The sequence below is a fragment of the Sinohyriopsis cumingii genome, chromosome 7, assembly GCF_028554795.1.
Source record: "Sinohyriopsis cumingii isolate HCF-2022 chromosome 7, ASM2855479v2, whole genome shotgun sequence".
Taxonomy (NCBI): domain Eukaryota; kingdom Metazoa; phylum Mollusca; class Bivalvia; order Unionida; family Unionidae; genus Sinohyriopsis; species Sinohyriopsis cumingii.
Genome location: NC_142967.1, coordinates 37,093,030 through 37,159,965, shown reverse-complemented (window position 1 = coordinate 37,159,965; position 66,936 = coordinate 37,093,030). Strand labels below are relative to the sequence as shown.

Below are 66,936 nucleotides of genomic sequence, written 5' to 3'. Positions count from 1 at the left end.
TTTATAATAGTTTTTTTTTCTGCACTGATCCATTTTCGTCATTTTATCGTGCAAATACCCTATCAAAACCAGCATAAGTTATCGTTGAAAGTGCTAGCACGCATTTAAAAAAAAACGGTTGTGTATAATGTATCAACCCGAGTACATTCATGCACGAGTTCATATTCATGATAAGCAAATTCTTTACGAGGCAATAAAAACCGCATTTCAAATACAGACATTCCCAGAACAGTATTTCCCCGTTAAAATAGTTATTGACGTGTATGGTGACGAAGACTTCTTGTTAACTCCGTCACAATTAACAGAGCTACAGCAAAATCATATGATCATAGTTTGGTGTCAACGAGAACAGATTATGAACTATTCTCATTCCTGTATTGATGTTGAAACGCTTAAGCAAATCCTGAAAATCTGAAAGCGCCCTTCACTTGAGAAACTCTTTGAGTTTCCAAGGGCAAAAAAAATAATACACTTTTTTTTTTACCCGTGGAAATGTGCTTTACACTCCAAGCGGGGGGGGGGCGCTAGCGTTCTCAGGTTCTACTTTCACTTTGTGCTGTGAGTCACACGCTATGCGGTTTATACTTCCTTGTCGGCCTCGTAGTCAGAAACACTAGTATTTTTGTCAGAAATGCAAGGCATTTCCGTGTCTAGATTCTTTATATAACCTTTTAACCGTCTCATCCTGGTGCTAATTAATTTTCGAGTCTCATACTCTTGTGACAATCCAAGACGAATCTTCTCAACTGCACGGCACAGTGGAATAAATTCAGATACCTGATTTTCAGTTATCCCGGCAAGTGATCTGTAAACACGATCTTGCAAACCCTTAATGAACCTATAACGAGCAGGGAGATTGTTCTTCCCCAAGCGTGATAGCTCATTCAAGGATTCAAAATCTGACATAATTGTTTCAGTGTCTAGTAAAATATTAAAACCTCGCTGTTGTAATTCTTTAATTTCAACAAGTATGGTATTTATATTTTCGTGATTCATATTATTATATATTTTTATATTTTTAATAGAAACACTTTGCATGAGAAACGCTAGCTTTCCAAAACAAAACGAGACAGTCGGAAACATTTATCCCCTGCAAGGGCCTAGATCGTCAAATAACGTTCTAGAACCCCACGAGGACTGCTTCCGACATGACAATACAACATGTAACACGAAACACTTTATCCCCTGCAAGAGCCTCTAGATCGTCAAATAACGTTCTATAGGCTCAAGAGGACGTGTTTAGTGAATTGACAAGGACAAACATATAACACGTAACTTATCCTAAGGACGGACCCCTCTGACTGCCAAGTGACTCAGAGGCACATTTATTTACAAGACGAGACAGCCCTGGCTTCTAGGATCGAGTTCTCTAGCAGGCCCGGCAAACATTTATTTGACAACACAAACAACCTTTACCTCTGATTCGAGTATCACAGCAAGCAAAGGTACAATGAACATGTAATCTTATCCTAAGAGACGGTACAGAACAGACAACCTTTACCTCTGATTCGAGTATCACAGCAAGCAAAGGTACAATGAACATGTAATCTTATCCTAAGAGACGGTACAGAACAGACAACCTTTAACCTCTGATTCGAGTATGACAGCAAGTAAAGGCACAATGAACATGTAATCTTATCCTAACTTATCCTAAGACCTTATCCTATGACGACACAAACATACACAGGTGGGTCATTTTCTACGGTCAGCAGCAGAGCAAAACCATCCATTGAATCGACCATTGGATGGTGCACAAAAGACACCCGCCATTGGCGGATTAAATTTATGGTTTTGCTTGCGCGTGCTGACTTTCGATCGACCCAAAGGTCTTAGGGAGCGATTTCGTATATAACCCAACTGTTACTTGCGAGTTGGAAATTCGCTCTAGCAGTGGGCGGGACTTGTTTAAAATATTTTAATTGTATGTTTTCTTAAGCGCGGTCATATAACAAGCACAGAAGAGCAAAACAGTCGGATATATTCAGTAAAACGAGGATATTGTTTGTAAAAAAATATATATTCTACGGTAAATAAATGATTACATGTTATGAACTCGATAAAATATTTTATCAAGGTGGCTTTCTTAGGGGGAGCAAATCCTCTGACCAGCAACGACAACTCTGCAAAGCGTTACACACTCTCGGAGGAGTTATCGTCGTTTGTGTCAACGATAAGAGTTATATAACAGAATGAAATCTTCTGTTTGAGCTTCTTTGAAAATGCTGTTTTGTAGATCCCATCTGCGACATGCTGTACAGAAGGTGGACAAATACCGAAATACCTACCGGCTGCGCTCATTGATTGAAATATTATTTCTTCACGAGTCTCAACATTCACAGATTTCACTGCTCTTCTTATAGCTGTTTTACATTTAACTCTTCCTCGTATGGTATTCTTGCTCTGAGTGATCGCTTGAAGGTTTTCAATACTGTTATCAAGTCTGTTCCCGTTAATATGATCAATGACAAGGTCTTAGGGATCTCTCCGTTAAAAACCTCATAGACGAAACGATGACATAAATACCTCCCTTTCCTAACAGTAAATCTTAAATAACCAGCATTATCAACTGTACCAACTTGTTTCCTCAGCCTGTAGTTTCTCACTATGCCATCTCGGTTTGCCTCATAATTTGGAATAGTTGGATGTCGGACGAATTCTTGATTCATTATACTATAAGCAAATCATTGTCTAATTCATAATTTGTCTGAAAACTTATTTATGTAATCACGCTCGCATTTGAGAGCGTTATCACAGTCTGGATTTTTTTTATCATAATACCGTTTTAGTTCTCGATAGCGTTTTCCACCACACGCTGAACATAATTGCGTTTTTCCTCGTACTCCAATGCCGCATCTGATACACGGTATCGGTCCTAGACTCCCACCGCGGACCTGTTGAGCATGTTGTCCACAGTATTCGCCTCTGCAGGGTTTGCTACACGGCGCTGATGAATTTAGTTTGATCCACTTGCATTGGTTCATCATATAATATATTTGTCTATTTAAATATTTGTCTTAATTATAATAATGGGTTTTGAAAGACTATCCAGAATAAAACCCATATCAGGTTCTAGATTCGATCTTGACCGGTTAACCGCTGATCCACGACGAAGAGAGTTAGCAGAGGTAATTGGTGTTATCAAGAATGCCAAAGAAGAGTTTCGTCGTGATGGTGCCGCACACACGTGGTCTTCGTATAAAATTATCCTCGGAAACGCGAGCGTTTCTCGGGAAATGCAAAGCATTTCTCGTGACCGTATCATTGATGCTACCATGAACGATACAATCGCGCGTAACATAATTGGGTATCTCGACGATAGAAGATATTTCGTACAGATAAAATTTATTGTTGGAGTCGGCGAGGGAACGTGGATTATCAGAGACAAACTAGACCCTGTTCTTGATGCCAGAGGCGTTCGTGGAAAAACCGTTCTGTTAAGTAAAGACTCAAAACCGGGAGTACTTGTTGGGATTGATATACCATATTATGCCAGAGCGTATCCTGTGACCGCAGTTGTTTATGGAATTTATCCGATGAAGAAACCACGCGTTGATAAACTCAAACCGATGAAGGTGTCGGTGTTGAATTGTGTAGCTGAGCGAGTAATGGAACATTTTAAAAATGCAATGCGAGGAAACGGCCTAACACCGCTAAGACAAACTAAAATAACAGCGTGGGCGACACGAGTAGCGGATAAAGGAGCGTCAATAAATGATGTTGCTGAGCTAGAGCGATTACTAAAATTTCCTATAACGGTTTCATCGTTAACCGGTGAGGTATTGTATGAGTGTAAATACAATTCCCGTGGAACACCAATAACTATTATCGATCATAACAGTCACGCCTGGACTGACTCGGTTAGGATATTTCCGCAAGACCGTGTTGTGAAGTATTATCCGGAATTGCAAAGCAATTCTGGGAGCATGTTTGATTTTATTTATCAGATAAGTAAAACCGATCCAGTGTCTGTGTGGTTATTCAGAAGTAGCGAAGATGGAGAATATGATCAGTTTGTGAGACCCAACGGGGAAATATACAGAACAATGGCGTTACAGCAGGAAATGAAAAAACTCGCAGAAAAATATCATGCTGGCAACACTGATACGTTACTGACACACTGTTTTACTGTCCCGGGTGTTGTCACGCATGTAGCCCGGGAACGAAATTCATGGAGACCAACTCCGAAAAGTTTTCTTGCTGATATCCAGCAGAGCTGTGTCGAATACGGACACGGCGGTTTGTGGAATACTCAGTATGATCACCGCGGTATGATATCCGTGGACATGACGGCGTGTTATCCAGGAAGTTTCCTTGGGCGTGGAGAATGCAGCGAATATTTTAAACGGTTTGGCCACGCTGGCAATACCATGACAAGAGTAGCTGTCAACGGTGTTTTACCCGATTTTGACTTGACCGGATTTGCTTGTGTGTCGTCGTTTAAATTCGCTAAGGATTTACATCCTGTGTGTTATGTTTGGTTTGGCAGACATTTCGTTGAGAAGCGATGGGCACCGATAGTGTTATTGCGATACATGCTTGACAGTCGAATACTGTTGTCGCTGACGGTCAGCGAAGCGATTATATGTTATTGTCGTCAAACCGAAGTTTGGTTGCCAACTCCAACGCCGGTTACGTTAGAAGAAGTCATCGAAGATTGGTCACGAGAATATCCAGAAACTTCTATCGACGCTATCATCAAGAAAGCTCCTGAAGTACTTAAAAGCAAACTCAGAAATGATGAAAGCACAGCAAAAGATCTAGGACGAAGAATAATAGGGAAATTCACTCAAGGTGGAGCGTATGATCATAAACAACATCACAGTCGATTAATCATGGACAAGACTGAATTGGATCTTATTGTCGCTGATGCAGCCACGAACAACATGTTCTGTAACCGCAAAGATGTGTTTCTGTCAAACGGGGAAAAACTAGGGACTGTTTTTAGTTATATTGACGGAGAATCATCTCAGTACATACATTTGAGATCTTCGATGCTGGCTTATGTATCCATAAATTTGTTGTCGATGATCAATAGATTCCCTGTTGCCGCAGTGAGAGTTGCAACGGATTCATTTTATATTGATAAAAAACACTCAGCGCTGTTGGATAATGTTATATCGGATGATCCATCGTGGGGCTCGTGGAGAATAAAGAATGAAATGTTACACGGATATTGTAAATCGGCTGATGTTGAAATCGAGGATGAGTATCGCAGCGCAGAAATATCTTCGATGGTTTCGTCGGGGGCAACTTCGTTGTTGCCGCCGGTGCACGATCCTGTTACAAGACACAAAACAGTTTATCTGAACGGTCCTGGTGGTTCTGGTAAAACAACTCGAGCGATTGAATTATTTAGAAACTCTGACATGATTGTGCTAACACCCACACACAGACTTGCCAGGGAGATGAGACAACGGGATGTTAACGCGTGCACGTATCACAGTTTTTTCAAATACAGCGGCGGCACGTGGACACCTGAACGAATGGGAACGAAATATATTCCCGAGAAAATCATCTGGGATGAGATAGACACTGTGCCGTTGGATACATTAAAACAGTTTCTGGATTGGCTGCTAAAGAAAAATACCGCAGTGGTGATGTGCGGCGATCATGGTCAACCACCCCCATTTACAGGTGAATCTCCACACGAGTGGCTGAAAACTTTTGTAGATTATTATGAGGAAATAACTAACGATGTTAGAGCACTCGATGAAACGCTGAAAGAGTTTAAGGCACTGATCAGGCTACAAACCAATAAAGTCCAGTGTGAGATAATGCGTGAAATAATTCCAGAGACTTCGCTGAGCGACTTTTGGGAAACGTGGAAACCAGGTGATTTAATTGTGGCAAGTAGAAAGATAGTCAGGGACACACTTCAGCAGCGGTTATTTCAGTTACATCAGAAGAAATTTCCCATGTTGCCAGTGCCGTTGTGTTATAGACCAGCTGATACGCGATTGCAGAATATTGATGTTGATATTCCAGGGCGCCTGACTGCGTCGGGTCCGGAGAAACAGAATTTAGTATTAAATGATATTGTCACAGTTGATGTTGATGCTGTTGAACAGGCACTGAAAATGAGCAAATCCCCGTGGACGCTAGGATACGCTATGACCATCCACAGTTCGCAGGGACTAACTATTTCAGATACAACAGTTTGGATTGTTGATGATCGCATCGAGTGGTCAAATTTAGTTTATTTAGCCGTGTCAAGAGTAAGAAGGATAGGTCAGTTACGAAGAATTGTATTAGATGATGTTGTCAACGACAGCTCAATCGCTGATGACACAATAAGAAAGAAATTAGCCGGTTACAAACAGAGCGACAAAAAAAATGGTAGAGAGTTTGATCCCAAACAAAGTTTGGATGTTGAATTTGTAATACAATTACAACAACAGCAGAATAATCACTGTGCGAGTTGTAATTGTTTATTGCTGTGGCAGTATTCGAAAAACGACCCAAGGCAATTCACCGTAGATAGAATAGATAGCAGTCGCGGTCATACACGTGAAAATGTGATGTTGACCTGTCTTGAGTGTAACCGACGCAGAGGTGTTGCTGCAGTTATTTAAATGATTGAATCACTTCAGTGCGGATCACTTTAGTGATCGGGGTGGTAATTGTGTATCCTCGGGAATCACCTGAAGTTGCTCGCGTTTAAATCCGCGTTGAGGAGCAGTCGAATCTAATCTGTAGATTGCGTTTCTCCCAGTTGATCTGGTTATGCTGGATATCTTATGTGTAGTAACACTCCATGTGGGATCGGTTGCTCTTTTTTTTCCTCCTTCTAGTTCGCCTGGTTCGTATAAATACCTAACGGTGACATTACCCAGCAGTGGGGACGCTAGCGTCCCTGGCTGCGTTGAAACATTTTGTTGCTGTTGTCCGCGTTCACTGACGCGGGGTATATATTTTTTTGTGATTGCATTTACAGGTCTCATGTTTGTTGTTCTGGTAATTTCATTATTCAGTGCGGCTATCACGTTTGGCAGTCTTGCAACCCATTCACGAGATCTCGTATCGTAAATGAATTCCCTCGCGTACTGGTATCCGAATAATCTCTCAGCGAGTGTTCTATTAAATCGCTCAACAATTGCCTGATCCCGATGAATTTCAGTATGTCCTCGTCGTATGGTAACGTTATGCTGCTTTGTCAGTGATGACACCGCGCCCTGAAATTCCTTGCCAGGATCAACTTGTAATAATCGTGGCCAGTTTAGAGGTCCTCGTTGATAAATTCGTTTAAACGCAGAGGCGACTTCGGACGCTGTTTTAGTCGCTAACGGTTCTGCTTCTTTGTATCTACTGGCAACATCAACTACTGTTAGCGCGTATTTGTATATTTTTCTACGGACAGTATCATGAGGCAGGAATAGTATGTCAGCCTGATGAACTTCATTGGGCACACTAACATCAAAATGTGCAAAGTTGATTTGTCGAGGTGGTGGTAAGTAGATTTGCCATATTGCTTGTTTTGATAGCCAATTTTTGGCAACCTCGCGTGTTACTGATGCCGCGTTGGCGAGTTTATTAATTGCTGAGTTACCTCTCCAGTATCCGATTGGGGAATAATAAATCGCTTGCATTTTTATTTAATTATCCAGCGCCTAATACTAATTTAGATTTCATCGCTGATCTTACTAACCAATTAGCGAGTGACTCCTTAAATGATTTATTTTTTATGGCGCTTAGTGCATGAATTAATTTCACATCCGCGATATGCCTGTCTTGTAGATCTTTACTTCGATAAGCAACATCATGTATGTGACACGCTGCGTCGATAGCGTTTATCGGATACTCTCCCGGTTTTGGTTTAGATTGTTCATCAAGTCTGATATCTAGTCGGGTCCCTGGACCGCAGTAATTGTATCCTGGGAGATGTTTTTCTCCGGGATACTTTGCCCAGGGAGTTCCGGGGAGCTTTCCAAGTTTGGCTGCAATGTCACCTCCGCTAAATTCTCGCTTTTTTTTTGAAATCTAAATTTTTTTGTGCCACATCGCGTACACTTACCAGAAAGTGCTTGTCTGTTATTTTTTGTTGTAATGGTTGTTAGATCATTCGTAGGGGTTCGTGCCTTACACTTCACACAATATAGATCCATAATTATTATTCTTTATATACAAATGGAAATTACAGATTTTTCTGCGACAAAAAAGAAAGAGCCAGTTAAGCATAATTCAGTGCTACCAAACTCTATCCGCGCGATTATAATTGGGCCATCCGGTTCAGGTAAAACACAGCTGTTGCTGAACTTGATAATGAAGTGGATGAAATGGGATAAACTGTATTTGATAGCTCCATCTGTAGATGATCAACGATGCTATAACGTTATAAAAGATTTTAATGAGAGTGCAAGCGCGCTGAGTAAAGACGGTGAGGATGTTGTTGAATTTATCACTGATATCGAAGAAGCCCCCAGCGTCGAGGATCTTGATGAATCAATTAACAACCTAGTAGTGTATGATGATGTTATGTTGGACAAGCAAAAAAATCCCGCAAGAATATTTTCCCGGGGACGTCACAAAAACACTGATGTGATTTATGTTACTCAGCGTTATACACAAATTCCTAAAGTAATCAGGGATAATTGTAATCTTCTTGCGATATTCAATGGAGTTGATACACATACACTGAGAAATATTCATCAAACCTGGTGTGGTGGCGATATGGATTTAAATAAATTTAAAAATTTCTTCAGTCATGCTCAAAGAAAACCTCACGGATTTGTGACAATAAATTTACACGATCCCAGAACAAGATACCGTATTGGACTTGATACACTATTTGCAACATAAAAATGTTTTTCCTTGGAAACTCATTTCCCAGAGCAGCAGAGGGGATGGACCCGACCCATGGATTTTTCAATAACGACCCCGCCACGGAAACTGTTTCAGATTTATTGAAGTAACCCAAGTTGTCAGTGCAAACTCAACGAGTTTGTCCCTGGAAACTCTTCGAGTTTTCTGGGGACATTTTTTTTTGTCCTGTATTCTGAATAGAAGGGTTTATTTCGTCGAAATAAGCCCTCTATCGAGGAATAGTTTCCTGGAGGGGTTTATTGTGCAAAAAGTTTCGGTCTGTACAGCCCCTCTGCTGCTTAGCGTCTTTTCACTTCATGTACATTATGACGTCATAGTCGACTATTCATCACTTGCTCAATGTACGAGATCAAAAGAAACATTAAGAAGGATGTCGCATTATAGTTCTAAAATATAATACAGAAGCACCTTTCTAATCGTGAAAAACAAGTTTAGGGTTGCCTCGATCCTCAAATGCAAGGGAAGACTTCTTTACCATCCTCAACATTTCCTCAAATATAAGCGAAGAATTATTTAAGGAAAATACAAGATATTATGACTACATTCAATCCCCGATGCACGCTGTTGTTTAATAAAAGCACTGTTACTAACCATGCAATAAGAAAAATTTGAACAAGTCTCAGTTTCAGAAGAAAGATTGAGAAATTGTGACCCTGCATCGTTTGTGTATACGTGTCCGCTTAACCAGGTTTCAACAGAACCATCATAGATATTTAACACATATTGGACAGTATCGTTAAAGTGTGTGCGTGTGTCTGCGTGTGTGATTTGGATTTTTAACGTAGCTTTAACAATTTTTAGTCATGTCGCTAAGATGTCTGCAGTGTGACAGTTTATAGTGATGGCTAGCACTGGGTCATCATGATTGCAGACATGTAGCATGATGTCACTCAGTCACATTACCCTGACACCAGGGCGACCAATCCTTACACTAACCTCTTAATGATGAGCGCCTAACGAGCCAGCTGTTAGCACCATTTTTGTGAGTCGTTAGTATGGCTTGACCAGGGATCGAACCTACGACCTGTCGCATCCGAGGCGGACGCTTTAACCACTATGCCACCGGAGCGGTCGTATCGTTAAAGTGTTATGGTGGTTAATGTATCACTGTAAAAGATGGCATGATTTTATCTTTAATAAAGAATACCCAGTTATGGTATAATAACATTATGTTATAGCACAGATAACAAAGAATACCCAGTTATGGTATAATTACATCATTATGCTATAACACAGGTAACAAAAAATATATAGTTGTGGTATAATTCAGATGGGATACACATAACAATATTCGCACGAGATTTTCGCTTGGCATGTAGTATATTAACGTTTTTGGGGATCGCATTGAGAGCATTGTACGTCATCATCTCAGAAGGATGTTCGGTTCAAGAGCTTACTAAACATAAAATGCAGAGATTGTGGACTTGTTTTGTGCCATTTGCAAAATTTTCTATTAAAAAGGCAGGTATAAAGGTAACCTGTTATACCAAAATGGCACATGCGCAAGACGACTTTGGATACGGACAGTATTATTTGGTGGGCAAAAATGGTGAAGTTTGAAAATGACGGTTGGTATCAAATTTAAAAAAAGAAAAGAAATATCCGCGGCAACAGAAACAGTACGTAAATCATTTTCACGTATAATCACCCATTTTCGCTGGGATTAGAAGGTTCTGCGAGAGAGATCAGTTCTGAGACCAGCTGACGAGCCAGTCGACAGAGACATTTTTTGGTAGTGCCATGCATTATATAAAATGGAATTGACAGATCACCATCAATCAAAAAACAACAAAACTTGCTTCTTAAAGATTTGCATGACCTTAGATAAAATATTTTGAAGATAAAAACGCGTCCCTGCATAATGCGTCAGTTTAAGTGTATTAATATGACATAAGAACCTTCCGCGTATCAGAATCGTCAGCATCACTAGCAATAGTATCGTCGCAAGCCACCGAAAAAAATCCGCCACGCTCTTCTGCGGTTTCCCTGTCCATACCCCACTCCACGTGATAGCGACGATATACGACGACACTAGCAAGTTACGTCATACAGTATTGACACCATTAAAAAAAGAGTCGGTAGTGTAATAGCTGTCAAAAAAAGACAGGGTAATCAAAAGTTTATTAACATTCGGAGCAAAATTGTAAATCTACGAACAGTTATTCCCTAAAATGAATGACTACACCAATTATCTACCTAAAATAGCCTAGTCGTGAAGAAAAAAAAATGCTATAACCCACCTCCCGCCACCACATATAACTTATAAGGCAATAACGTATGTTTAGATATACATACATACGTACATACATATAGGCATACCTACCTACCTACCTACCTAGCTACATACCTATATACATACTGCATTACTCATAAAAGTGACCGAGGTTTTATTTCAATTAACAAAAGTTTTAAAAAATAATAATACACAATTTAACTTTTTTAAATGCGTAGAACTGACATGAAAAAAAAGCACGACCACAAGATATTTATAAATACATAATTTAGGATATTCGTTCCTACTTCCTTCCTAGGACTTGAGTTAAATTCAATTTCACCATCATGATCATCAAATATTTAAATTTGTAGGGCTTCAAAACCGTCTCAAATTTACTACGTGAACCGGTTGAGTAATGACAACAAGACGAGATAGTGATGGTGAAGATAATAATTATGTCAAACATTATTACTATTATTATTATTATTATTATTAAAACAAAATATTATAACGTCATAAGTTTTCGGGTATTAGCTTTCATCAAGACAAAAATTAATTTTTCAAACGAACTCTTTTTGTGATAAAAATAAATTATTACCTTATTTTCAAGGGTTTCATAGGTTATTTTATAGTGCATGTGTGTATGTGTCTGTGTGTGTGTTTGTGTGTGTATGTGTGTGTCTGTCTGTGTGCCTGTGTATGTGTCTGTGTATGTGTGTATGTGTGTGTCTGTGTCTGTGTGTGTCTGTTTGTGTGTGTTTGTGTCTGTGTGTGTCTGTGTGTATGTCTGTGTGTGTGTCTGTGTGTGTGTGTGTTTGTGTGTGTGTGTGTGTGTGTGTGTGTAATTTATAAAACTATGGCATATATAGCGGATGCAATGACAATAAATAATTAAAACGTTTGATTGTGTTTGAATTGAACTGTCTTCTTTTTGTATGTATCAAAATGCGCAATATAAAAATTTCCTGAGGTAAAATTAATTTATTCACAAACTGTTATTCTTCTTTTAATGGCTATCTATTGAAACAAAACTGATTTGTACATCTCAAAAATTCCATTCTACTTACACTTTTAAAAAACCATATGGTGATATTAATCCACTCTTCGCAAGGGCCTTTTTTTGTGGAAAAAAAGGGAACCGTCGAACGGCAGACACGCAATTCGATATCTACCCATATCGGATTATCATTGAGTCCTTGGGGGAAGGCACTTAGCTCCAATTTCCTCCGCACGTTATAGCCAACAGTTCGGTGAAAGTGCCGTTAACAAAATCCCCCAAACCACCAAACCATCCCTTCCATGCACCCACCCAAGAAAAAAGAAAGAAAACAATAACCAATCCCTGACACTATAGAAGGCCATCGGCATCAAAACAAACAAAAAATTAAAACAAAATATGTAAATTTTGAATAGAGCTGGAAAAGCTACAATAAAAACACATAATTGTAAACAGAAACGGTGAAAGCTCAGACATGCACATTACTCAAAATAAAACAAACATGGCACAAAGGAAACGGACAAAAGCTTTATCATGTAATGAATGGCATAAAGCGAACCCCAAAAAAACAAAAACAAGCACAACATGCTGGTGACGACTAAAACTAATGTAAAATAAAACAAAATAACATCAAAGGAAATTTAAACGAGGCAAACAAATATCAAATGAAACTGAATACAGCGGAATGAAGAAAAAAAAAACTGAAACACGACATCCGTTAGCAAATTTTAATCAACCACAAAGGTCAAATGAACGAAACAAATTACGAGTGATATGATCAAAGGTTAAACAAAAAAACAACAAAAGCAACAATATTTCGGAAGAAACAAAAATGAAGTAGGTTAATCAAACACAAATGAAAGAATTAAACAAGCTGCAAATAAATGAAAGAAAAACAGTTTGTACATCATTCATGGGCCAACACAACTATCAGATCAGACCCCGCCCTAGGGCAAGGCGAACGAGGCAACCGCCTTGGGCCCCGCACATTCTAGGGCCGTTTCTGTCCACAATACAGTAGTAAAATAATGAACGACATAAGAGGGTGTCATTACAATATAAAGGCCAGGACTGTGAATATAGATTAACGTGGCGGTTGTTGAGATATATAACATGGGGATATTCAATACAGAATACACTGAAATATCGTATGATACCGAAATAGTGCTGGTAAAATCATACTGCATACTTAGAAATGACTGATAACCAAGGGTACTCCGGTATAAATGGATGTAACTGTTCGCTGAATTCGTAAAGCAAACCAAACCGATATAAGATCTATAATTTTTCGGTTGCAGTTTCACACCTAGGTCTGGAATTGTTATTGATATAAAAGTTCTCTGAGAAACGTTTCAGTGATATAAATGATCAGACGTTTTCCTTTTACACGGGCTATCACACGTTTTTAAACGTTAGACACGTAAGTTGGCAAGAGGCAGAGAATATACGTAATTTTCTGACTGTTGGTCCGGTCGGAGAGGTGTTATATCTAAGTGCGATTATGGTCACTTGGTTAAAAATATTTCAAATTATGATGAGACAAAATTGCACGGGTACGAACTTTCTTTTAAAACTTTTATGGCTCGGCTGTATACAGTCCTGACATTTAAGGTAACCAGGCTTCATCACTCTTATTTTAACAGGCACGAGTTTTAGGACAGTTTATGAAAAATAGAAGTGACCTTGACCTTGAAGATATGACCATGACTGTGGTATATGATGTATTGCTGTAATGAGTAATATAGCATGGGTGTGGGCCATTATATTACCTGAAGCAGCTTTGAAACTATAAAGACCTTGAAAAAGGAAATAAATGACTGTGACCTTCAGATCAAGTCAAGTGATAAGCAAAAACCTCGTCGACATGAGCTCACTGCGTAATGAATTTTGCTTTTTTTTCCCTAGTTCTACAATGTAAGACTAGCACATGTTATTTTTGTTGAGTGCTATGTCATACTACCCAAATAACGGACTTGTATAGCGTATTTCGATGTCGGTTGACATCGGAACGAGTAGTCAAAGTTTCAAGAATATCTCTCACACACTTGGCAGCCCATATCAACACTCTTCCACAAATTGATATGTAATTAATATACTTACTGTGCTGTTTTTATCCTGGTGGAATCAAGATCTGACGCTAGCAAATGGACGCATTTTGATGTTCCGTTGACATAAATTTGAATTTGTTGAAATGCGACAGTAGTCGAGGTATGCCCTAAGTTAGTACTAATATTAGTACCCTTACTCGTACCTCGTGGACAGGGTACTAACATGAGCATATACGTGTTAATGGAGCAAGCCGGGTGTGATTCACACCCGGCACTCTTTTAGCCTAATAATAACACTTTAAACATATTCCTTGAATATAATCCAATAAATTGAGTAGTCCTCTTATTTAATACTGGAAGTATCGAAAATCATTGTAGAAATAGTTGTAAAATCTCGTTTACCTTTTTTAGCTGATATTTTTGCTTAGATCGTCCGCCATATTATTTCAAATAATGATTACTTCCGTTCTCAGTCTCGTTTGTTTGTGTGCCATATGAGGACATTGACGCCTTATTTGGAAATGTAAACAAATCGTAGTAAAAATTTGGCGCCATTTGGGTCAGAAATTCTGCGCATTAAAAGTAATAACGGTTTATCGGCAACTTTGAAATTCCACCAAGAAGCGATTATTTGCACTTGATTGATAATAATATAGCGTAGAATATCCAAAATATGGTCTGGCATGCCTTACATAGAATAGGGGTCACGGCGAGAGTCTTGCGTTACCTGTCATGGCGGACAGGATACGGTTAGAGTAACCATGCCAATTTATTTTATCGTGTAAGAGCTTAATAAATTCAAAATAAGCCAAACTTCTTCCACAACATGATTATACTATAGTAGTTGATTTCTACACTGTTTGTTTCTCTGACTTTAGTGATGATTTTTTTTTTTTTGCTCCATTACATGATATGGGATCAGTTCGTAGCCTCAACCACAACAAATCAAATTGAGGCTATGACATCGTAGCTAGCCCTAAGTATGTTCAAGTAGGTTCATGTGGGGCATATGTTTCTTGAACGAAACGAAACGTTGCTTACAGTTCCAATAGGAATAATACAAGTATATTTTTTTTAATTCGTTTCATTAAAGAATAATATTTCAACTTAACTCGATTTCGGCATTCCCGGCTTTCATTGCTTTCCAGCCAATTGAAATGTAGGCCAACGAAACTTGAAAACAGGTCACAAATTTTGTGAGAATTTGAATTTATTAGAGAAAAGACATCAGAGTAAGTAAAGTCTTAAACATTATGACTTTACTTCGTAGAAAAGCGTCGTTATTTTAGTCGCGAGTTGTGTGAGATATTCCTGAAAATGTGACGCGTTACGATGTTAGTTGACATCAAAACACGCTACACAGCGCCGTTAGTTAGGCGGTAAGACCCTGGCGCCCAAAACAGTTATCAGCGTCGAGGTCTTAGATGTAGGACTACATTTTTCCAGGCCGCTGCTACGGATTTTAATTGTTTGAGAATACCTATGTTGAAAATGATGTAATTTCGTTTACATATATACAAAATCGTGACTTTCATATAATATTTTCGAGGTGTCTGTTCAACAACACTGGAAAGGTGTGGGTGGGTGTTGGTATGACGTGACTATGGCACTTCTGACGTCATGGATATGAAGGCCGCGAGATTTGCATAATCGTGTGACAAGCAACGCATAATGGAGAGTACCTGGTCAAATTTAGTCAACGATGTAGCTTCGTCTCGTCTGTCAGTGAATTAAAGACAAGGACTATTTTATTTTGAATTTCTATGTATCATCTTTGTACCTATTTCATGCAAATGAGCTCGATGTAAGGCCCTTTTCAGTTTGTAAGGCCTATTAGTAAGTGGCTTTGCTATTCAGATACGCGCGGTTTTGGCGAAATTCACACTTTTCGACGTCACACCCCAACATAAATATCAAAATATTTAATGGGGTAAGAAGGGTCAGAAGAAATTCGAACTAAATTATCCTCAGACTGTGAAAGGGTGCTACTCAAGGGCGCCTATCCACCAGACGATTACATATTCTCTAAAACAACTGGAAGATTATTAAGTCATGAACCCAGCTGAATTTCGCCCGTACAGCTTGACGTCAGAGATTGTGTACTTTGTAATCGAATAAAGTGTTCTGCTTCTTGTGTAAGTTGGCGAGAATCTGCAGAGACACTTAAATTTTTTTTTTTAAAATGTTAAAGTTATCGGTACTTTTAAAGTGGACAAAAATGACATACTTGTCGAAACGTCTGCTGGTCTCAAATTCCCAAAGACCGTAACAATAATGACTTGCCAAGAGTCTGATGTATATATTAGTCCTACAATGTGAGACATAGCACCTGTTGGTTTTGTTTAAGTGCTATGTCTTACTATCCAAATAACGGCCTTGTATAGCGTGTTCCGATGTCGATGACATCGGAATGAGTAGTCAAAGTTTCAGGAATATCTCACACATTTGGCAACATATATCGACACTCTTCCACTAATTTATGTGTAATTGATATACTTACTGTGCTGTCTTTATCCTGGCGGAATGAAAATATGACACTAGCAAATGGAAGCAGTTTCATGTTCCGTTGACATACATTTGAATTTGTTGCAATGGGACGGTAGACGAGGTATGCTGAAGTAAGTTTAAGTAGGTTCATGGGGCGGATATATTTCTTGAACGAAAGGAAACGTTACTTTACAGTCACAATAGGCATAATATATTTTTATTCGTTTCGTTAAAAAATAATATTTCAACTTAACCCAATTTCGGCATTCCCGGCTTTCATCGCTTTCCAGTCAACTGAAATGTAGGCCAACGAAACTTTAAAACAGGTCCATTTCTTTTGTGAGAATTAGAATTTATTAGAGAAAAGATATCAGAGTAAGTATAGTCTGACTAAAACATTATTACTTTACTTTGCAGAAAAGCGCCGTTATTTTAGTTGCCAGTTGTGTGAAATATTCCTAAGAATTTGGCTCTCGTTACGATGTTAGTCGACATCAAAACACACTACACAGCGCTGTTAGTTAGGCTAGGCCGTAAGACCCTGACGCCCAAAACATAAATATCAGCGTCAAGGTCTTACCTGTAAGACTAATGTGTGTGTGTGTGTGTGTGTTTATATATATATATATATATATATATATATATATATATATATATATATATATATATATATATATATATATATATATATATATATATATATATATATATATATATATATATATATATATATATATATATATTAATAATAATGATGATGTGTGACCGCTCCGGTGATCTAGTGGTCAGAGCGTCCGCCTCGGATGCGGGAGGAGGTTATGGGTTCGATCCCTGGCCGAGCCATACCAAAGAAATACAAAAATGGTACTAACAGCTGCCTCGCTTGGCGCTCAGTATTAAGAGGTTAGTGTTAGGACTGGTCGGCCTGGTGTCAGGATAATGTGACTGGGTGGGACATCATGCTACATGTCTGCGGCATGATGCCCCAGTACAAGACAACACTATAAACTGCCAAGTTGCAGACATCGTAGTGATATGACTGAAATTCTTTTTTTGAAGCTGCGTTAAAAAATCCAAATCACAACATCACATCACAGTAATAATGTGTGTGTGGTAAGACCGACATTTCACTTTGACATCCTAGGAATGATCTATCCAAGATGAAACGATGAAAACGATATATTGCGTTGGTCAATTGTTTTCAGAAAAAGGTTCTTACGCCCTGTGAGATCTCCCCATCATTCAGTAGTACTTGTGTAGCGACGGCTGTAACATGAAAATGGTTCTAGGTTCAATTTAACCATTTGCTTCCTTCTTCTGAAAATTACGTTAATTTGTTCCTGTGACTATTTTTAAGTCAATGAAAGAACTTTATTCTGTAAATATGGCATTTAATACACCTCCATACCGTAATCAGCTAATAATGAACCAGTCAGTGTATACAGACTGGTTCATTATTAGCTCATTACGGTACTTTTTTTGCCTATGACTTTCATAGCCCGATAAAAAGTAATTTTGTTCACTCTAAAATGACACCTAGAGCACTGAATCGCGAGATAAAATTACCTACTTGAGGCCAAGGTACGAAATTAAAATTTCTCCATTTACAAACCTTGTCTTTTATTTGTGTATTTATTTAAGGGTAGAAGTGCGTTAGAAGGGCTTTAAAATTTCGGTCACCAATCTGAACTCACTGTTTACATTATGTGTGTTTCGGAATAGGGGCAATAATTGTCATAGTTTAAAAACTTGATACAATTTATTATTTATTAATCATCGTTTGACTTTTTTACACCTGTGATTGCGCATGTATGATGATGATAATGTGTGTGTCTGTGCGTGCGTGTGTTTTCTAAAATAGTTTTCGAAGATTTCTTTCTTGTTTCAGTTTATATTGGACTAATAGGCTTGACTTGGCTTTTTATTTAAATATGTTGTTATTTTGGACGGTAGATTTTGTCACTCGTTATGTTGTTTGTGTCATATGATATTTGTATTTGATAAAATCTGCATTTTTATGTGGGGTTTCATTCTTTTATGCAGCTTTCTTCTTTTTCATTTGACAATTGTTTGCCTCATTTCAATTGTGTCTGTTTCGTTTAATGTTATTTTGTTTAAATTGATTTTCAGTCAATTTTAGTCCTCATCTGTTTGGTTTGCTTTGTTCCACTACTGACATCATTGTGTTCTTCGTATGTGTTTCATTTGTTATGTTTAAATATTTTTCGTTTTGACTGAACTTGAATCTATTTATTGTACAGCCATGCTTGTTTATATTTTAGTATTTCTCGCTTTATTTAATTTTATTTTCTCAAAGTTATAGCGGTTTTCGTACGGCAGACAAATCAACGGTATTTGTGATATTGTATGTTCCCAATGTAACAAGATACATGTAATTATGACCTCTGCATAAAAACGTGAATTAATTAGATTACAAAACTGTAAAATTACACATTCAATGCACGGCAAATTTATATAAACTAATCAATAGTTTTAGTTCAGTTCCTCGGTCAACATCATAGAACGGCATTAAGTTTTTCGAGTGCTAAATACAGGATGTTACAACTGACAAGTTTCTACAGTTTGCATGTGCGTCGGATCGAATTGTCAGAAACAATTTAATAAAATAAACTGATTAACCGAGGACGGTGTTCGTAGAAAAGGCCAATCCTGACAGAAGCAAGCAGAGAGAAATAATCATAGCTGGACCATTATGTCATTTGATATTTATTTTTTTAATAGAAACTACGGCTACATGGATACGGTAAATTTTCAGACTTGTAATTTATTCCTGTAAGTATTAGGGGAGAAAATTCTACATAAAACACTCCAGTATTGACACAATTATCTCCCATTTATTAAACGTCACTCTCCTGACATGTTTGTTATTTCACTCAAGGTACGTGGCAAGGGCTCCTCTTCGGGATTAGGCATAAAAGGAATGTACTTCATGACACGTGATTTCAGTAACCTCTTTGGAATTATGGGATTGTATATGTCGTATCCTTCAACGTACCCCATCTCAGAGTTTTCGGCATTCTGCCATGTGGCAATACCACGTTCTTCTTTTGTTCCTGGTAATAATAATAAATAATAATAATAATAACAATGGCTTCAATGTGCTTGATATTTTCTCTTGAAATGCGCAAGGACTGAGGCTATATATATATATATATATATATATATATATATATATATATATATATATATATATATATATATATATATATATATATAGTGTGTGTGTGTGTCCTTTCCGCATGACTTCAACAGCAGTGCAGCCATACGGTTGATTTTATACATTGTATCGTAGTTGAAATAAATTCTTAAATGTCCATGAAATTAGTATCGCATACACATAAATAGAAATAACAGAAAGCAGGTGGTATGTTAGTATCCATATTTGTAATTTATGTGTGACTTTGAGAACGACAATTTTCGGTTAGCTTGATACCATGGCTCACGTGAGGTTAGGCACACGCCGATGAATGACGGATACCTGTGCAGAGGATTGTTGGGGGAAAAGAAACGTGCATTGGCAGTGAAGATGTTGCATTAAAGCAATTATTTTCAGCCGTGTCTCTGCTGCTTTTTCCTAATATATGTATGGGTTACGCTTGTGGTCGTTAAAGAAGTATGGATTGTTGATTTAAAATGTCACCATGAATAGCTCATTTAACTGTAAATGAAGAAAAGAAGAAAAAAAAAAGCCACCTTGTGCTCCCTTGAATGGAATAGAGCGGGTTTTACCTGATCACTGATAAACACTGTCGATCTTCAGAGATTTTTTTGTAATATAACTCATCTTAGAACTTTTTAATATGTTCCTTTTTAATTTTGTCAGGCATTGCTGATATCTGGACTTCATGAATGTATAAATGTAAGGTTTCTAAATTCGTGTCATCGATCTTTTGTCTTTGGGGCAAGATGTATAGGAATGAAACTTTTTTGAAAATAAACGTGTTTGATATTTGAAAGCATTATTATTCCTTTTTTAAATTGCATTGATACGTGTTAATTCATGTCATCAGAGATTCTGCCTAAAAATTCTCCAAAAACTGCATTGCAGAAATACGTATTTATTACCATCCTTATCCCATCTACCCATCCACGCTATATGTTCCATTAATGCACATGCCTTTGAAAACCTATCACTTTAGTAAAATGGGAAAGACCTGGATTTGATGTATTAAAAATACAAGTTATCTGCAGGAAGCGTTATATATATATATATATATATATATATATATATATATATATATATATATATATATATATATATATATATATATATATATATATATATATATATATATATATATATATATATATATATATATATGTATGTGTGTGTGTGTGTGTGTGTGTGTGAATGATAAACAACAAAGATATGCACCAGTCCATTGTGCCCACCTCGCGGACGCTCATGCATGAAGAATATACAGAAATGTATCAGTTTGTGGCATTATCAGAAATAGTATACAGCTGCAATATCATCGTAATTCTACTACTGTGAATGCATTATAGGTGGCTATGAGAAATGAGTATGTTACTTTATTATATGCTCATTGTTTTGTCCGTTAACGTTACATTGTCAGAATCGTTCAGTATTTTACGATACTGCACACCTTCATATTACACTCACGCGCGGGGTCTCGAGTGGCCGAGTGGTCTAAAGCGCTCTCCGGTACGGATCATTGCCATCTCACCTCTGTCTGCGTGGGTTCGAGTCTCGGATTCGGCCAATGTGGGTATGTGAGAAAGCTTGCCAGTAGCTTCTCGTGGGTTGGTGGTTCTTTCCGGGGTTTCCCTGGTTCTTCCTCCACCATTAATACTGGCCGCCATGTATAGCCTATCGTGTGCTGGAAAATGGCGTTAAACCACACAACACCAACACTCACGCGCAGGACACGTGTGCCAAATAGTGTATTAGGAACTACTTTGTAAACAAATCATGTACTCTCATGTAACATACGCTTTACGTTTTGGTTGATTAAGTTTGTTCCTGAATGAACTAAAGCAGATGTTTCGTGGACTGCCACATACCAGCTGCTTTGCTACATTCCGCGTTAAACGTTTTGATACAAAGTTTCGGATTTTGGCGATAGATGCCAGATTTCATAAAATTGCTTGGTACCTACAAATAACATGCAAGTTATATAGGCATAAACTGTCTCCTTTAGCTGGTAATAAGAATGGCAAAAGAATATACTTACAGTTTTACATTCTGAATTTCCTCAAAATGTACTTTCTTAGTTTTGCAAATCCGAATTACATGAGCCATGTCATGAGTTCTCAAGCTTGATTACACATTTCGAAATTGTACTGTAATTCTGACTATATTCCAAGTGCAACTACATCCTCCCTACTGCACTCAAAATGAAATAAACATTGAATTCAATGACAAAACAAACACACTTGCAGATGTAAACACGCTTCTCCCGCGCTGTTTCAATCCGATGTATTTCATGATGAATCCAGTCCATAATCACGAAATTTCGTAGAATCGACAAAAATACCAAAATCTATTCATTCCAGATCAAATGGAAAACTTGTTGCAATGTGCATTCATACACAATATGACTCCAAATTTCAATTTTAAGTAGACAAAAACGCCATTTTCTTTCGAAACTTATGTCTAGCGCGCGACAAGTTCAAATTTATCTGGGCGGAGTTATGTGCGCGTTAATAATGTTGTTGTTGTGTATTGATGAATTTGCGCTTGTGTATTTAGTTTGGAATACGGCATACATTCATTTACGTTGTTTCTTGTAGTGTATTTTGCATATATAATTAAGCCTTAGGTAGAATAAGAAAATGAGCATATATTAAAAAGGTTACTGCATTTGTATTGGAAAATATGAACTCGTTTTGTCGGATGGATATACTGCACACCCAAGGTCGTGCAGTATTCCATCCAAAAAACTCGTTCATATTTCCCCATACAAGTGCAGTAACCTATAAATACTTGCCGAGAATATGCAATAATAATTTTGTGTTGCATGAAACTAATACAAAAATTATTCCGCGTATTCATTAAAGCTCATGTGTGATAGATCATCTAATTTTTAAAAAAACAACAACATGTCAGTGGATATCATACAGTAAAATTTACAAAGAAAAAAAAGTTCAAGCTGTTAAAAGTATCTAGTCTCTGCCACGAGGTTCTCTTCAATGCGGAATAACTCTTACATATAGTCTCTCTTGATGCTTCTTCGCTAGCCATGGTCCAAATGTGTTAACCCTATATACACTTTGATTGGATACGGTGGCTTGCTGCCGCATCCATTAAAATTCACAGATCGGAAGCACTGAATTATCTGATCGATCCGTCAAGGTGTGGATAGGGTTAACACATCGGAACCTTGGCAAACAAAGATGCTTTTGATGGTGAACAACAGTTACATATAGACACTTTACAGTGCTGAGGACTATAAATACTAGGCTGTTCACCGTTTTTCTGTTTCACCCCCTATCGGTTGTCTCTTTTCCCTCTGAATAATGGCTTTTGTTAACTTTGAAACGCTCAGTAGATTTAGTTTCTAATATAAATAAAACTATCACTCTATCACTTCAAGTGGCAATAATTATGACTGTCTTATTAAGATTTAAAACAACAACAATGGCAGTGTTTCGGAGTAACTTTTTGTACTTAGACTAAACAGATAAAAAAACAACTTTCTTTCTATCACGTGAAAATACTTGTTTTCCTCCGCAAGAACACTGATTTTGTCGACAGGCTATTTAATAACATGTATTTCTCTGATTCCTCCGTTCATTCCTCGTGACAATAAGGGCGTGGTTTCGAATCCTGCCAAGGTGTGAAAAAAGACAGAGTCTGTTGATTTGGGTGTCTGTTAGCAAGGCACGTTCCTCTAATTTCCATTAACACATATTTCCTTTGTTGGTATTCCATAAAACAACCAATTTCTTTGTTGATATTCCGTGAAGCGCCAGCCATTCCTTTTTTGATACTTAGTAAAACACCGGCCATTCCTTTGTTGATACTCTGTGAAACACCAGCCATTCCTTTGTAAATAATCCGTAAAATAACAGCAATTCCTTTCTTGATACGCAGTAAAACACCAACCATTCTTTTGTTGAGACTCCCTAAAACATCAGCCATTCCTTTGTTGATAATCCGTAAAACACCAGCCATTCCTTTCCTGATAATCAGCGAAACACCGGCCATTCCTTTCTTGATAATCATTAAAACACCAGCCATTCCATTATTTTAACTCCGTAAATCACAAACAATTCCTTTGATGATAATTAGTAAAGCACCGGCCATTCCTTTCTTGATAATCAGCAAAACACCAGTCATTATTTTGTTGATAATCAGCAAAACACCAGTCAGTCCTTTCTTGATACTCAGTAAAACATCAACCATTCCTTTGTTGGTACCCCGTAAAACTTCAGCCATTCCTTTTGTTACTCCGTAAAATAACAATCAATCGATAATTTTTCCGTAAGTGAAATTTTATAAATTAATTTTCATTAGCATGTAGCAACATTGGTTCTTGCAGATTATAACCGTTTCCAGCAAGTTTCAGGCATACGATTTTGTGCCTATAGTTTTTTCTTCTTCAAAATCCACGTGACTGTTTGAAAAGATATGATGCTTTATACATACATTAATTTTGTTATGATAGTTTCTTGTTGGAAAGAAGCTTACCCGGAATGGTGTTGTCGAGGAAGCAGGCCAGCACGCCACCAAAAAGGATAGGATTTCCGAGAAGAATTTTCAGTATTTCGTCACCATCTTTGTTACCTGCATTTGATAAAAATGATGTGAGCTTTATGCTCATAAATATGGATAGTACAAAAGTTTTTAATAAGTAAAATGGTGATTAAATCGCACACGGAATTAGAAAGAAAGTAATTCTGAAACTAATATGACGAACAACAGACAACACAAATACACACGTCGACCATAGATTATGGATTTTATTTTTGAAGACTTTTGAGCCTGGATTTTTTTTTTAAAAAACGCTTGTCCAGAAGGATCTGAATACAATTCTTGGAAAACAGCGAAAACGTACTGCCCGAAGAATATTTCACCATGGTATTTCTTGCAAACATCTACGTAAGGTTGAGTAGTATGATAATGGGAATTTGAGATTCTCACACAAGTTTTCGACTCCCAGGACGAAACCCGTTCCGGATTACCCGTCATTTTTCCCAGTTGAGGATTTTCGCACACATATACCTCCGTGATTGTATCCCAAGTGAATTCAAATATCATTGTTCGCAAAGTCAAGCGGTCCCGTGTTTGTACGAGAGGGTAAATCCTCGTACGTACATGGAGGTGTGCAGCGATGTCAAAGTCATGGGGGATGGAGATTCTGACCATAGACGGGGACTGTGCTCTCACATTCCCATTGCCGTACTACTCATTGTTAAGACATATTATAAAAGCATCGGCTATGTTGGAATTGGACTTGAAAGTTGATAAAAGGCACCCGTGTGCAGGAACGTAGTGATTCTTAACAAGTGTATATATGTATACACTTATTATCTGTCATAATATGTCCGTCTGTGTGTCTGTGTGTGTATGTGTTCAAATAAAATGTAAGTTATTTGGTAAAATATATTTTCCTTTATAGCTGCTACTGAAGAACTAAACTTGTATGGAAATTGGATCAACAATAAAAGCATTCTTCAAATTATTGTTTCGATACTCATTCAAATTGTGTAGTGCAATGTAGGCTGTCGTGATACATCGCTGGGGCTCCCCTATCGCAAATACTGTCTTTGTTGTCATCGAGTCTTTTTTTCCGTTTTTGTCTACCGATAAACGATTAATCATGGATTATTCATTGACATAATCGATCCCCCTTTGGGTGCCATAAGCCCTCGAATGCTAACCCTATGCATTATTTGGCAAGTGAAATTTATAAAATATTATTATAAATGGTAATAAGGAATACAATACACACAACAGTTGATATATCCATTGCTATTTATGTTATTACACTGTGTCTTGTGCATCCTATTGGTGTTTAAAAAATTTTGTTCAGAACAAAGCAACTGAAAGAAGGAAGAAAAAAATACTCAAGGCACACTATAACGATGATGACGATTATAGAGAATAAAACTCGTACGATTCTAAGGTTGTTCACTTATAGGCAAATATGGGGGAGGGGGCGGCGAACATTACTTAAATGGAAATAATGATTGTTAGTCAAATGTGGAGGCTGACTTCTCGACAGAAAAATCTAGAAACCTTAATGTTACCACAGCAGAATCTTCGCTAACGAAGGTTCCGATATGATAATTCAGCCTACACCTTGGCGGATCGGGGGGCCCCGAGTGGCCGAGTGGTCACCGTTACGGATCACTGCCATATCACCTCTATCAGCGTGGGTTCGAGTCTCGGGATCAGCCAGTGTGGGTATGTGAGAAGGCTTGCCAGTAGCTTCTCGTGGGTCGGTAGTTCTTTCTGGGGCTTTCCCGGGTTCTTCCTCCACCATTAATACTGTCCGCCGTGTATATCCTATCTTGCGCTGAAACATGGCGTTAAACCCTACAATAACAACAAAAACCTTGGCGGATCGAACATATATTTAAGTGCTTTGTCGTAGCGACATCAATTTGATTTCATGAGTTGCCTCCCATAGTTAGTAATGCCAACTAGCCATTAGCGTGTAACCGCGGTGCATTGTACATCGGCCGGAAATGTTGGGGCAGTTGACTTAAAAAAGGATACTTAGTAAGTTTAACATATAGGTGTATTCGAGTGAATAGTATTTGGACAAACACTGACCGACAGTGTAAAATTGCTTATTTATCAGTCAATTCAAGTGGTGTGCATCCTTCGTCTCGATCATGCAGGAACAGTATTCAAATTTGAACAACTTAATTTTGATTGGATGCGGTGGCTCGCCGCCGCATCCAATGAAATTCACAGACCCGAAGCGCAGAAATATCTGCTCGCCAAGGTGTAGATAGTGTTATCATATCGGAACCTTGGCTAGCGAAGATGCCACAGCAGATTAGCGCATGCTTTCGCATTAATGCAAACGGTGTGATGGTGCATTCTGGTTAATTTACCTGAAGCAAGCTCATTCGGAAACGTTTCTACCCAATAGGGAACCATCATTCCCGTAAATATAGAGGTCCCGATAATGGCGAGATTTCGTGTTGAATCCAAGTCCACGGCCTTTAGGTTAGATAACACCACTCCAGTGAACATGCCATACATCGTGATGAGAGCGCCTCCTAGGACAGGGTATGGTATACAAATAAATACAGCAGAAATTTTGCCGATGACTCCGAATAAAATGTATATGACGCCACATACGAGAAACACTTGTCGGCTTGCTACCTGTATTGAAATTACGAAGATATAAACATGTTTAACCACACTAAAACAAAATTTAAACAGTCTACTATTTAAGCTCTGAGAGAAAAAGGAATCAAAATTTTAAAAAAGAGGAGGCCTATTTCAGAGAGCATCCGGTCACTTTGTAGCATTTACATATACGTCATGGTGGCGGAGAAGAATGAAGGCTATTATTTGTTTTTCTTCATTCACACAGTGGTATAATATAAAATGAGAGAGAGAGAGAGAGAGAGAGAGAGAGAAAAGAGAGAGAGAGAAGAGAGAGAGAGGTGTATGTATATTAGGATTGACATTTGTTTTAAATTGTATAGAAAGTAATTTTTCATTAAATTATATTGATAGTAATTTTTCATTAAATTATACTGAAATTAATTTTATCTATTTATGTACTACAACAGTATATTATTTAAATAAAGAATGTGTTTTTGCGAGATTTGCAAAACCCCGTCTGCGATAAAACACATTTCTTTTGTATCATAAAGTTAGAAAATTTTAGACTCGGTTGTAAATTGCGCTGAACAAGCAAACTCGTTTTTGCTGAGAACACCAGTAAGATTCCACGTGTTTTCTTAAAACATAAGCTGTTGCAGCATATTGTATGTCTGATGACGTACACAAACACACATAATATCAGCGGGATAGACAGGAGCCTCGTTCTGCTTCAAGATGAATAGACACAAAAAGTAGCTAGACGAATGTCCATATTTGGCCTTGAGGATACGTCCAAAATTGCGCATAAACTGAGAACAAGCTTTGCGCAAATTAGTTCATTCATCGAGAATCAGATGTCTTTCTTACATGTCAGTGTTGTCTGTGATCGTAGACTTCTTTAGGGTATAAGGACTTTTAATGATCAAAATTTTAACGGTAAAATTCAGTCTAGGCTCAACATTTTTTCAATATTTTTTGTGCGTTCGTTTCTATTTTATATTATAATGTATTGGAATGTTTGATTGTTTAAAGAATTTTTATTCATTTGCGTTTATAGTATTGATTATTGTAAAAAAATCGAATTCGCTAGCAACTTCATGTTTAGTAAAATTTAATTTGGAAATAAAATATTAGTTTAGAATAAGAATAATGTTTTAGTATCCTATTTCAAAGTAGTATTCTATTTTACATTTAGTAAAATACATTTTTTCAAAATGATTGTTGCATTAATTTCAAATACTGATTTTTATTCTCTTTGGCTATCGTGAGTTTAGTCGATATGTAATTATCTGTATTATATTCTAAAAGGCTAAATTTATACAAATGTATGAAGCTGGTAAGCTCGAAGGAAAGTTGAAATTTTATATGTATTTCTTGTATCTTAAATATAAAGTTTTTGTTGCTGCATGTCTAGAATGTAATTATATATATATATATATATATATATATATATATATATATATATATATATATATATATATATATATATATATATATATATATATAATTTAAATAAAGTTAGTTCATTCATTGAGAATCAGAGAGCTCTGTCTTTTTTATAGTCGTCCCCGTTCCTCCACTTCCCCTAAGAATATAGACGTATCTACACAGTTATGAGTGAAACCTCTTAAGAGGTCCTGAACTCTTCTGTCTCTCTGTCTGTCTCTCCTTTTGGCCATGGAAAATAGCATTGGTAAGAGTTTATGAGGAAGAAAATTTTGACGGTAAAAAATAATGCATTTCAAACCAATTATTTTAATGATCTGTTACTAACGTATTCAACATTGATATGAGAAAAACCACTCCGTGATTTCATGACCAGTGTTTACATTAAATACACTTAACCACTTTCTTTGTTGTTCGCTACACGGCAAGGGGAATATATAATTGTTATTATTTTCTGCCACAAAATTAACTTTATGTCTTATCTTATATATTTTCTATTATTTATCTTCTTTCCAGAACCATTACCTTTGTAATTCCTATGGCTCCAATATTGCCTCCATACGTGGTTGTAGCATGCCCACACCCCAGGGTCCCTGCAATGGCGCTGGAAAGTCCCTCAATAAGAATGCCTCTATTCACTGCATGGACCTTTGGCGGTGGCACTCTACACATTGATGCACATGCGTAGTAATCTCCGATAGAATCAAGGATAGCGGTGAACGTCGCAATCATAAAACCGACAAAAACACTTACACTGAATGATATCGAACCAAACTGCCCTGTAATGGAAAAAAAGGAATCAGAATTACTATCTCCTGTCGGTGAAGCATACAGTTTACCTGGACCTTATCCTCAGTCCCATGTCAGAACTCATAATTTTGGTTTGAAAGGAAGATTAGAAAATTGATGACTGTGGTAAATGTATTTTGATATTCTATTATGTGACACATACATCTGGACGAAACAAAAGTAGTGGAGTATAATGATTTCACATACTATCAACGGAGCTTAAGGATAAATGCCCCACCTTGAATAGATGAATAATGACTTCTGATTGGGGAATACCCGTTATGACGTCGGTGGTAAAATTATGAATTTTAAATAGACTAATCGACATTTTGTGTTTGATCCGAGGCCAATTAAAATGCTTGAAAAGCAAAGTACAAAATTCTAAAGGAAACATCTGGAAGAAAAGCCCTTGTTCATGGGCGCCAAAAGCGTATACCAATTTTCAAACGAAAAACATGTTTCAACTTCTATGAAACATTATCATCTATGACTGAAATTTCTGAGCAAATCAAAATCTTAGAGTCACGCTAATAGTTGTTGGATTACGCCACATTTTTCGGAAATCATTAGATATAAAAATTTGACAGAAGAGCAGACATAACTCTTTTCAGATCTCAAAGCAGCAATACGAACTACGTTCCTTCACATTCTCGTATCAGGGACATAGCTCGTATCCTGACTTACTGTATGCATTTCTTGTACGTTGAAAGTGTTTGTTCCATAAGCATCTAAACCTTGTTACCTGGGTATGGGAAGTAGAACCAGCTGGCTGTGGCGATGATGTCTGAGCGGGCGTCAGTTCGTGACAGGTAAGAGGTTGCGTTATTATTGTCAGGAAACACGCCCGCCTCCGTTAGTATGGCGCAGAACACCCAACCAATGAGGATGGCAATCAAAATCTAGGTAAAAAAAGATAAGATAATAATTCTTTATTTCAGACTATATAGTCCATACATCTAAATTAAAATATAGATATAAATTAAAACATTGTAAACATAAAAGAACATATACATATCATACGTACAAGTATACAGATACATGTACACAATTCACTGCGCCCTGCATTGATAAGAATGAAATTAAGTGGCACATTCAAATAATAATTTGTTCCATCTGCTAATAATATGAGAATTTTAATGAATGTCATACTTCCAAAGAGATTTCAATATACAGTTCTTACAACTAGATATTGTTGTCATCATTGAGAATACCTACTTTCTCATTACTTCATCAAAACTGAATACATTATAATTTAAAAACATGATGGAGGCACTGCTCTATCTAGGAAGACCTAATAGAAAACGAAGGTAATTATTATAGTCAACTTTTCATACATTCACTAAATTTTGTCCACAGACGAGCACAATACATAGTGCAGCAATATGATTTGAATAAACTAATTTTGATATTCATTGAACAGTTCTCAAATTTACGTAGAAGCTTGTTTGTTCGAGTACACAAAAATCGGTAATGTCCCATCATATCTTCATTATCTGACCGATTGGATTTCAAAATGTGACCCAAATACGTATAACTGTTGACATAAGTAAGAGCACTGCCGTTAAGATGTACAGGGGGAGGAGATGGTAATTTGAAAGAAGTTGGTTGAAAGACCATGCATACTGATTTTTTTGTATTACAGATGATAACATTCTCAAATGCGTATTGTTCACATATCTTTAATAATTTTTTTTAAACTGATGGAAGGGCTTATCAATGACATATCAGTAGCAAAACTAAAATTGTTAAGAAACAACACATTTGGTGGCAGACGTAACCCCACGTAACACTGACCCAGCTTACGATTTAACTCGTCCATATATATTTATTAAAAAGCAAAGGGGAAAGAATACCCCCTGCCTCAACCCAGTGGTTACATGGAAAGCGCTGAATATTACACTTCCTCATCGCACAAAATACAACTGTTTGCCATACCAGTTAACTAAAGTATGAACTATGTAGACAGGTATTTTAATGTCAATCAACTTTGCAAAGAGTGTCCAATGATTGACCCTATCAAATATCTTACTAGCGTCTAAAAAGCATACGAACACTGGACTGCCATGTTCTACATAATAGCTGACAGTTTCCTTAAAGGCATATAGGCATAAATCTGTTGAATGCAGCTTTTTAATACCAAAATGATTATCGGAGATTGTGACTTCACATATTTGTAGTATGATGCATTCAAATAGTTTTGAAATAATAGTCGTAAAAGCTATATGTCAGTAGTTATTTTAATCCGCCAGGTTACCAGTTTTGCTTTTTAGTAGCGGTATAATTATAACTTTTGTGAAATCATCCGGTACAAAGTTATGTACAAGCATACAATTAAATAAAATAATCAACAGCACACGAAGTCTAGTATTTGAAAATTTAAAATGTTCCACAAATAAAAAATCTGATCCTGGACATTTACCACCTTTTTGTCTTATTATTGCACTTTGGATCTCAGATAATTTGATTACATCAATACGAGCAGAAGGGGTATTCAACGCTGAGAGCATGTGCTTCTTATTCGATTCATTTTTAACACTATTGAGTAAGTCTTGAAAATGATTTTACCACATGTGGCATATATTATTCTGACCATGGTTCCCATCAATGCAAATTGGTAGTTTATTGGAAGTTGTAGTATTTTGTTTAACTTGCTTCCAGAATTCACGTTGTTCGACATTTTCAAATTTTTGTGCTAGCGCGTCTGCTCTGTTTTACTTCCTCCTTACATAATCTAAGAGTATACTTAAATTGTGCTCTTGTTTGGCGCATTTAGTTACTGAGATGGTCATGACGAGGTTTACCGTTGTCACGCCACATAAGCATTCGTGCAAAGCCGTGTATTCTTCGACAAAGTCATTCCAGCCTGGTATAACCCGGTGACCACGTTTGGATTTACTAGTCAAACTTTTACTATATCAGTGTATAATCCATGTATCTATTTCATATGCACCTGATTAGTGCAGCCGTGGTCATTACAGATCGCAACACAATGTGGGATCTCAATCATGTTTAATACGAATGCAGATGTCCGAGTATAATTCAGTTTTTCGTCAGAAGTAAGGTCTGACCCATTGATGTTGTATTTTTCAAGTTTAAGAGTTCATTGGGGCAAGAATCAAATCTGGGAAGTAGATCAGTCTTAACAGTCGTTAAAGTAGGACGATGCTCGGACCCTACTAGGGTGTGAAGTATTCCCATATCACTTACAGCGGAATGAGCATACTGTAGAGACACAATGATCTAACCAAGACACTGTATTGTGTGAATCACTGACGTAAGTAAAATTTGTTGTGTGGTCTACTATTAGTTTTAAGTCCGATATGATATAACCATATTCGTCACAAAATAGATGAAGTTCATCTCCAAAGGGAGTGAATTTGAGTGTATAAGCATTCCAATCTCCTACTACATAAGCATATAGAGTATGAGACTTTTCTACAATAGAATTAATTTTCCCAAATAATCTACAAATTCCCCAAAATTTTCCGCCAAATCACAAGGTAAATAGATATTGACAAAAAGCAAGGAGGAATCACCCGTATGGATAGTAATACCTATTAATTTGGGATCATCGAGCTGTTGTACTTCTATAATAGTTGCGAGAAATCTACGGTATAGCACCCCGACACCTCCGTAAGGTCTACCTGTATGAATATTGTTAGAAGATTCAATCGGCGATTTCCCTGATCCACAGAACTCGTCGTGTACGGATGAGAGTCTAACTTACTGTCGAGAAGCCACAATTCTTGTAAGAAACAAATATCGGAAATATCACATAAAGTTCTTTCATTTTGTATATTTCTTTTGTAATGAACTACAGTTATAAAAAAGAAGCGCGTAAAGTATCCATTATGTATATTTGAGTCCAATTTGTGGATATGATGGTTCAATTCCGACTTTTATAGTAGTCTCTAACTAACGCATTTCTTGGCCACATATCCACGTTCATCATCGCATTGTGCGTAGGGTTATCATGTGTGATTCTGAAGCTGGCATAGGTATTAAACTTCGTTTGTAGTTTTTCCACCTGGGTCGGCTTAACTCCAGAGTAATGCTCAATATGCGAGGAAATGTCAGATTTCTGCGTTTCGGGAGCTAGTCTTGTCACGACTATGCATCCCTGTCACACTGGACGCACTGTACGCACATTTGAGGACGCTGCCTTTCCTATGATAACACTTCCACGCTTTCTTGGAAACTGGTGTGTGGATTGGACATTGTAAACTTATTAAGCCGTCGTTGATGCAGATTCGTGCGCGATGTTTTATGTGGAAATGCTGTCATACAGAGGTCGTTGTTCCGCGGACAACTTGCGACTTAAGCAAAAGTTTTATAGTTTTCCAAATCCTCGTCTTGGGCGCTGGTATCTTCTGAATATGCAACCATTTTTAATACAGTTGTGCTGTGGTTTAATTCACCGACATCTATTTATAATTATCATGGATATCTGCTGTTGTATCCCATAAAGCAGAACAGGTCTTGTTGGCACCAGTCCGAGTCTCGTTGCTGTTTGAGTCCCTGCATTGCATATCTTCGTGTGTGCGACTAGTAACGGTTCTTTCTGCTGAACGACTGGGTTCAGGGATATTCCTCGTTGACCTATATGGTTGACTTATGAGCTCATGATTTGTTATACTGTAGCCTCGGTTTACAGATGAATTTCCAGTGAGTATAACATCAGACTGAACTGTGTTCGAATTTTTAACATGGGGAAGCAATGTACTTTTGACTGTCGAACGTGGCTGGGTTTGTTCGTAAATTATAAAACAGGAGTTGCTTTTTTTGTTCATAAAGTGCTTGTGAAACCTAGGTATGATTCAGTGCATGTAAATATAGGTTAGCAATACAGCAACTTCATCTCTGGTCGGGTTTGACAGTGGAACGACAAAGGATCTCGCGAGACCGGAAGCTTTAAGCGTGATCTGATGTCCTTCCACTATCATCCATCTATATCTTTCACGCAATCGTTGCTAAGTGACATCACCGACAGCGAGGAATCTATATCCGTATCCGTATATGCAAAGTTTCAGCCTTGGCAAATGTACCCTTTATCACGCGTTGAATAAATATGTGTATTTAATAAATCAATTTATCTCACGGGCTGACAAAGAATACATTAAATATGTATTTTTATTTAAACCTTAGCAAAAACATAATTGTCTTTTAAGGATGGATCATAACCGTTGACAAGACCTGAGGAGGGGAAAAAAAAAAGAAAGAGAGACGGGAAGTTGAAAGGTGTTTTCTTAACCTACCGCAAACACCTGATGGAATGGATAACGGGTCACATGAAACTTTTTCTTTTTGGACCATGCTGGGAAAGGTGGCTTAAACTTTCCCAAATAAAGGGAAAGAATGATAGATATGGCAAACGTCCTGAAATAAATAAATATTCCATTTCAATTTGGATTCACTTATTTGAGCATACTGAAATCTTTCATTCGATTTAATTTTTCAGCTTTATAAATCAAAGAAATATCGGAATATACGATGATTATTCAACCAGAGTGCGATAGCAAAATTCCGAATATACGGAGCACCCATGATTGTGATCCAAATATAAATTAGAGATCGTGCCATCAGGAACACTTGGTTATAGTGAAAGTTTAAACAAACATATCTCTTAGGGTGAGAACTACTGTATATAATTTCGATCATAAGACATTCGAAAACTTAGTTCATCAAATTATTATATATTTCATGAACCTAAGCGTATCACTCTCAAGACAACACCGATTTGTCTTATACATCAAAAGAAAAAGTTAATGATTGTATACCATATACAATTTGTACAATTACTGAAACCAACGTGTATTTTATTGTTTTTTAAGCTAATCTGAGTAGCTTGATTTTGACGACTCGAAAAACAAACACAAGGTTTTCGATGGTTTTCTTTAATGTTTGAAGCACAAATCTCTGTACCTAGATTAAACATTTTTAATAATAACAAAATTAGATCCATAACGTTTCCAGCATTGTCCTCTCTTTGGGTTTCAAACAGATAAGAAACCTTCAAATACTGAAAAAGGACATTGACGACTTCGAGGGTGAGATCCCAAACGTGTAATGCTAAACATTCTCTTGTGACAATATATAAATATGCCAAGTACCATCTCTTTATCTCGGGTGTGTGTGCGTGATTTGGATTTTTAACGTAGCTTTAACAATTTGTCAGTCATATCGCTACGAGTCCCTTTATCTCAAATATCTATTGCGTTAAAAAAAAATAACAGAAGGGGAGATTGTTCTAAATACTAATAATAAATTAACACGTGATTTTGATCCTGACATGCATGTATGCCAAGTGGCATCCCTTAATCTCATACTGCTCTAAAGTTAAAGCGTGGAAAGGAAACGTGTCATGGGAAAAGTAAATATTGAAGCCGTGACCTGACATAGAAGATACACCCAAAGTGGTACGCGACACCTTCCAGGAATGATGCATAAGTAAGCATTTGGTCCACCTCTAAATCTCAGGCGCTTTAGAAAGTATGGAGCGGAAATAAGTGTGATGGAAAAGGTTAAACATTGTGCTGCGATACTGACCTTGAAGACATGACTCCCATTTTGGTTCATGACACTGTTTCAAGTAATGACGTAAATGCATATCAAGTCCCATCCATTAATCTCCAACGGCGTTGGGGTTAAAGAGCAGAAGGAAAACTGTTACGTAAAATACTTAGTCTTGACCTCCATCTTTAAGATAGCACACACCCACCCCAAATGGTACGCGATACACCATCTTCCAATTATGCTTTAAGTATACTAAGTTCGATTCCATAATCTCAAAAGGCTTTGAAATTAAGAAGCGGCAGCGAAAGTGTGGTGAAAATGTAAAATATTGGACCGTGACCCTGATCGTAAAGATCTCACCCAAAGTGATACGTATATTATCCTAATGATGCTGTATTGTTTCATTTCTTAATCTCTGATGGGTTCATCAATATAGATCAGAAGGGAAAGAGTGATTAAAAACATAATATTGAATCTTGACAATGGCCTTAAAAATAAGACACTCAATGTTGTAAGCGACACAATTTCTAGCGATAATATACAAGTATATCAATCTCCACCCTCTAATATGAAATGGGTGTAAAGTTAAAGAGAAAAAGAGAAAGTGTTATGTAATACGCAACATATTGATCCGTGAGCTGGACCTTGCAGAGACGACCCCAAAGAGGTGTGCAAAAACTTTTTTTGATACGGTATAAACAAGCCAGTGTTCCATTGCTTTATTTCAAATAGCTTTAAAACATAGAGCAGAAGGGAAAATGTGATTCTAACAGTAAAATATTGAGTCGCGACATTGACCTTGATGATAGGATGCCTAATGTGGTACCGTAAACACTTTCTAGTAATTAAGCATATATATCCCAAATTTCATTCCTTAATCTAAAATGGCTTGCATGTGGTTTCGTTGACTTCATCTATTCGAATAACGTTAGTTGCAACTTAGAAGCATATAATTTGCAGCATGTATGTATATATATATATATATATATATATATATATATATATATATATATATATATATATATATATATATATATATATATATATATACATATATGTGTGTGTGTGTGTGTGTGTGTGTGTGTATATATCACTCTCACATGAATGAGATTCCCCATTGGACCTTGGCGAATTTGGCCGTTGCCTTCATTAGATAGATCCCTATTAAGAAGATGGCCGGAACTATTGTTACAGGACCCATGAAACGAAGTATGACGCCGACAAATCCCGTCATGCCTATTAGAGTTTGGATAACTCCCGCCAGAATTAAACTGCCTTGAAGCTGAAAGTGGTTTAATAGTTTCCTTCAATATGTTCCTTAAACAACTACATTTCTCCTGAATTAAATATAGTTCGATACATGGCTTTGATTACTGACGTGATGCATTAGCACTTGACTTTTCATTCTTATATATATAACCGCTTCATGTAGCTAGAGATATAAGTTTGATACAATAAGTAAAGACAGAAGTCTATAAATGTCATATATAGCTTAAACAAGGTGCTATCCACTTTTTAAGGATCTATTTATTTGTATCTGCATGTGTATTATTATTATTATTATTATTATTATTATTATTATTATTAATTTGTTTTGATGGAAAGTAATTGCAACTAGTTGGGTTTTTTCTTTTAATTATTCCACTACATATCACATTATCTTCCTTATATCGTCATATTTGATTCGTCAGGAATTTCAGCAAGTCAGTGCCTTTATCACAAATGAAGAAAACTGCCATTTTAAGCCTTCCAAAATATCTCCCAGACTTTATTAATGTGCATATACTAAAGTGATGTCCAAATTATGGCTGACTTTCTTTATTACCTGCCTTGTGGTCTCTAGAATGACACCTCTCTTCATTGTGGCGATGTCTGCAGCGGTCATGTTGGTTGCTTGAAAAGAGATTACGATTAATGTGTTTAAATTCAATTTGATTATTGCACTAAAGCAAGCAAATGGTTTTAATGTTTACGAAGTGCTCCCTTGGTCTATGTCGCTGAAAGAAAGCACCAATATATACCGTTCAGCTACCTGATCAGGTACAGCTGTAAGAAACTGGTCCGATCAGACTGCTCGTTAAATTTGCCAAAGAAAAGAAAAGAAGTTAGTTGGTTATAACCATATAAGCCGCCATCGATAATGACACAAGGCGCATGTAAATATATCCAATTTAAACCTTTCACATATGTGTTTTTTCGAGTCGAGGCATATGGACATGGTGAAGTTACCTGACTGGAAACCTAACAGGTCAAGTAACAAGTTATCTGAATGGTCAAATGGTTTTGCTTCCCATGGAAAGCATGTCGTCATCTGCTAGAGAGCACTAGTTCTAAACAACCTTTGGTCTCACTGGATAGTTTCGTATTTTGACACCCCCCTAATTTTTAAGGTAGAAGGCATGAACCTAATTATCACAAGCCTAGCATTTATAAATTCACACATAAGCTAAATCTATAATGTGGTTTAGATTTACTTTGAGTTAGGCTTGGAAACAGGTTGGCTTGTTGGTGACTGCCTGTCACAGTTAGATGAGCATTGGAGATCAAATGCGTAACCTGGGCTGCAAATGAGCTGCCGATTTGGCTTACGTATTTATGTGTGTCTGCTACAGAGGTAAATATCTAAAAATCTAGATGGTTGAGGGGTGATGAAAAGTATGCTAATTTGTTATAGTACTAGTGAACTTTATTCATGCATAAGGCACATACTGATTCTTTTAGCTGCCTTGTCACAGAAAAATATTCAAAATAGTTATTTCTTGTCAAAAATGAAGGTAATATTTAGGGGTTGGTGGCCGAGTTGGTTCAGTATAAAAACCACCAGTTGCATCAGGAATTAACCTAATTACTGCAGTCAAAATCTCACATGTATGCTTTCTACAAAAATCATTAGTTTGTTTTTATTTGTATCTTCAGTGTAAAATTATTCTCATTTTTCTGTAATTGGTCACTGTCGGATGAAAATTCACCTGATAAACTGTCCAGTGAGACCTTTGCCTAGATATAAGAGCCAATGGTCGATATGTTCTGCGCATGCGCTTCTGCAAACTGTCAGTTTGCTATATAAATTAGGATTTTATTCTTACGCCGACCAGCTTGGCGGACACGTATGTGTATTAACAGTTTAACATAATAATTTTCAATAATTGTCATCTTTACTTTGTTTTCTTGTGATGATATACAAAGAATATACAGGGGAATTCTGAGAACGCAATATGCATTCTGAAATTAGCAAATCTGTCTATTCCTCTATAGACGCTGAATCATTGTGATCATTTTTTGGATTAATACAGGATGCTGAGGATAAACCAAAAATTCCAGAATGCGGGGTTAAAAACGTTTTCCCACGATCCCAGCCAATCAGTAAAGAGGATACTGCACAATAATTTCATGGGCTTATTTGGACCAATCAGAATCACATAAAGTGTTATTTTAACGTGTGGTAATATCAAAAATATGAAACTGCACATACTATAGGAAACCTATATCTACTATGTGATATATATATATATATATATATATATATATATATATATATATATATATATATATATATATATATATATATATACACTATTCTTTGTAACCGCTACAGTCCTGCTTTTAGATTTTAATATTTTATCTTACATATGTCTTGCTTTAAATCACAGCGGTCCTTGGCAATGGCCGCCATCGCTAATAGAGGAATGACGTAATCAGGAGCCGGTCCTAGGAACAATGGCAACCTGAGGAGAACAAATTTGACATTTTCGAACTCCAAGCTTCAATAAAAAAAATCAACTTCACATAAAAATAGAAAAAAAAGTATCTTGACATGTTAGCAACATGCATATACTCCGCTCCTTCCGGTCATTAATTTCTCGGCTTTGTTCATAATTATAATGAGTTTTCTTTTGGTTTCTGAGTAGATATTTTCGGTTGCGTGTGGTTTCGTTCATTTCATCTATTCGAATATCGTTACTTTCAACTTAGACGCATATAATTTGCAGCAAGTTAATTTCTGTAACGTACCTTTTAGGAGTTCTGACGATTATACCAATTTCTGGTACTCGGCGATTGACCACTAGTTTGTATTTAGTAAATCCTGCATAAATTGAAAATTGTGAAAACGTTTGTGTACCAATACGACGGAAGCTGCATATACACTGTTAAATCCTACATGAGTATCCGTGCCTTTTTCAAAACAAATCAAGTTTTATCAGTAAGAATTCGATAAAAGGTTGACCCAGATACGAAAATCGTCTATATTCAGTGGAGGAAAATATGACTAGAACTGAAAACGGATATCCGCTATCTACCTGACTCCGAAGAAGGTCATAAGGATAGTTGTAATGCCAGTCATGAAGAGCGATGAGCTGAGCAACCATGTTTTGAACTCCTCGTCGTTTTCTGCGCATACAACATCGGCCACCAGCAGGGACACTGACAGGGAACCAGACAACGAGAGCAACGCTTGCTGAGAAAGTAAACAAAAGCAGTGTCTCTTAAGTGACAAATATAGTGCAATTGTACCATTCTTCCTTCGTGCCTGTGCGACCACAGGTTTATTCCTCGTTTTTTGGCATGCGCAAAGGCAGGTGCTCATTCATTTAATCTTAGTAGTTTTTACGGTGTTCTACAGTAAAGATTTTCGGTGCCACAGAAACTTCTTGGTATTTTAATTTGTAAAAACAAGTTGTTCAATAGACAAAACAATAATATATATTTTTAAAGAATCCTTTTTTAAACAATGTCTTGCTAATTTTTTGAAATATGTCTGTGTTTTTTTTTATATTTTGATATGTTACTCTGATGTTATATAGGATTAATCATAGAGATACTATTTTTTTTCCCCGCCTCAATAATGATTGATATCTGTTATAAGAAGTTTTCCAGATGTGAATGATAAATCGCATAATTTCACGAGCCCTTTTAGAAGAATGGCGGTATATCCTTTCCCGTCATTTGTTTAAAACTAGCGGTTACATTTTTATAGAGTAGGATTAATTTCATTTTTTTAAAAATGCTTTATTGTCTAAATTTATACGGATGCCCTAGCATTGGTGTGTGTAATATTATTGAATTTTCTGACATCAAGCCATGGCTCGTTTGTTTCCCAAGACTCACGTTACACTGTTTTGAATTGAAAACCGAATAACGAGTACTACATTTTAGCAAGAAATGTTGTGTAGTGAAAGTAATCTAAGATATCTTAGATTTTTTATGAAGATCAAATTATGCATACCAAATAAATATACAATTTTTTTTATTTTAAACATGTGTTTACCATTTTTATGGTTTCATGTAACGAGGTTGGGTATCCAGGTCTTTCAAAATGGAGAAAAAGAACATAAGAAAAACAAAAGTCAAAGAATTTCCAATACACAATTAACTGTACGTTGGACCACACCTAAACTTAAAGTTGAGGCATTACATCGTCTCTGGGTTCGATAGCAGGTTCTGAAATGTACAAGGACATTTCTTCACTACTCCAAAAATTTGGAAGGTCGTTCGTTTCCTCAGAGTCTTATAGTTTTCTGTATCAAGAAAACAAAAACAAACAACGAAACATAATGCCAACCCCAGAGCCATCTAGAGAGCGTTGAAAAAAAAAACGGCAGTAACTTAAGATAAATCACTGCCTGTAGTTTAAAAATTAGACATTAAAGTTTAAATTTTTATGCTATATCGCAGTGATTAAACGTTTTCTTTTAAACTGCAGTAAAGCTTCTGCATGCAAGCGAAATTATAATACGCCAAAAAGGTGGGTTTTTTTAATATAAAAAAAGATGTTTTATCCTTTAGCGTTTTTTTTTTCTTCTCGCAACTTCATCTTGTTTTTGTTTTGTTAATGTATCAACGTTTGTTTGACAAGTTCAAGGAGAGGTAGTTTAACCATAGGACACGGTGTAGTTCTGGAAGATAATTTTTGCGTTATGTTTGGTCGGCTTGTTCTTTGGTAACCGGACTGTTGTTCGCAAAACTGACTCGCCTTTGATATCGGGCCGCGCATCTCAGCCTCTCTGGTCCGATCACAGTTCTTGTAATGACGTTGCTTTGGTCTAGCCGGAACAAGTTCGATCTCATTTAATTAAAATCACGGACTCTCTCGATGATTATTTACCTGCAGCCCGAAGAACACGGACAAATAGATAGGAGGGCTGTCACTGACGTTGTATATAAACTTTTCCTGGCTCAATGACTCGGCACCTCTGTTCAATGTTCCGTCAGATGCAACGTTAGGTCCCAAGCCCAAGCCCACGTTCTAAAAGTAGAGTAATGCAGTTTAAACATACAATGGCAAATAAGTATGGAAATTATGTATAACATACCACACTAATTTCATCGCCTCTTCGACATTATTGCAATGTATGAGGAATATCTGCATATATTGTGAGTGGTTTTGTTTCTCTAAGAGTTAACAAATTACAATGTTTGCAAGGTAGAAGAATTTGCCAGCTAAAAACGATACAATGTTGTTTTAAATAGCTACAATTTAATCAAGAGCTATAAAAAAGTCAAAAATTTCAGAAAATCTAGCAAGAAGAAACTGCGAATTGGCTAAACGGACTGTCACACAACAGCAGCGTTGCAATTTTCCCCGTTTCACTATTTTGATATAATGCTAGGCTAGCAATGGAAGGCGTACACTGTATGATACAGGTCATAGCTGGAGCCCCTCCAACAGAGAGCGTGCGAGTGACAGAGCACGAACAAGTCTTCTTTAGATGGTAATCAGAATGGTAATAAATATACTTACATCTATGCATCTTGATTTTCCTAAAACGTTTCTTAGTTCTGCAAATCCGAATGACACGACCCACGTCATGGACAACCTGATACGCATCGAAATTGTACTGTAATTTCGACTACATTTCCAACTGAAGTCACATTATCCTTACTGCACTGAACTGACCCAATGAATCCAGTCCATCATGAGCAGAAAAGTAGAATTGAGTTGGATCAAACAGAAAAAATTCTATCCATTCCAGACAAAATGGAAACGTTTCTTCAATGCACATTCATTACAAATATGACTCTAAATTTCAATTTTAAGTAGACCAAAACAAGAATCTTATTTAATCTAATGTCGAGTGCGCGACGAGGTTCAAAGGTTGCTGGCGGTGCTATGTGCGCATTGATATTGTTACTGTGTATCAGTGAATATACAGTTGTGCATTTATTTTGAAATGCATCAGAATATTAATTACTATGTTTCTGATAGTGTATTCTTTTCTTACTAAGCCTTAGGTAGGAAAACGACATGAATATATAACAAAATGGTTACTGCATTAGTATGGAAAAATATGAACTATTTTTTTTTCCGGAGTAATATTGCATTCCCATGTTCGTGGAGTATTAGAAATAATTCGTTCATATTTTCACACACAAATGCAGTAACCTATAAATACATATTCCAAACTAAAAGAAAATCAATCAACGACATCTTAATGCTTAACGAATGTCGTGGGCTTTCAATACTATATTTCCAGGTCCGCGGAAATATCAAGGCATTGTTTCCTTAAGTTCCTTGTGACCGCCTAGCGGAAAAGCCTAGGCGCGATCTCCGCAAGTTCCTTGTAGAGGAAAGGCCTTGACGCGATCTCTGCAAGTTCCTCGTAATCCGGCCAGCAGAAAGGCCTTGACGCGATCTCTGCTAGTTGTTCGTAGTCCGGCCGGCGGAAAGGCCTTGACGCAGTCTCCTTAATTTCTTTGTGACATACTGTCAATGTTGTAGTATGTATTTGATGTACCTAAATGACCTTTGGAAGACTGCCAAAAACGGCGTATTTTCAATTTCTGGTGCTTTTTTGTGTACCACTGAATGCATAAATATGATATTGCCCCTTTACCTCCACCTGCGCTACTTGTTTGTCAGCACGCACATTTTCTTGTTATTACATAAGATAAGGAAAAATATATTCTGGCTCAAATCTTCAAAGGTTAGGTAGACATCGGTCTAGTTAAGGCATGACTCGTTTTAATTCTAACATGCTTACCAGAACCAACTGCATTTTATATCCTGAACGTTAGTTTGATACTTTGATAGGGATGAGTTTACCTGTATATGCGTCGCTTGATATTTACAACCAAGTAGCGAGTCATTACATTACACATCGGGCCTCTTGTGAATTAAATAGTATATGCTGTTCCAGTTCTGGTTAGACGAGTAACTCAATTTTTTTTGTAAAGCTCGACGTGTTGTCACAAGGAAATGACACGTGTTTATGTTATCTCTTACAATGCTCATTTACCTTGCTTGTATATATAACACATACATTAAACGCATACTCTGTGTGTGTGTGCGTTTGTTCGTGTGTGTGTGTGTTTTGGATTTCTAACTCAGCTTTATCAATTATTCAGAAATATTACTAATATGTCTGCAGTGTGGCAGTTTATAGTAATATTTTACACTGGGGCATCATGCCGCAGACAAACAGCATTATGTCCCACCCAGTCATATTCTCCTGACACCAGAACTGACACTGACAGTCATAATTATATATATATATATATATATATATATATATATATATATATATATATATATATATATATATATATATATATATATATATATATATATAACAATTTTCATAAGATTCATGCATGTAACACATTCTCTGTTGAATAATTTTCATAAGGTACATATATCGAACACATTTTCTGGGTAATAAGTTGTGTTTAATAATTTTCATGCATCTAACTCATTGTCTGTTTAAAAATTACACCTAACTCATTCTCTGTTTAATAATTTTCATAAGATGCATACATCTAACACATTTTCTGGGTAATAAGTTTCATATGGTATTTGATTTCATGCAAATATTTCCAAATGTTTCTTGCTTTTTGACTCTAATCCATGCTGTTTACTACGTGATTTACGCTGTAACTCCACTATATGAGTAAGCGATAATGCTACCTATTCTAGACATGATAGGAAAAAAAAAATGAATAAATAAATAAACGTTTATCATCAGTACCGTTTACACCTGTTGATCTAAGAATATATCCCCAGTTTAGCTAGACATCGCATTTTGTTTTCATCAGATCCCATATTGTTAAATATACACCTATCCTATTGATTGGTTGGTAACAATGATGTTTTCACAAAAGATTCATTCGGTATTAGGTATTAAAATAGTTACAAACTCTTTAATTTTCCTTACAGGAGTTTCAATTTACCTCTGAGGAAAATTTTGTGGACCTCAAATTCGATGAATACATCAGCTCTATTAGCTATGTTTCCAAGTATTAAATTTGAAAACGTAAGATTATATTCCATCCATTCTTCTCTCTCTCTCTCTCTCTCTCTCTGACAATTTTTTTTATATTGCCTTAAATATAAACAAGATAAAGAAAGAATTACTATGAGGAAGCATTTCTGAGAAAATGAGTTAAGTGGGGACGTGGTCACAAAACGGTTGACATAAGCAATTAGTTTTATGATACTGTAAATCTAACGTCATCATGTAGAAAATAGACAGGTAAAGTGTACCGAAAGCATAATTTAAAAATGTATGGAGCCTGCAATGGTCATGTTAGAATATACGTGGGAAAAAAAACTCTGAGTACAAAAGTTAAATCATTTTTGTGGCTTGTAACTGAGCGTAGCTGACGTAAGAAGAAATAAATTATATGAGAGGAGTAGGGGAGGGGACTGTGTTTAAGTTGATAATCTACACAGCGTACCACTAGTTTTCATCGCACACAAAGTAACTTCACGCATTTATACCTTTTGTCCAGAACCAGAAATGCAGGAACCTTCCGCCTATACTGTTTTGCAGGAAATCCGCAAAAACTTGATAATTTCCATTTGTTCATTGTTGATCATCCAATGAATGATCAAGTGCACATTTTAGCTTTTTAGTCAGAAAAGGATATATTTTAACTAAATTCCTTGACAAGAATGCACCTCTTTTTCCAATGGTATTTTGCTTAACTTTAGACCTTTTCATTTTCAAATTTCAAAACGAAAGAAATGAGCCATCAAATGAAACTAAAACTAAAATCCTAGTAGCTGATTTCAACTGCATAAATATCCATGTTCTACTAGCTGTTGCCAACGACCAGGTTAACATTGGGTTTCGGAACTATCGGGATATTTAAAAGTCAATCATACTTAAGAACTTTTTTAAAATATTATTATTTCAGGACACGTGCTTGTGATTCGTACTGTGACGTCACTAGGGTTGGTGTCACCCAGTGCGGTAACTCATGGACCTCCTTCCTGCACAAAAATAACCTTTTTTATACTGTCACATGCGGTAACTCATGGTGTCACCCCCATGGACCTCCTTCCTGCACAAATTTTCAAAGTTATTAAAGACAGTCATGTGCGGTAACACATGCTGTCACTCCCAATGACATCCTTCCTGCATAAAATTCAAAAACTTTCATAGACAGTCATTTTGGTGACATCCCTTCTGATTGTGTCACCCGGTGCAGTCCGCACCCTCACCCCCCGTGATTCCACTGGACTCGTATGTGGCAATTCACAATCTCCAATAATTGCTGAAGCATGTGTCTGTCTGGTGAATCTTCTCAGTGGATTCTATCAGGGGTAGTGTGGACATATACTGTTAAGAATTCAGTCAGGGGCAGTGTGTGTGTTGGTCTCGAGGTTCGATGTGCCAGCTAAATGGCATGTACTGTACCATGGTTATGTATACTGGAATTCAATCAGGAGCAGTGTGTGTGCTGGCCTCGAGGTTCGATGTACCACCTAACTGACATGTACTGTATAACACGGTTATGTACATTAGAATTCAATCAGGGATAGTGTGTGTGTGCTGATCTCGAGGTTCGATGTATTAACAAACTGACATGTATTGTGACATGGTTATGTATATTAGAATTCAATCAGGGACAGTGTATATGTGCTGGTCTCGAGGTACGATGTACCAATTAACTGACATGTACTGTAACATGGTTATGTATATTGGAATTCAATCAGGGGCAGTGTGTGTGTGCTGGTCTCGAGGTTCGATGTACCAACTAACGAACATACACTGTAAATTGATGATGCATATTAAAATTCAATCAGCGCCGTGTGTGTGCTGGTCACGAGGTTCTATGTACCAACTAACTGACATGTACTGTTAAAAAGGTTATGCTTATTCAAGTTCCTAATTTCTTAATAAGATACTTAATTATTGTTTTCGAGTTGATAAAAATAAAACGAAAAAGTGTTAAAGGTAATACAGTCCAAGAACGATGGTACCAAAAAGCAATGAAAGTAATACAACCCAAGAATGGTCGTACCAAAAAGCAATGAAACTAATACAACCCAAGAACGGTCGTACCAAAAAGCAATGAAACTAATACAACCCAAGAACGGTCGTACCAAAAGGCAATGAAACTAATACAGCCCAAAGAAAGGTCGTGCCAAAATGACCCTTGATGATGCAAGACTTGTAAAGTCGAAGTTATTTTAATCATAATGCAGATGATTAAAGAAAGAATAAACAATGTAAGCTGTTCACATCACGTGAAATTGGAGTTTAGAAACCACGTATCAACACGAGGCATATATTCCCTGTCTATTTTTTCCTTAAATTAAAATTTATATAGGTAGACCAATCTAGCTAGCTATTATATTTAGGTTCAAGTTGGGTCCTGTGCTTACAGGAGTGATTTTACGGAATGAACAGATCTATCAAATAGCCGAGTAGTGCATGTTGCGGTTATCTACTACAAAAATTCATCCTACTTGTTCATTTGTGATTGTGCCATCAACTGGTGCACGTTGAATATCATCATCCTTCTGACACACCGATTTGTCAGTGGAGATATCTTCTGAGTCCCTTTGGAAACCTGAATTAATTTGACCAAGATCATATAAATGTGTCAGTACCAACGGTCTCTCTGTGTTAGACATCTTAGGGACTCCGCGCGCAACACTGCTACATACTAACTTCGATGAAATATCTCAGTATAGAGTCTAGCCGGGCCTCTGTATGCTCCATTCATTTCTCAAGGTTGGATACAGGATTAATTATAACCAATCCTTTCTGACATTTTATGCACTGATTAGGTTGTCAACATCGCGTGAAGCCGCATAGGCTTGAGGGTACCTAGGAAGTATTTGGATTGAAACAGAGAATAAATGTAAAAACAGAATGAGTTCAGAAGACTAGTTTTGTAAACTTTTGTCATGTATCTTTTGCAGAACTGATGGAATTGATGGTTCCTCAAACTCCACCTATCTACCACCACCTTGTAAGTTAACAGTTATTTATTCGAAATTCCAATACTAGGCCGCCAGGTTGTTCTGTCCCGGGAAAGTGTGTTCCGTTAAACACCGTCTAACACTGATACTTATTGAGCGAAATCAAGTTCGTTACTTATTCCTTATTCCTGATTCAATAAGGAATAAGTAACCAGTTACTTATTCCCGATTTAAATATTTTCACTTACATTTGAATACTTAATCCTTATTCACACCAAGTTGTTTCATTTATTCATTATTCCCAATTCAGTACGTAATTGGTTACCACTTGGTTAATGCAGATGAAAGCTTTTTTAAGGCATGCATTGGTGTAATTCTAACCTGATTGGAGAAATATGAGTGCTATATAAAGCTGTATATAGACAGATCACGGACTATATGTAGGAATGGTTTAGGATATTGATAGGAATACGTGTTTAGTAATTTGATATAGGATTAAATAGTCGTGTTAGGCATTTGGGTCGTGTCTTGTGGTGCATGACGTTAAGTATTAGTATTCGGGTTCGAAAGCTTGCTAATGACTCAAGTAAAAGGGAAACCACAAAAGAATACGAGTGTGAAATTGGAGATTTCTCTTGTCTAGTCGTCATGTCCTTAAAGGAGAATTATGTGGAGTATTTACGAGTTTAAGAAGCCTTCAGTTGACTTTGACTATTATCTTAAAGTTCTTGGAAATGGGGAACTTAGCATAGTTGTAACTGATTTCCAGAAATTGGGGTTACATAAAGGGGAGTGGAGGGCGGGTAAAGCACATGCCTCAAGAAGATTATATCTTACTTATACAGTTTGGTCGTTAAGTATCATCTTTAAAGAGATTTAACAAGGACCCTTCTTGACATGTTATCTGTAGAGGATAGTGTAGTCACGAAAGAAATCCTGAGGAATTTCGTTGAGCCGATTTCGAGAAATCAGCTAGATGACGGATGTCTCGTACGACACATGCAGCAGCAGAGGAGGCGAACAGCCCACTTAATGGAAGGTTTATTTTTGAAAACTAAGGCTTCCTACGAAAATTTAAAAAAAAGGGGGGGAGATAGATATCACTGCTGGAAGGTTTATTTTTGAAACTAAGGCTTCGCGAAAACGAAAGTCAATAACGTCAAACTGTCGTTTACACGTCTGGACACTTATTTGAGGTCGCGCCTTCTCTGCTGCTATAATTAGATCATTATTATATATCAATAATATGGCACCTGGTACTAAATCTTACACAGCTAGATTATCTAGAGAAAGATTAGAAGCGATCAAAAAGTTTTTGCCTGTTCGCGATTCTCTTCGACAAAAACTTCAAGAACGTCAAGAATCTCAAGTTCAATATGCAGAAGGTACAGAAAAATTATTTAAACCTATCACAAAGGTTACTGAAAGAGTTGTAGAAGCTATTGAAGGTATTCTTCCAGCAGTAAAAGAAACTGCTGAGCAAACTGAAAAAATAGCAAAAAGAACCGAAGAAACAAGAGATATTTTGGAAACTATTCCAACTTATATATTTGCTGCTAAGCCTTCTTCTGCTGATTTAGGTGGTGCTAAAGGTGGAGAAGAAAAAGTTGTAGAAAAAAGAAGCTGAATTAATTGAAAAATTTTACGATATTGGTTTGAAACGTATAGAAAAATCATCGAATTTAAGTGAACTAGCTTCATTTGCAATCGTAGGTTTTGATAACAAAACAACGTATTTAAAACCTGAATATCTTGAAAAACCTGTAAGTCGATAGCAATGGGAAAACGACATTTCGTATAAAATTTAATAAATCAAGAGCTTCCTATAATGATGTGACTTTTTTGATGTTTAAAAATAAAGTAGAAAAGCAGCGGGAAAATATTTATATGAAAATGACTTGGACACGAGGACAACCATCAAAACTTTCCCCATTAAAACCTCCCCCTTTAATTCTCTTATCAGAACCTAAAGTTTCTCAACAAAAACATCCAATAACATTTCAACAGGAAGAAGAGAAGGAGGAGGAAGAAGACAAACCAGAACTAATTAATATCAAGAATAAATTTATTCCTGAAGGTAATAACTTTATCTATAAATTTAGTAGGGGCAGATTAGAAAATATTGCTTCTACAGGAGATAAAATGGAAGAATGTGTAAAAACCAGAATATATTGATGATTATAGAGCAAATCAAGAAAAATGGGCTAATGATTTATATTCTATATTTTCTAATAACATTCCAAGTGATGATGATATTAGTTTTGAGCTTTTTAAACAAAAATATAAAAGAAACAGAAAGAGAATTTTGGCAGTAGATGAGAGATTGAAAAAGAGACAAGAAAAATCAGCAAAACAAGCAAGTCTTCATCTTCCTCGAGAAAAATGGAAAAAAGATTCTGGCTATGACACGCCTCCTGGTACTAGAGGAAGTGGTTTTTCTGCTCAAGGAAGCGGTCTTATTGCTTGTCCTGACAGTGTTCTTTCTGACGTAGATAGATTAGAAACTTTGATTGGAGGAAAACGTGCTGGAAAAAATTCTCCGGAAATTGTTAATGAAATATCTGATATTTGTCGAAGATTATTTACTGGCGGTATTATGGATCGCAACATTTATCGTTCTCTTATCGATGAAATTGCCGATGATTATCACAGCGACTAAACAATTAATTGATCAGTATGTAATTAAAAATATGATTGTACACAATGCACAACGTGGACCTGTAATGGTCAGGGTAGTAAACTCACAATCGCCAACTTATAAAGCGACTTACGGAGATGGACTTGGTGATACTGTTATGGGTTTTCTCAAAAGGATGTCTCCAAAAGCAATACCGATTGCAAAACAATTAGGGATGATGGCTATTGATGCTGTTCGTGATAAAGACATCGACTTTGTTGGTAATCTTGCTGGTAAAGCGTTCTCGACAGTCAAGGATAGACTAGCTCGATTAGTACGAAGAAAACCACAACCACCAGTGAAACTGGCCAGCACTGAAGTTATGCCTGCAAATGTCAGTAAAATAATAAATCAAGCCGCAAATAAAAAACTATCAGAGTTGGCTGGTGAATCTGAAAAAAAATATAACAGCAAGTTTAATAGCAGGAAGTGGTCTTCGTGTTAGACGATAACAATTATAATAAAATGTTCAAACGTGTATCCGATCCGGCGTTCGATATTGACGCACTGGTTCTCAAAGATGAATCTATACGCGATAATTAATTTTATTCTTACGACGCACGACAACCAAATCAGCGTGGTCGAATCGAATTACAAGATCAAGATACAAGCAGATATTTCTTACCCGCTGAAGCATTTATTGAGGTAGAAGGTGAAATTATAAAAATAGATAATACTGAGTACACAGCTGATGTCAGAGTTGGTTTTGTCAACAACGGTATCATGGCGTTGTTTCACAGTGCCACGTATATTATCGACGGAAGAAATATTGAATCAATTTCAGAAGGACGTCGACGTTGCCACGGCAATAGTAGGTCTAGCAAGATATTCAGATGATTTTACAAGATCAGCTGGCCCGACAATGATAATCTCCAAAGATACTCCTGACCACTCTGACAATAGACAGTATGATATAAGACGACCAAAAAAGTTACAGCTGCTGCTGACGACGCAGATGTAGAATCGTTTGTTATTAGACCCAATGCAGAATTCAACTTTGGATTTAATTCACGGCGATCAATGTTGAAAGGTGATCGTAGAAGATTTTCATGCGCAATTCCACTGTCACATATTTTTTGGATTTTGCAGAAATGTTAGAAAGGTTATTTTCGAAGCCAATATACACTTGTACTTGTAAGAAAGGCTACTGATGATGATGCTATCTGGCATGCTGAAGGAGCTGATCCTGCTGGAACCGCAGAGCTGCATGGAAAAGTAATACTGACAAATCTTTCGTTGTGGATACCGGTAATGACTCCATCAATTGCTGAAGGACAAAAATTACTTTCTTTTATGGATTCAGGCGGTAAAACATTGTTAACATGGTTGACAGTAACAACAGATGGTGTTCAAGGTGCTGTTAATGGTTTATCTACATGGCACATATCATCACAGCAAGGTGTTTATGCACCACGACATATATTTGTTGCTTTCCAAGATACTGCACGAGTAAATTCGCAGATACGTAGTCATATGATATTTGACAAACTTGGCGTCTCTGAAGTTTCCTTAAGGATAAACGGACATCAAGAACCATCTGAAGATGTATTATTGAATTTTGATCAAAATTATGTAGCGCGGGCATAATGACATTTATGGGACGTGATCAAAATATAGATACTGGTTTACAAATATCACAACTAGATTTTACAACATTATATCCAATCTATTACTATTGTTGGAACATCTTGATTTATCTAGACAATCTGTTGTTGATATTCACTTTCGAGCTCGAGTAAACGTATTACCCGCTGTTAGTAATTACAGAGCAATTGAAGTTTTTATTTCAGATAAATCAATGTTACTTGAAGGTACTGGTGGAAGAATGCGAGTTATTGACGCTCCAGTAGAAAACATGTAATTAAATCGCTCATCATATTAAAAAATGTCGTACAGTCACGTTAGAGTCAATCTGACTTCCGTTCAGGTGAAAAAATTACAATCAAAACTCGCGAGTAAATGCTGAACAAAAATATCACTAAAAAAAGTTCAAATTTCCAATGGCGGTCCAAACAAATTATCATTAACCAAGACTCCACTTAAAGATTTTAACAAGGCCTTAGAATCAAAAACTATTAGAAATGAAATTACAAGAAGCGTTGCGAATCGTTTGCGGAACACTGGAGATACAATGACGGGGGAACTCAGCATGAACGGAAATAAAATAGTTCTTTTAAGAGATCCAACATCTGATGAAGATGTCGCGACAAAAAATATGTAGACAATAATTATAATACAGTAGATGCTAAATTATCCACACTGCGAGCTGAGTATGACGCTCACGTAAGCGCGTTTACAAGACTTCGTAGAAACTTTCAAAAACTTAATGAAATCGCAGATGATTTCTTTGGCACTCCGTTGACTGCTGACGTAAAACTCGTTATTGAAACAGCTATATCAGAAATTGAAACGATTAGAAAAAACTAGATGTCATAAGTAGGATTCCTGATATCATTAAAAAATTAATCTGATGATATTGTGTATATTATGCTGGTAATCTGCCAACGGGCAGATTACCAGCATAATATACACAGTATCATCATGAATCTCAACATGGTCACAGCAAAATAAAACTCTCAAACATACTGCAGAAGTCGCTCGTGTGTACTGGCTGTGTTCAGTGCTGCAAAATTTTAGATATTTACTACGTATCCCTGGCGTCATTCTTCCGATAGGTTTTCTGGAGCTGTGTCTATCATATTAAATAAAGGAAACGAAGAAATATTTATTCTGGAAGAGGCTGATAAGAAATCAACTGCAACATCTTACTGGTGGTGTCTGGAATTTGTGGCTGAAACACCTCAACTAGTTACTGTATAAAGTATAATGAGCACTTCAATCGACGTTCAAAAATTTAGGTACAATCAAGCACGTGAATGGCAAAAAAATTAAAAGATACCGTCGAACAGTATGCAATAAAAATAATGAAATATCGCAGACATTTGGTTATCGTTGATATAATTGTTTATTCAGCGTCTGCTGTTATTGCTGGAACCGGCGTGTTACTATCAACAATAACAATGATGGCACCAGTAGTTGTAGCAATTTGTGTTTCAACTACAATAACGATTGCAAAAAAAAAATATGCACGAGCACAAATGCAAACTTGCATGATTATATAATAAAATTACAAACAGCGATGTTAGCATACTCCAAATTATCTTCGTTATTATCAACGAGGCTTAGTGATGGAAAAAATATCAGATTTTGAGTTCACGGAGATGATTAAAATTTACAATGAAGCAATGACAGTGATTGATTTAGAAAATCAGGATTTAAATAACAATGACATCGCCAAGCGAGCTACCACAACAAATCGTAACGAATACGACTCCAACAAAAACAACGATGATATCAATAAATTTAATTAATCCAGAATTCAGTGTTAACTTTCCAACTGCGATTCCAGTGAAAGAAATCGCACTAGCACAATTACGATTATATTATAGATGGCCAAGTATCAGATCAAAATCATTTGGTTGATTACAGGTAAATACTTCACTTGTATTTGCAAAAAAAAATAAAGATGATGGAACTCCCAATTGGTTAGTTGTTTCTATTCTACAGGAAGTTATCAAATCGAACAAATCAATGATGAATTTAAACGCAGAACCAAATCAGTAACCGGAAGAGAAGCGAAAATAGCTATAACAGTCCAAGAACCGACATAATCATCCGCGATAGAGATAAGTTCTCCAGATTACGTTGTAGATATTTATCAATCGTCAATCAGATCTGTTTTAGGTTTGCCTGAAATCCCGCCAGAGTATCATGGACCACCAGAACCAGTGCGAGCTGATTTTAATACAGACAAGAGAATATTTCTAAAATATCCAGAATATCGAAAAGAAGAATCTCCATTAAACTCTGATCGTCAACATAACATATTATGCTAGTATGGTTAGATCAGAAGTTATAGGAGTTTATGCTGTTAATGAAGAAACATTCAAATCACTGGCTGATAAAATTAGAAATAAAACATAAAACTGCATATACATCATTAGTAAATTTAGTTAAAGATTACATTCTGGAGTATCCTAATTACAATCTAAAAAAGAAAATCATTGAAACAATGCAACATTTAAATAAAGTTATATCAGACCTTGCCTATATTAATCAAAAAGTACTGAGCTTATATCATCTGAGGCATTAATTTCTTCTGAAGGAAGAATGGAAAAAATTAAAGAAATATTTCTTAATCATTATAGATTAACTGAAGCTGAATTACTAACACTTGTAATACCAGAATTTAAAACCGACGAACTAAAAAAAAAAACACTCAACGATCTTATCAATGAAAACTTTCCTAAAATACTCCAGTCATGGAAAAAAATAGCTCCTTCTCCAGCTATTCTAAGACACAATAATAATCCGTACGGTGTAGGTCGTCATATTTCACCAGGAATCGTTAATATAACCTCAACGATTGCAGTCAATCTTGTTTGTGACGTAATTGATGGCAGCTATCAAATAGATCTTGGGAAATCAAATCAAGCTCAACAAGGATATATTCTGTATACTTTTACACCGCAAGTACCTCCTGGGTACTTGACTGTACAAGAACAATTAATCCTGTTTATTTACGTTGTCATAATCCCTTATTATCAAGAATAAATTTCAAACTTACTGACCAATCCGGACACTTAATTGACCTACGTGAAGAATTTCTGAATTTAAATCTGCACGTCAAATATTAACGATTTGACAATTAATCAAGAGGTACTTATATAATGTACCGACATGTGAGGGTTTTCATACACGACAAGGGGTAGGTACTTGAAAATGCCATCAGAACAATAATGACACAGTCTCTAATAAACACAGAACAATTTAGTATTGACATGGTTATTGATGAGTACGGTAACGAAGACTTTTTATTGACGCAGGAACAATTAAATCAGTTCCGGTGAAAACATATTTCTATGGTCACGTGCGATAGAGATCTGATTCTGAATTATGTGCACTCCTGCATTAAACTCGATAAACTTAAAAAATATTGTCTAGTTCTGAGTAATTTGGTATATTTTAAAAAATAAAAAAATAAAATATAAAAAACAGAAATATTTTAAAACTGAATTTTGCTAATCACTCTCACTAGTGACGTTGTTACTACAATCACTGTCATTTTCATAAGCAAGACTGTTTTGGCTTTCAATATCTGGTATAATTTGTTTCAGTTGTCTCACGTGTGTGTTTATAATCTTATTTGTTTCATATTCGTCAGGTAATTTTGATCTAATGTTATCATTTGCGATAGAAAGAGGTACACATTTTTCTACATCTATATCTTTTACTGTTGATATAGAATGTAACATAATTTCGTGTATATTTTTCATCAATCGAAATTCAGATGAACGTGTATATCCACCCTGAAATTTACGATTTTTCAGGATTAAGTTGAATATTTATACCATCTTTTTTTAATTATATATATATATATATATATATATATATATATATATATATATATATATATATATATATATATATATATATATATATATATATATATATATATATATATATATATATATATATATATTGTATTTTAACAAAACATAAATTGTAGCATGGTGAGCGGTTTACTGTACCTGTAACCGCGTGCTCTACCTTGTTTCGTTTGTAAGTTAGAAACCATAATATCCCTTTACTAATTTGAACTATTAAACAATTGTACGTTACTTCACTGATATTAATTATGATACAGATGGTTAATTAAATTAATTACGACCTATGCAGGAAACATATACTACAAAATTATCTCCCTTTCCTCATGTCACTGACCTTAAGAAAGAGAGGTAACCGATAAAATTCTCTCTGTCCAGGAGAGGAGAGTTATCTACCTTGTGAGTAGTAGAGTAATAAAGGGGGTTATGAGCAAATTTCCATACGTTTCCATCTACAAAACCTCATAACGAAAAAATTGCCTTACTGAGTAAAAATTCCAAACCAGGAATGTTGACGTATTGACAAACCGTATTTTGGAAGAGCGTATCCTGTAACCGCGGTTATTTATGAAATTTATCCGATAAATGAGAAACCCAGCGTTGATAATCTAAAACTAGTGACATTTTTAAGACGGAATTGTGTAGCCGAACGAGTAACAGAACATTTTACCGTCTCGACTTGTGGAAACGATCTAACAGACGTAAAATAATAAACGAGTGTTGCGAAATAGTTAAAGACACCGGAGCGCCTATCAAAGATGTCGCTGAGCTAGGAAAACCCCCCAAAATTTCCAATAATTATAAAAACGATAATCGGAAAGATTTTGTACGAATCAAAATATAAATAAAAGGGAGCTTCGATCGAAATTATTGATCATAATGCGCATGCGTGGACTAATGCAGTATCATTATTTCCACGAAATCGAACTGTCAAATTGTATCAAGGAGATATTTTTGATTTTATTAACGAAATAAGTAAAAACGATCCTGTATCAGTATGGTTATTTCAGAGTTCTGAAAACGACGATGAATTGATTAGACCAGATGGAAATTTCTACATCGAAGAAAAATGTAAATTTATCAATTTGTACGATATAATGGTGAGATTTATCGAACTGATTCTCTTCATACAAAAATGTTGTTGTTGTTGTTCTATGGTTTAAGGCCATTTTTCAGCACAAGATAGGCTATACATGGCGGCAAGTATAACTGGTGGAGGAAAACCCTGGAAAACCCAGGGAAAAACCACCAACCCACGAGAAGCTACTGGCAGGCTTTCCCACGTACCCACGCTAGCCGAGCCTTGGACTCGAACACACGCAGACAAAGGTGAGATGGCAATGATCCAGAACGGTGAGCGCCTTAGACCACTCGGTCACATAGTTTCTCAATTTTTGTCAGAGTCGCTACAGATTCATTTTATATCAATAAAAATATTCAGGATTACTGGAAAAATTAAATATCGACACTTATGCATCATGGGGTGAATGTAGAATAAAATAATAAAATATACTCGATTATTCTGAATCCGCTGATGTTGAAATCAGAGACAATTATTGCAGAAAATATCAGACATTAAAGCTATCATCTGCATCGTCAGTGTTTGATCCCGTAGCTAGACATAAAACAGTTTGTCTCAATGGGCCTGGGGTTCTGGTAAAACAACTCGAGTGACTGAACTATTTAGGAATTTTGATATGGTCGTTTTAACCCCTACACACAGACTTGTAAGAGAAATGAGAGAAAGAAATATTAAATCGTGCACTTATCACAGCTTTTTTCGATGGAAAAGAGAAGCATGGACTCCTGATCGAATGGGAAAGAATAACATTTGGGATGAAATATGTACAGTGCCGATAGAAAGATTAAAAACATTTCTTGTTTGGTTATTAACAAAAAATACTGCTGTAATAATGTGGGGCGATCATGGTCAACCGCCACCCTTTGTTGGATTGTCTCCACATAAATGGCTGAGGAATTTTGTTGATTATTATGAAGAAATAACTGATGATCATAGAGCACTTGATTCAGAATTAAGAGAGTTTAAGAAATTACTCTGACTACAACCGAATAAAAGTCAGTGTGAAATAATGCGTGATATAATTTCAGAAACTTCTATGAGCAAATTTTAGAATTTATGGAGACCAGATGATTTGATAGTTGCAAGTAGAAAGATAGTTCATGATACACTTCAACAACAATGATTTTTGTTACATAAAGAAAAGTTTTAAAATCTACCTGTACTATTGTGTTATCGACCGGTTGATACGCGACGGCAGAATATCGACGTTGATATACCAGGATGGTCAAAAAAATAAAATCTTGCACTAAATGATATTGTTTTAGTTGATGTCAGTGTTGTTGAAGATGCACTAAAAATGGACAAAACTCCGTGGACGCTGGGATACGCAATGACGATTCATTCATCTCAGGGGTTAACAGTTTCTGATACGAGAGTTTGGATCGTCGATGATCGTATCGAATGGTCAAATTTAGTTTATCTCGCAGTGTCTAGAGTTAGAAAATTATCTCATTTGCGGAGTGTTATCAAAGACGTTACAGAAACCACTGGCGATGTTATTGACAATGATATAATAATAAAAAAAATTAGTTATAAACAGGGTGGAAAAAAATAAAAATAAGCGCGACTTTGACCTTGATACTGAATTTATATTGATGCTGTAACAACAGCAAAATAATCATTGTGCGAGCTGTTTATACAGTAATGTTGTGGCGATACTCGAGTAATGATCCATTATAATTTACCGTAGACAGAATTAATAATAAGTTTGGTCATACACGCGAAAATGTAATGCTGACCCGTCTTGAATGTAATCGACGTCGAGGTGCTAGTTAAGTGAATGCGGTGGTAATTGTGTGTCTTCAGGAATTACTTGTAATTGCTCGCGTACGAATCCAAGTTGATGAGCATTTGAATCTAGTCTGTAGATTGCAGGTCTGCCAGTAGATCTTACCACGCTAGATATTTTATGTGGCGTTACGCTCCAAATAGGATCAGTCGCTCTTTCTTTTTTACCACCTTCAAGGTCACCAGGTTCATATAAATACATGACAGTCACATTACCTAATACTGGTTGTTTTGAAAAATCATTTCGTTGTATTGGTATGTGCTTTTATGCAATGGCATTAATAGGTTTCATGACAGTTGTTCGAGTAATTTCGTTATTTAACGCAGCTATCACACTTGGTAATCATGTAACCCATTCGCGAGATCTCGTATCTTGAATTATTTCCTTCGCATACTGATATCCAAATAACCACTCAGCGAGTGTTCGATTAAATCGTTCAACAATTGCCTGATCACGATGAATTGATGTATGTCCTCGTCTAATTTCGGCATTATGTTTTCTCATCAGAGATGATACTACACCTAGAAATTCCTTGCCAGGACCAACTTGTAATAGTTGTGACCATCGTAAAGGTCTTCTTTGATAATTTTGCTCAAAAGGAGATACAACTTCAGCAGTTGTTTTAGCTGATAGTGGCTCTGCTTCTTTATATCTACTTGCAACATAAACGACGGTCAACGCGTATCTGTGTGTTATTTGACGTCTACCAATTTTAATAGTATCGTGTGGTAAAAATAGAATATATACTTGATGAACTTCATTAGGAATGCTGACATCAAAACGTGCATGCTGAATTCGTTTAGGTCGTGGTAGTTAAAAATTTGCCATATTGCCTGTCGTGGTAACCAATTTGCGGCGGCGGAACGTTCGACACCTACTGCATCAGCAAGTTTACCAATTGTTGTTCTACCTCTCCAGTATCCCCTTGGACTATAATAAATCGATTCCATTATTTTAATAATTGGTTAATTAATCACCGGCTCCTAATACTGGTTTACCGTTCATCGCAGGTCTTACCAACCATTTACCTAATGATTTTCTGATATTTTTATATTTTATGGAATGTAACGAATGAATCAACTTCCCATCTGCAATATGTCTATCTTGTAGGTTTTTACTTTTATAAGCTACATCATGAGCGTGACATGCTTTATCAATATCATTTATAGGATATTCACCAAAGTTTGGTTGATCTTGGTCATCAAGTCGTATATCAAGTCGGGTACCAGGACCATAATAATTATATCCTGGAAGATGTATTTCTCCTGGGTATTTAACCAATGGTGTTACTGGAAATTTAAACATTAATGTGGCAATATCACCACCATCTTTACGTTGATTTCTGGGTAAAAACGAAAAACAATCTGTTACATATTGCACATCTTCCACCGTATGCTATTTTTCTATTTTTTTTTTGTAACCGTGACTAAATCAGTGGTTGGAGTTTTAACTCTGCAACGTGAACAATATAGATTCGTATATATATATATATATATATATATATATATATATATATATATATATATATATATATATATATATATATATATATATATATATATATATATCATATCATATAGATGTAATTGATTTCTCAGCGACACGAAAGCAAGAGCCAGTAAAACATTTCAGCATTACCGAATTTCATCAGGATGATTATAATAGGTCCATCTGGGTCTGATAAGATGTAATTATTGCTTAATCTGATAATGAGATGGTTAAAGTGGGACAAAAAATATTTAGTTGCACCATCAGTTGATGATCAGAGATGTTATGATGTACTTAAAGACTTTAATGAAAAAATGCAAAATTGTTAAATGAAGATGGTGACGACATTATTAATTTTAAAACTTATATTGATGAAGCGCCGAGTGTTGATGAATTAGATGGATTTATTAATAATCTCGTAGTATATGATGATGTGATGCTAGATAAACAATGAAATCCAGCTAGAATATTTTCCAGAGGCAGACATAAAAATACGGAAATAATTTATGTCACTCAACGATATACATAAATACCAAAAGTGATCAGAGATAATTGTAATATTTTAGTTGTGTTTAATGGAGTTGATACACATACTCTGAGAAATATTCATCAAACTTGGTGTAGTGGGAATATGGACATGATTGGATTTGAAAATTTATTTTTAAAAGCACAATCTGCTCCACACGGATTTATAACAACAAATTTACACGATCCCAGAACGAGATACCGTGTAGGTCTTGATAAAATATTTGGTTGGTAATTATAGCAGCAGAGGAGGCGCGACCTCAAATAAGTGTCCAGACGTGTAAACGACAGTTTAACGTTATTGACATTCATTTTCGTAGGAAGTCTTAGTTTTCAAAAAATAAACCTTCCAGCAGTGATATTTTCACACACACACACCCTTTTTTTGATTCGTTTTTCGTAGGAAGCCGTAGTTTTCAAAAATGGACCTTCCGGTAATTTGTCTGTTCGCCTCCTCTATATATTTGGGCCATTGAGACCCTTCTATAACATAGACCCTTTTTTGACATTTTATCTCTGGGGTATAGAGGTCCATTAACGAAAAATGTCCTGACGAATTTCATCGAGAGGAAACAGCGTAATAAGGGACGCCCTATGGGTACCTGGTATTACTCCCCCCCCCCCCCGAAAAAAAAAAAAAAAACAACACGCAAATGGTAATATACTGTATCGATAGTTTGTACTAGTTGAACACCTGCTAAAAGGATTTTGATTTCAACATTTCCTGCATATTATCTAACTAGGTACACGTTCTAACAGTAGAGAAAATCATTTTTAAAAAAATCGTCGAGGCGATTTCGAGAAATCTACGGCTAGATGAAGGTTGAGTAAGACACATGCCGTGAGAACATTATATCTTTATACAGTCTTGACATGTAACCTTCTTTGATATCTCATCTGTAGAAGGTAGAGTCAACTCTCGAACGAAGTCCTGATGAATTTCGTCGATAGCAAACCACGATATAAGGGGCGTCCAATTGGTACAGGGTATGAAAAACACGCATAGTTTAATAGACTGAATCAAGTTTGTACTAATTGAACCTCTGATTAGAGGATTTTGATTTCAATGCCTGTTGGACAGTACCTGCTTAGGCACCCGTGCTAAAGGTTAAAATTTTATATATAAAAAATAAATACGTTAAGTCAATTTCGAGAAAGTCGCGGCCACATAAATGCGTTCGGGTCCAACACATTCCGTATACAAATTTTATTTTACATATATATTTGGACCATTGAGTCCCTTCTTTATACCGTTTGACATAGACCCTTCTTGACCTTTTATTTACAGGAGGATTGATTCCATCCACGAAAGAAGTCATGACAAATTTCGTCTAGAGGAAACAGGGAAATGAGTGACGCCAGATAAATACCGTGTATGAAAATCACTCATTTGTAATAGATTGTATTAATAGTTTGTACTAAATGACCCCTTACTGAGAGGATTCTGATTTCAACGCCTCTCGTAAAGTATCTAAATAGGGCCCCATTTTAACAGCAGGAAATGTCGCAAGAAAATTCGCCGAGCCGTTTTCGAGAAATTCGCTGCTAGAGAAAGGAGGTCGAGTGCAATATCTACTGTTGTACAGTTGGGCCATTGCGTCCCCTTTTTCGATATGGACCCTTCTTTATTATTTTATCTCTAGGGGATAGAGTGCATCCACAAATAACGTCCTGGCGAATTTCGTCGTGTGGTAAGAGCGAAATAAGAGGTATCCGACGGGTACCAGGTGTGACAAACACTCATATTCATAGATTGTATCATTAGTTTGTACTAACGGAACCTCCACTTAGAGGATTTTGATTTAAACGCCTCTTGGGCATTATGTAGCTAGGGCCCGTTCTAACAGCAGGAAAATACAGAAGAAAAAAAAAATTGGTCGCGCTAAATTTGAGAAATTCGCGACTAGAGAAGATCGAGTACAACACATGCCGTAAGGTTATATCTTACGTTACATTTGGGACACTACGTCACCTTTTCATTGAGTTTTGACATAGACAATACTTTGATATTTTATATCTCTGGAATATCCTGGTGAATTTCGTCGAAAGGAAACAACGAAATAAGGGGCGCCTTATGGGTACCTGGTATGAAAAACACGCAAATGTTACTATATTGTATCACTAGTTTGTACTGATTGTACTCCAAGTTAGAGTATTTTGATTTCAACGTCTCTTGGACAGTATCTAAATAGGGACCCGTTCTTACTGCAGGAAAATTGTAAAGAAACTTCTAATAGCCAATTTCGATAATTTCGCAATTGGAGCAAAATGGTCGAGTACAACATTTGCAGTCAGAAGATGAGATCATACCTAATCAGTTGGGCCATTACGTCCCAACTTAAGAGTTTTGACATGGACCAGTCTTTGATGTTTTATCTCTAGGGGATAGATCCATCCACGATGGAGGTCCTGACGAATTTCGTCAAGAGGAAACGACCAAATAAGGGGTGTCTGATGGGTAACGGGTATGAAAACCACGCAAAATGTATCACTAGTTTGTACTGATTGTTCTCCCACTTAGAGGACGTTTATTTCAACGTCTCTCAGACATTATCTAATCAGGGACCCGTTCTAACAGTAATCAAAGTTTGAAGAAAATTCGAACAGCCAATTTCGAGAAACTAGTGGCTAGATAAAGGAAGTCGAGGAGAACGCATGCTGTAAGCTTATATCTTACGTTTACATTGGTCCATTACGTAACCTTTTCACTGCGTTTTGATATGGAAACTTCTTTGATATTTTACTTCTAGGTGATACCGACCATCAACGAAGGAACAATACATACCGTAAGAAGATTTTATCATATGAATACAGTTGGGTCATTACGTCCCCTCTTTAGAGTTTTGACATGGACGCTTCTATTGCATTCTACCTCTAGGGGATAGAGTACATCTACAAAGGAAGTCCTGACGAATTTCGTCGAGAGGAGTCATCGATATAAGGGGGAGTAGACAATGCGAATCGGGTATGAAAAAAACCCGCAAAAGTTAATTGATTGTATCAATAGTCTAATAATTGTACTCAAATTTAAAGGGTTTTGATTTGAACATCTCTTGTACAGTATCAAAATCGGGTCCCGGTCTTACAGTATGAAATATTTGAAGAAAAATCTTCGAGCCGATTTCGAGATTTCGTGGCTAGAGACAGGGGTTCGAGTGATATTTTGTCTCTCGAGGATAAAGTCCTATATAAAAGGAAGTCCAGACTAATTACGTCGACAAGAAACAGAGATAAAAGGGGCGCCCAATTAGTGTCGTGTTTGAACAACACGAACATTTTAATACATCGTTTCAATAATTTGTACTAATCTGTACTCCTGCTTAGAAGATTTTGATTTCAGCATCTCCCGGACAGTATCTAAATAGGTACCCATCCTAGCAATATGAAAACTTTAATAAAGATTCCTCGAGCCAATTTCGAGATATGAGCGGCTAGGTGAAGGAGGTCTGGTTCAATACATGCCGTAAGAAGATTATACCTTACGTTTACATTTTGGCAAATGCGTCCACCCATTCTAGAGTTTTGACATAGAACGTTCTTTGATATTGTAACTCTAGTGTATGGGGGGTTTCACGGTTAGTATCTCCCCTTGAAAACACCAGAGGGCATATCGGTGCAACTCACTTCCGGACAGTTCAATCAATTAAGATGGCAGATGTAGATCAAGAAAATGTGACAGACCGCTCACATTATGCAAGCAGGATCGATATCACACTATCTTAAAAAGAAATTCTATCAATATTTGATCAATTATTTTTACATCTTTTATTTTTTTTCACTAACTTGCGCTGCTCCCAGCTTTCAAATAACTATTATCTGCCCATTTCAGAACTTCATTATCTTTCCATTACTAACTTATGCTCTAGTTTGTATTATTTGATTGTGCAAAGGTGTATCGCTGCGTGAAAAGTTCTTGCAATTTATCTCGCTTGAAGAATAAAGAAAATATGTTTATTTTGTACAGCTTCAATAATTACAGTTAATGGAGGTTGAACGACAACGAGAAAAAATTATAACTTCTTAAGGTTCTTTTTTTTTATTGATTTATACTGTTGCTTTCCTATTAATGTTCGTTATATTTTTCATGAAATAGCTTGCGTTTTTTCAAAATGCACAAATGTCAACCACTCTTGAACAGACAGGCGCACGTACGAGTCTCATTGATGATTATTTTAATTTTATTTCCTTGGCTTTTCTATCAATGTTCATTATACTTTTCATGAAATAACTTGAGTTTTTTCAAATTGCACAAATGTCAACCACGCTTGAACAGACAGGCGCACGTACGAGTCTCCTTGATGATTATTTTAATTTTATTTCCTTGAACGGTTGGAAATGCACACTATGCATGTATAGGACATGTTTGGCTATCTGCCTGTATGTCTGTCTGTATGTCTGTCTCCTTTCATCTGGTGTATGGATATGTATATCCTCGAATGACTGTGTGTTCGCATACGTATATTACATAAACATACTTCTGGTTAAAAACGAGAATAAAATGATGCTAAGTTAGAAAGAGTGACTGATAGATAAAGACAACAAATATGAATATTTGTGAGTATCCATTTATTATTGACTTGTAGATTATGTTCTTACAAAAAGTCTCTTTTTAAATCATATTGTTTGCAATTTTACATCCGGTCACGTGGATCAATATTGATTTAAAAGGCGAACCAAAGTAATATGACGGAATATATGAAATAATTGGATCATTAAAACTTACACATTTGATGCAAGGAAACTTAAACAGAATTAAACTAATTTTAAGAAGGCTGTTCTAGATGAATCTGCTGGTGGCAATCAGAAATGTTGTCTAAAGACCCCAGCAAATTTGAGAGTTATTACGTGTCAGCATAAGCAAAGAAAAATCATGCTGAAAGTTATTGCATGTACCGTCCGATACATGATGTTTCAAAAGTAAAAAAGAAAATGAAACAAAAACAAAATGTAATTGGGCATGTTAATTAATCGGATTATTGTACGATATTTACACCCAAATATGAATAAATATACCGTCTGCATTAATTATACTCTTTTATCGTTATGATAGCTAATGTAATTATTGCCTTGTTAAGTTCCTATTCAGCATTACAAATCAGCTGATGCATCGAATTCGTGTTATAATTTTCTTATCGAACTTGTGTTATAACTTTCTTAACTCGTGTTATAAACGAACTATTAGCCTTGCGAAAGTAACTGAGAAAGAAGGATATATCAACATATGAAAAATGCAGATTGTTGAGATTGTTTTCGTCAAAGTTATATAACCAAAAATGTGCAATAAATGTTTAAAATCTGGAGCTCAATACACGATAGTTATAACGATGACCGCTAGGAGATTGCCTCTTCTGTCATTATCTGTATCCTACGTTTCTCGCCTAAATGACCTCGTCATCTATTTTTCTTTTGAAAGATTGTACTTATGGATATGTTTGACTCCTACAAAGATGTATTGACAGCATTAATCGAGAACAAAGGGATGAATAGGATGGTCGTTATGGATACCACAGTATTAAAGAGTTACAGCCCTTTAGCATATTTTAGTACAATTTCGCGAAGCAGGTGCCTGATTCAACCGTATATTTTACACATGGACTCTTGAATACCCCTATAAAGAAAATTTTATATTGACCCTTCATGAGCTTTTGTCTGGTAATATGTTGACACCACGAAATAAATCTTGACGAATTGAGAGGAATCAGTGAAACGGGGGGGGGGGGGGGGGCCAATTTTTGGGTATCGGATTAAAAATAAAAAAACACGTTCAATGGCTGTCGCTTGTATCAGTATTTTGTTCATACAGACACTGTACTTCGAGAAGTTTGATTTCAGCGCCTCTTGGAGAATTTCTGTATATGGATCCGTTCCATCACTGGATAGATTTAATGAAAATTTTGGGGTCGATTTCTAGAGATAAGGAGCTCAATATATGTTATGTATAGCAAAGAGCAAAAGGAGATCACATCTTCAGTCCTTCTCTTGCGGTGAAGAACTGAAAACTGTTTTCCAAAATCCTCCTAGTAAAGTTTCCATGAGTACAAACTATTGATACATCGTATGAACATTTGCGTGCTTTTCATACCCGGTACCACCCCCCATCCCCAGGCTCCCCTTATTTTGCTGTTTCGTCTCCACGAAATTCGTCAGGATTTCTTTCGGAGGTGGACTCTATCTTCTAGAGATAAAA

General features: G+C 36.4%; 1 protein-coding gene across 1 annotated transcript; it reads right to left on the bottom strand.

Annotated features, from left to right (window-relative positions):
• Window positions 1–19,400: 19,400 nt before the first annotated feature.
• LOC149795032 (solute carrier family 23 member 2-like) lies at window positions 19,401–47,840 on the bottom strand. Its single transcript, XM_089964700.1, has 12 exons — window positions 47,284–47,840; window positions 41,695–41,835; window positions 39,890–40,047; window positions 39,219–39,316; window positions 37,417–37,484; window positions 36,692–36,873; window positions 34,334–34,454; window positions 29,821–29,977; window positions 28,815–29,068; window positions 26,621–26,894; window positions 24,243–24,338; window positions 19,401–19,641 (listed from the first exon to the last, which is right to left on the bottom strand). Exons 1-12 carry the CDS (start codon window positions 47,449–47,451, stop codon window positions 19,433–19,435), a joined length of 1,926 nt encoding a protein of 641 aa, XP_089820826.1. The 5' UTR covers window positions 47,452–47,840; the 3' UTR covers window positions 19,401–19,432.
• Window positions 47,841–66,936: the final 19,096 nt, after the last annotated feature.

Excerpts from the sequence above, each read along its gene's own strand:
- LOC149795032 (XM_089964700.1), bottom strand. The coding sequence starts at position 47,451 with ATGTCTAACACAGAGAGACCGTTGGTACTGACACATTTATATGATCTT. Across the intron at positions 39,317-39,889 it reads ATGACCTTCTTCGGAGTCAG|GTTGCCATTGTTCCTAGGAC; the intron begins GTAGATAGCGGA and ends TGTTCTCCTCAG. Across the intron at positions 36,874-37,416 it reads TTCTAGAGACCACAAGGCAG|CTTCAAGGCAGTTTAATTCT; the intron begins GTAATAAAGAAA and ends AACCACTTTCAG.